The sequence below is a fragment of the Calidris pugnax genome, unplaced genomic scaffold (genome assembly GCF_001431845.1).
Source record: "Calidris pugnax isolate Ruff unplaced genomic scaffold, ASM143184v1 scaffold18, whole genome shotgun sequence".
Classification (NCBI taxonomy): domain Eukaryota; kingdom Metazoa; phylum Chordata; class Aves; order Charadriiformes; family Scolopacidae; genus Calidris; species Calidris pugnax.
Genome location: NW_015090812.1, coordinates 14,839,083 through 14,911,171, shown reverse-complemented (window position 1 = coordinate 14,911,171; position 72,089 = coordinate 14,839,083). Strand labels below are relative to the sequence as shown.

Here is a 72,089-nt window from a genome sequence, read left to right as displayed (position 1 = left end):
GACTTACTTAATTGTGCATCTTTTGGAAGGTTTTAGCAATATCAGTATTTTATCCTGACAGCCTTCAGAGACCATATATGCCTAATATAGCTTATACATTTATATATAAAGGGAAATTATGCCTGTGCATAGGAGTTCACTTGGAGTTGCAGATGCCTGCCAGGATGAACACTTTGGTGGTCGTGGTAAGTTTGGGTAGGTCTGTACTGCATCAAAGATGGGTAAGAGCACTTGTTCTGCCTTGGGAAGTTATAGCCTGACTAGCTCCAAAAAAAATAAACCAAGACACACTGGTATGGGTATCATTACAAGCTGTAAATACTGGGAGGGATCTAAGATTATATACCAGAGTTGCCAAGTATACATGATGCAAGTTTAAACCACATCGTTGATACAGTGTGCTGCAGTTGTGCCTTCAGCACTGCTGCTCTCTCTCCCTAAGAGTAACTGGTTCAGGGCTTTCAGGCTGAGATTAGCATCCTGTCCCATGACTAAACAAAGTTATGTCTTTAACCATTTCCAGAATATGAAGATACTCTTTGCTCTGAACATCTCTCAAAAGTGACAACAAATAAAAGAACATTCTAGAAATGCAGGGGAAAGCAATTTCATATATTCATAGGAACACTTAGCTGTTTTATATTTAGTGGGAACAAGGGCATGAACTGAAAGCAGCAGGATGGTAACAACTGAGCAGTAATTTGAGTAAGAATTAAGTTGCTTAGTAAAAATGAATGGATACTACAAAGCTACGAAACAAGGCAGTATTTTCTCAGAAGTAACTCAGGGGTTTGATCTCAATAAAGCAGCAAGAATTTGTACACAAAATAGAACACCTAATTTCTTGGTTTAAAAGCCATGCTTAATTTCCTGCTATATTAATTACACAGGCTTTTAACAAGTTATTCTTCTAAAGAAAAGTAGTTTTACATCCACGTGCAGTACAAAATGTATCACACAAAAAAAAAAGGGGTTAACAATCAAACTAGCAGAATCAAACCCCAGAGACTGGGATACTTCTGCTTTGTCTTAGTTTTAAGTGCCTGATCTACTCAGCAGCAGCAGGAGAGCAATCACTCTAGTGAGTCAACATTGTAACAGCACAGTATGAGTGTTTAGTTCTCAGGATTCTTCCCAAGACTTTACTGCAGTGAAATCCCACTATAAGTCATGCTGGATGGAATGGGGAGGAGTAAATCAGTCTTACTGTAAAACCACAAATTCATCTAAGAATGTATTTCCTAACGTCTGTATAATGGAGAGCCTCAGAGGTGGCTGTGTTGGTATTTAATACAAAGGAATAACTGGATAATGAATTTACAGTGTAGAGGTCTTAACATTTCCAAAATTATTCACTGGAGCAGTTCCATACCTTGATCTCTCAGCCAGCATCCGGCACTGCAGTAACTGTACCTATCAACCAACAACCTATCCTGGAGCTGGGAATACATCCCCTTGGGGCTGAGTGCATCAAGCACAAGAGAAACCATTTCTGAAGTTGCCAGCAAACACCAAGTTCATGGGTGGGAACAGGGGAAAGAGACATTCCACAGCACTTTTCTACCTACCAAGCAGATGGGGCCCAAGCAGATGGTTAGGAAGGAGGTAAATGATTACATCATCATTTATTTTAGAAAGCTGTGCATAGGAAGGTAATTTACATGGTGTGTCTCGGTAACTGTAGAAAAAGATTCCACGGGGCAGGTGACCGCGGCAGAACCTGCATGCCAGGGTGCAGTCACTCTTTGGGCATCACTAAACAAGAAGGAAGCAGGAGGACATTGATTGCACAGCTTTGTGGCTTAAAGCAGCATGACATTCTGCCAAGTAACTCCCATCAGTCTCCAAGAAACACAAGATCAGGAATATGGATGGGTAAAACCTTATCAGAAGGGAATCTCAGTGGTACCTAAAAGTGGAAGAACTGCAAGAGGACCTTTTGTTTTCTGGGGTATGAACTTGAAGGTCAGCTCCAAATTTTTCCTGAAAACTACTTGTAGGTACATCCCTCCACAATTTTAATACCACTATTTTTAAGTTTTCTATCTTGAAGTGACACTGGAAGATGTTCTCTTGATGATAATCTTTTGATTTTGGATTTAGTTGGGTTAGCTAGGAGCCTTTCTGACTCCCTCCCACCCTAAGACTAAAGTGAGACTGGTAGGAGGGCACATCACTTAGTATTTGCTTCTGCATGCTTGGGGCCAAGCTATGGTTAGGAGGGCATTGATGTTTTGATATAGTTTAATTCTTCTTAATCCAGTATTATCTTCATGTAATTATTTCAGCGGAACAATGGCTCAAACCACAGACAAAAGCATTCCTTACTTTAAATATGGGCAGAAAACAATTTCCACTTTTCTCTGCTGTAGGTTGTATGTAATTTTAAGGCAGGATGTCTATCAAACCTATCACGAGGCTACAGTTTCTGACGAGGCTGGAAGTTCCATGGGCAGACAGAGATTTCTGGGGCAGGAGGATAAGCAGAGAACACATTAATATAATTTTTTATCCCGCTTTTCTCCCCTGCAATCAATGACCTGGTTTCTCCAATGTTACCCTACATTTTAACCTACCTGACCCAGTTTTTGGAAAGCACTGATCTTTGTTAAGGAGAAATCTCGAGAACAGACTGACATGTCTTTAACTAGCAGGTTTAGGCGGCTCATGGTGAAACACTTCAGAGCCTCTGTACTTGCTCAGTGCAGCCAGGCTCTGACCTGCAGAGTTTCCAGTCAGACCGTATGACTCTTAGTGCTGTCGGCTTGTTTTTTCCCCCTCCCAGGTCTGGCAGAGCAGGGCTGTAATAAGGTGACAAACCGCAGCTCCCCTCCACTCCTGCATTCACGCTCCAGCCTCAGTCAGCCCTGCACGCCCCAAACTAAGCAGCCGTGTCTCCAGAGGGGAGTCTCACTAATGCTTTTGCTGGATTATCTGCCTCAGTCGCAGAGTATCTAGGTTTATGACTTATTTCTGAACTCCACTGACCCCTGCCACACGCCTCCCTGGCAGCCTGGCCCGCTCTCCACAGGGGAGGCCTCAGCCTCCTCCCTGCGGAGGGAGGGTCCCCAGGGGGAACGGCCATGTGCCACCTTCGTCTTGCCAAAAGGTTGTTGAAGGGACTGTGTCAAAGATGATCCATAATGTTATTTTCCCTGTTGAGGGAAGCTGGCAGAGGAGTGTCACCGGCTGTGGGACAGCCTGGACCTCTGCCATCTGCAGCTGCCCCCTCTGGAGCCCCGCTCCTGCAACACCGGAGACCACGGCCTGTCAGAACAGCAAAGACAGAGAAACTAAATCAAAGCAGAGCTCTTACTTAATTCTGGCTGCAAACATTTGAGATTTGCCGAAGAAAAGCGTGGCAGCTGTCACCGGCCCTCAAACAGATTTGTCAGGCCAAGAAATAAGCCTTACAGATCATTTCTGCATCACTGGAACAAAAGGCGGATCTCTGCCATCAGGCAAAGCACATATTGCCATGAAACAAATATTAGGAGTCACTCAACACCCACACGAGGAGGTGTGTGTCTACATAAAGGGAGACAGTGAGTTTTATCTGCACTCTTTTGCGGCCCCGCTGCAGGCTCCCGGCGCCATCTTGGCTGCCCCCGCTCCTGCGGCAGCGGCACTGACCACCGCTGAGGGGACTGGTCTCCACGGCAACCGAGGGCTGTGGTTAATGTCAGGCTGACCTTCACACATTTTCCGAAGGCAATCTGGCAGCCAGAAACATGTAAGGAAGCGGGTGCAAGAGTAGGCTTTTCCTACCTCTTTTAATTTATGAGAAATAAAGTCTAAAGGGACATTCTGTTTGCTTGTCCTAAGCCTCAGGGCCGCGCACAGCTTCACCTCTGGCCAGCTCCAGCCTCCCCAGCTCACGCTCTTCCTAATTTAGTGACACATTCTTCAACAAGAAACTATTTCATTTATCATCATTTATCACTGTAACAGCTGGGCACTGCCATAAATTATCCCTGTGAAAGTGAAACTCGCCCCTTAACCTAATGTGAGCATTGCTGCTGTTCACCATTTGTGCATGTACAGGCACTGGAAAGCCACAAAACTTAATAATACTAGGAGAAATTTTTCCCCCATTTCTCACCTTTTCTGGGCCTGGGCTGGGTCCTGCTTGGGATGGGAGCATGGTGACAAGGACTGACCCTGCTCCCGGCAAAATGCGGGCTGTCACCTGCTGCTTACAGCTGTGCTGCAGCTCTGCTGGGGCTCTCCCCCTTACAGGTTTCATGAGCCTGAGTTTCTCTGGTTTTAAGTTAAGCTACACATAATCATATCCCTCTTCCTTTTTAGCAGATATTTATTCCTTTAAAGTGTACTCACAAGGAACATTGCTTTACACGCTGTGAATTTGTATGCAGTGAGAAAGTTTGCCCCAGTTTAATTTTGCATCTTTGGTTACAAAGTCAGAGGGACAGCGCCGCTTCATCATCAGTTCACCCCAAGCTGAGAACATTAACGGTGTCAACCAGGGATGGAGAAAAGGGCCCTTTGGAGCAGGAAGACTACACATGCATGACAGATATGTCTGCATTGGAGCTGCACAATTACAGACATCTTTCATGGGTTACTTGTTGTAACAACTGTATTAGTGCATAAACTCTTCATTGAAACAGGCTACTGAAACGGCGACTGAAAAACTGCATTAATTTCTGTGGCAGCATCAAACATTTTCATGTGATCTAACGTTCACCACCCAGGTAAGAATCGCTGTCATTAACAGATAAATTGTACGCATAGAAAGGCACATATGTGAATGCAGGCGCACTGCAGCAAAGTGTCTTGAGTGACAAGTTGCCTCTTGCCAACCTCCTCGTGCTCAGGCACCAAGCAACACCCATAAGCCTCACCCCAAAGGAGGAAGAGGCTTCCAAGGGGCAGAGCTCTCACAGGTCTTCTGCTGACATAGGAGCACAGTATGAAGAAGCTGGCATTTTTAATTGTTTTTTAACACATTAGTTATGTTAATATTCTATCTCTGAGGACAAGGGAGGCTGTTTGCCTTTGCTGAATGCCAGTGCTTGTGAAACAAGCAAATGTTGTGATCTTCCTTAAAGTGGCATCATTTCAAGAATGATTTAAAAACTCCAAAACCTTCGTCCAATCCCAGAGAGCTGTGAGAGTTTCTGAACAGAGCTTTCACTGCTCCACAGCGCCACTCGCCTGGCACGGGGGGGAGGACACAGAGCAAGAGCCGGCGCTGAGAATTCAACATCTACAAGATAGCACATTCCAGGTGTGCTCCTAGAAAACATCTCCTGCTTTCCTTCCACGGACTCCAGACCACATACTCTAAGACCGCTCTGATGTGAACCAAAGCACATTAAGCAAGGCCAGTTGGGAGATTAATGTCTAAAGGACACTCCCATTGTGAACCAAAGCGCTAAAGCAGACAATCAGACCGTGTCCCTTCCCAACTCCACAGTCCAAGTCTCTCTTCCTCTGAGCATGGCCATTTGACAAAGAACAGCACCTGATACCTGCAGATAAACATTTAAGGGTGGACACCCTTGTCACCATTGTTCATGATCCTACTATGTGGTTTTAAAAATTATACTTAGCATATTTGTTACACTGATTTTTGCTGCAGAATTGACAGGATGACAAACAACTACAGTAATCACCATTGAGACAGAATTGGCTTTTGGCAGCAGTGCCACAGAGTGGGCTAAAATAACACACTTTTTTTCCCCAAATGGTTACTGCTGCAAAGCAGCTAGAATTTCATTCCATATCGCATCACAAAGACCATACTAATATACATAATCTGAATGTACAAACCATCCTACTTATATAGTCACGTTTGAAAGGTTTGCTGGACTCGGACTCATAAGTATGCTATACCTTGCAAGTGCAAAGAACTGAGACATCAGCATTTTTTTAAACTAGGGCACAAATAAAGGTTACATTCAAAATACGCAGGATTTTGCATAAACTGAGAGTGGTTCAGTGGAGCAGAGGAACTAATCCCACTGGCTCTGGTCCTCCATGGTCAGAGAAGCAGTACCCTACAGGGATTATTGAGAGACAAAGTGTCTGGAAGGGTCCAGTCTAGGGAGAACTACCATCTATAAAAGCCTCACATACATAGTGATCGAAGCCTCCAGGAGAATTAAATGAAACTCCCTGCATACCCACTCAGTATTCATCTGGCACCAAAACTTAAATACCTCTCCAGTCACATTCTACAATGCTTTTAAGACATTAAGCCAACAGTCTAGTCCATCGCACCCTATCCATGAACCCACATCCAACCAGACCACCCTCACTTCTAATCTTAACCAGCTCCTTTATTTATTGTCAGCCATTCCATGCCAAATTTAGCTGTACACTATCTATCCTTAAGCATGTCTTTAATTAAAAAAAAAAAAAAAAAAAAGTGTGTTATCTACAGCCTTTTTTACAGGATTAACACAATTATCAAAAAAACTTTATGTTCCTCCCTTGTTACCATGGATTTCTCCAAGGCTCTCAGCACATTAGCAAACACATGCTACCTAATGACCCCCACTGGGATTGCAACTAGAACCACATGGCTTCCACCAGGCACTGACAGGTAGAGTTTGGATTTTGGGTTTTCCAGTAATTAATTTCTCACCATCAATAGCCCTACAACCTCTTACCTTCTTGTTCAGCAATAATAGTGGTACCATCTTATCCTCAAAGAATGTTTTAAATAAAAAAAAAAAAAAAAAAAAGTGTGTTATCTACAGCCTTTTTTACAGGATTAACACAATTATCAAAAAAACTTTATGTTCCTCCCTTGTTACCATGGATTTCTCCAAGGCTCTCAGCACATTAGCAAACACATGCTACCTAATGACCCCCACTGGGATTGCAACTAGAACCACATGGCTTCCACCAGGCACTGACAGGTAGAGTTTGGATTTTGGGTTTTCCAGTAATTAATTTCTCACCATCAATAGCCCTACAACCTCTTACCTTCTTGTTCAGCAATAATGGCAGGGTTTGAAGCCTGTCTGGGAAGCTGGAAGGAGGAAGAATCTGCACTTCCAAGAAGCCATCTCCTGCGGCACAAACGGTGCAGAGAAACTTCAGCCTTGGGTGGCACAGCAGCAGAGCAGGTCTGGTGGAGGCAGAACCCAGCCCGCCTTTTGGTTCCTTTCCTTCACAGCTGCAATCTCAAGTGCTACCAGCTGTGTGAGCTCAGTCAAATGCTACTTGGAAAAGCCTTAGGGTAGCCATGGTAACTTGTAGATCTTCACCTGATACTCCAGAGTCACTACACACTGCTTTTGAGAGAAACATTATAGTCTCTAGAAGTATCTCAATATTAAAATCTACAGATCTAAAAAAGCTAGAAAGCTTTGAATTGATACAAAAAACCCACACAACTGTTAAGCTGACATTAGCAATAGTTCTATTAGCAAAAGACAAATATGGCTGTTCTGATCCAGATTAGATCCCATCTACTTCTGTGTTCCCTGAATGGCTGCAAGACCTTCTCACAACTGGTGCTTAACAATTTTATTTTTTTTTTTTAATTTAAATATGATGCCCAAGAACCAAAGCAACAGAACAAAACTAAAGTTTGGGAAAACGATAAAATAATATCAGGGTCTCCTTTCAGGACAACGACTGAGAACGAATTCAATCTGAAGTATTTTTTTCCCCCTCTTGCTATTAATACAAAATGTGAGGACAGCCCTTGAGAGGTCATTTTTAAGCCAACCTTTACAGAAGGAAGTGACTAAGGGACAAGCTGTCAAGAAACAGTAGGCTCAATCACTAAGACAACATGGATGAATCATCCCCCGTTTCTGTGCTGCAGTTTCTCCCAGGCAAACAGAGACAATGACACTCCGCTTTGTAAAGGAAGTTTAAGATAAGCAGTGTGGAGGCATTACACTGAAAATAATGAATAGCTTCTCTGCAGGGGAAACAGGATTAGAAACCTAGAAACTCTCCCAGATGCTTAATATTCTCAATGAGAAAGACCAATGCTATTTTCACTGCACAGCATGTAAAGGTTGATGTGGGAAATGGGAAATTAAGCCTCAGTGGCATTGGCCTTTCCCTTTTCCAAGATGCATAAAACATAATTCCCTAAAATCTCCAAAAAGGGGATTTCAACATCCCAAAAACTTCTAACATAGAAAAAAAACAACCTCACTTGTGAGACTCTTGATGTATATCAACACCACTGTTGAGTATCTAGAATTAAAAGCAATTTAACTCAGAGAAGTAAAACTGGAAGATTATTTCTGGTTTCAAATGTTTCTCCTTTCGAAGAAGCAATTTCCTAGCTCATTATTCCAATTCTAGTACTTTTGCTTCTGCCTATAATTGTGTAAAGACATTTTAAAGCTTTAATTCATTTTGCAATTCTAAATAGCTTCCCTTAATCGCTCATGTCAAACATCTATTTCACATTTTTAAAAAATTTATAAAACAATTCTGTGCTGTCAGGATGAAAAAAAATTCTTAGCATTGAGGTTATTAACTGCATGCATGGGCCCCATGCTAATGTGTTTCCTATCGTTCACTTCTAGCATGAAACTATTTATAAAAAGGCACAAAATTCATACAGTAATGTAGTGTTTTCATTCATGGTACATTCTCTTGCCATTCCCTCAGCTAAGGTACAGAATTCACCAAGCTACCCAATTTGTTTGGAGGAGTTTCTCGTTGCCAGATGCCACGCTGAACGCTCCACAGCACGGGACAAGGGTTAAGGGCAGTAGCACAGAAGATGACGGAGGTTTTGTCCGTCAGCTTGACTGATGCCTTTGCATTTTCACCACACACAAATTCGCATGGCTAAGTGAAACTAACAAGCTTGCAATGTACTACTGCCTTGTACTTCCATTAATAGCTGTGTGATTAATTGGTTACAGCCCATTATATTAGAGCATATCCGGTTAGGAATTCTACTTAAAGAAAAAGGAAATGGATCAGTGCTGGGCTGCAGGCCAGGTTTAGCAAGGATTTTCAGCAATTCATAAATTCTTAAAGTGAATAAATTGGAGCAAAAAACTAAAATGGTTTCAAGTATCTCTGAGATATGGGGATTCAACTGTAGTCTCACAGGACTCAGTAGACCTCGACCCTAACTAAATATATGCATTTGGTAGTCCATGGAAAATAAGGCAGCCTGCTTCTGCAGTCCCTGTTTAGACAGCACTTGTAACCACAGCGCCAGAAAGACAATGACTAATTTTCCATCACCTCATATAAGGACAATCATCATCTACTAACTCTCACAGAAGTTTTTGTTAAACAAGATTCCAGGACTTTATTTATGGCTGATGGGGCTTTGGTAACCCTGTTCCCTTTTCCAGAAGTATCTATTTCAGACCAGATGACTACCTGACCCCTTAAAAGACTGGCTTTGAAATGGGATAAGGGAAGCTACAAACATATTTTCATCAACTACTGATTAGACATTTAAACATTAAATGCTTCTGCTCTGTTTAATGTGGAGTTTTGCATGGCTAGGTGGAGACATTCCACAAATCCTGAAAGATGTTTGCACTGCAGAATTTCACAGGGCTTCACAGCCTTCCACCGACAATTTCAGTCACCAGTTTTGGGGAACTGAAAATCTGTTTCGCTTTATGGTCAAGTATTTTGTGCTGCATACAAATGGGAATATTTTTGCCTGTTCCTTCCAGGTGGAAGCATAAAAATGACTAATGGGACTCCCACCAGAAATTTGCATCAGATAAGTAATATGATGTCTTTTGAATGGTGAACTTTGTTTCATAAGCCTTTCATATTTGTGGGTTGTCACGAGTACCTTTCTGTGCACAACTCTGAAATGGAAAATTCTTGGAGCTTTTAAAATGAAAACAAAGGAAGCAGCAGTCTGTTGCTGTTTCCGTCGAATTCCACAGTACTGCAGTACCTGGCTTAAACCCCAGACCAATGATATATTTCACAATGTCAGTTTTTAAGCCCTCCCAGCTTTCAAGGTAGGATGAAGCACTATTCCAATCAATTACGTGGACATTAGTACTAAAATCTTTACAGTGAATAATAGTTTTGATTCTGAAATCCCAGACAAGGTGTTTGCGCAGTAGAGACATAGCCAGACTAAGTCCTTACAAGTTTTACATTAGTTCTTATGTTTTCCAAATTGCAATATATTCTTGGTGTATTCTATCATTCAGGAAGCCCGTGCCAGCTCCTTGTAAAATCTGAAGTACCCACATTTTCACTGTACAAAATACAGGTGAGACTCATCCTGTCCAATCTGCTTTCCTAAGCCATCATATATAAATCCCTGGCTATGGTGCTACACGCGTGAGTAAAGACCAGGCCTACCACAGTTAGACTATCAGTAAGCTACCAGACCAGTTTAGCCCTCACCAAAGCTGACAGAAGTCCTTTAACACACAGCAAACTATGTCTTAAACACAGTTTTCCTCTAGGTTTGACCTACAGATCTGTATGGATATAGGAGACCATATCCTGCACTAGAGGAACTTCCGTATCATTCATGTATCTTGCTGTGTATGTGCCCCATCCTTCACTGCTCTGTAAAAAATCCACAACAGACTGCACTCAGGCTTTCTTCCAATACTGCAGTCTTTAGGAATTAGTAATTCCTGCCTTCTTGAGCTGCTTATTTACTTCTAAACACTTGAGTTTGTTCTGAAGGGGAGTTTTCTGAAAGCCTCGATGTTTCACAGCAAGAGTCAGACATGGGAGTAAGCTAAGACAAATAAAGCAAAATATAAATTCAAGGCATCTTTATATTCAGTACCACCAGATATACACAAAACCAGTAGAATTCTTTTAAGACGGATGAGATACTATGGCCAGACAGATTCCTAGAAACCCAGACATTGAACACCACTAATCTAAAAATACATCAGTAATTTGGTTCCGTTCAATATATTATGTCTTAAATGTATCTTTCAGTGATTATTGGCATTGTGCCACAACAATTTTATGCAAAGGAGACTTCTTGTTATACTAAACCTTAAATTTAAACATGGACATCTTAATATGTAAAGGTATAATGACTTCTGAAGATAGAGCAGAACCATTATGAAGCAACCCATATCCCCAGTGGATTCTGCTAGGGTACCCTGTGCAGTACCTTCTACTTAATAATACTGTGTAATTACCAGTACTACTTGGAGTCAGCATATATTTCAAAATGCCTGTGCTTGAAAGGGAACATCGTTATAATGTCTGTGTTGTTGCCAAGTCTAAAAGCCAGATGGACAGACTGCTGATGGCAGAAACTCATTGCTGGAACCAAGCAATCGTGACCATAATCTTCTGGCAAAAGCAGATCCATACGTTGTACTTCTGGTGCTTATTTTGTGGCATGACTGATTGCGACAGTAGTAAGAAGCATGGGATATGAAAATTACAGTTGGTGTTAAAAGTGGCTCTATGGATGCATCAGTGCAACTATTACAGTTCATAAGAAAACATTTGTCAAACTTGCAGCATGAGCTTTAATGAAACTGCTTGGTAGAAAGCATTCTTTTAAGAGGAGACTGGAAAGGCCAGGTATAACACATAAAATGCCACATTCCACACAAATGCATTGAAGTTGCATATCGTACAAGAAGGGCAACAAAGCTGGTGAAGGTTCTCAAGCACAAGTCTTATGAGGAGCAGCTGACAGAACTGGGGTTGTTCAGCCTGGAGAAAAGGAGGCTGAGGGGAGACCTTATCACTCTCTACAACTACCTGAAAGGAGGTTGTAGTGAGGTGGGGGTCAGTCTCTTCTCCCAGGTAACAAGTGATAGGATTAGAGGAAATGGCTTCAAGTTGTGCCAGGGGAGGTTTAGATTGGATATTAGGAAAAATTTCTTCACTTAAAGGTTTGTCAAGCACTGGAACAGGCTGCACAGGGAAGTGGCTGAGTAACTGTCCCTGGAGGTATTTAAAAGACACGTGGATGAGGTGCTCAGGGACGTGGTTTAGTGGTGGACTTGGCAGTGCTAGGTTAATGGTTGGACCTGATGATCTTAAAAGTCTTTTCCAACCTAAACAATTCTATGATTCTATTCTATGATTCTGTAAATCTTTGTATTGCTAATTATTTTTAAGCACTATAGAGGCAAATTAACTAATTTTCCATACGTTATCACACCTAGGATCCTAGAATACACCTCAGGTCACTCTTGCACAATCTTCCAAAAAGAACAGAGTTGAGATCTAAGAGGCCATTATTCAGTACTGATAATCAAATAGTCAGGAATTAAGTGATTTCAATTTAAACTCATTTAACCTTCTGATGCCTTAAAATTAATTCCCAGGTTAAACTCTAAATGTATTATTGATAGTAGAACCAAAATGGCTTTAATGCTACCTCTTGCCTCAGCCAGATTTAGAAGTGGAACTCTCATTATGTTTGCTGTATTGTTCTTAGTAGAAGAAATTGCAATTATAAAGTTGCATCCTGTGGCCAAACTTAGGGTCGAATTGTACAGCTACCTACAGCCAAAAAATTCAAGCTACAATTACCACGTGCAAGTATTTAATCTGAATCCCTCTTATTACGTATTTTACCAATGTTTTGTTCCAGAACACACCTATGCCTTTTCAGGAGTTACTTACTGTAAGCCATATGCTAAGCACATATATAAACTCCAATTACTTGCATGGTTTCATCAAAATATCTTTAGGTTTCACATTTGGGCATTTCCCATTTTGCTTCTCTTTCCCCAGTATATCACAACCATCTTTTGGAAGTTTCTGTTGGATACGGACTTGATGGTCATTGCCTAAGTAGCTTGTAAGTAATTCTCTCAAGTTCTGCTTTATTAGAGCACCTACAGTTATTAAACATTGTCTTTTTCAGATCTTTGTATTACTGCTTTAGTCTACTGCTACAGTATCTGCATTGTAACAAGACAAGACACTCTCCTTACATTGCTCCTTAAAGATATGGGATATTGTAGCAACTCGATTATCCGGGCTTAGCTCTGTCCTTCCTTGAAACTTCCATAATGTTCAATAAGTTGCACATTATAGAGGTACCTGAGATAGTGACAGTGTAACAATTATATGGCTGCACATTAATTCACATACTGTACGTGAGATACAGAGATGCTAGCTGCAATCCCACAAGCAGCAGAGCTGTAATAACAGCTTTGTTATTGGGTTAATTATGCTAGCATTTCAGAAGACTAATTACTTTGAGCAAAGCCCTATGCTAAGTTCAGTATCTTTGCACAGTCGTGTACTTCATGGATATATTTCTTTCCTTCCTCCACCTTCCCATGCACATTTGCCCGAATTAAGACACTATACACTGATGGTTTTACCTGTAGCCAAAATTTCCATGTGGTAAATGATTCTGCTCCAAGATACAATGCTACTCTTGAAAGAAACAGAAGCAATATAGCAATTACAAAAACTTCATGTTTGCAAAAAGTCCAAAACAGGATTTCTGTTAAGAATCAGCAGGAGTTACTTTTCAAGCTTAGCCTGACTAAGAAAGCATTAAAAACAGCAATTATGGTAGAAACTATTTAAAGCTAGTATTTAGTTTTCTAAAAGTATTCATTTACTCACACTAATGATGTCATATATTATCCCATCTGCCACAGAAAGCTGATAATCTTTGATAAAACTCACTCAAGTTTGTTACAGAGTACGTAACGGATGGTTATTGTGGTTGAAATAATCCAAAATCTTAGCATTAATTAGAAAAATGAAGTAAAATGCCAGTAAATACAGAAAAAAAGGTATGCATTGAACAGCAACAGAAATATTTATTCCCCCATGCACACATCCTTAGGTATCATTTCAGAACGCACTTGTCTTGCCAAACCAGTAATTAAATATAAGGTAATGCATATTCTGTGCTTTGATTTCCCAAATGTCTGGAACTTTCATATAGGGTTCTTCTGGCCTGGTTTACCTTTTTTTCCTTCCTTTCAACCAATAAAGTTTATTCTAAGAAAATGGGGAATTAACTGAAGAAATGAGCAACCCAAAGCCAACTTCAGTTACTTCCGTATTTTTTACAAAAATCATTGACTTGGAAAGAAAACTAAAGAAGTCCAGTCAATTTTTGTTTGAAAGTTCCCCACAAAATGACATTTAAAGAGGTCGAGTTTTGGGACTATTTGCAATAAAGTTCTATTCAATTTAATACTAGTATTAAACAAGCACTTTTCTACTAAATTCCCTTCTCAATAGTGTAACAGAGAACCTCAAGATAGATGAGTTTAGGAAAACATTAACAACGTGCCTTACTTGAGAGGAAAATTACTTTTGGTTTGAAATGAAACAAACAGGGAGAACTGAGAATATGGATTTGCAGGTTTTTTTAGACTAAGGCGTCAATCACAATTTCTCTCGCACATGGCTTATGCTGCTGACGTATAACAAAAAGTAATTTTGACTGCTGTACTATTTATATTTCACTAAACCCCCATCATCTTTTTAGATGCTGCTCTATAGCAATTTATTGCATTTAAATAGGAAGTAAATGGTCTGGTATAGCAAAAAGTTGATTACATTTTAATTATTTTACATATGTATTCTTGATTATGCTGTAAGTTAACTCAAATGAATAATATCGATTTGAATTTAAACATAGTTGATGGCAATTCACATTAGAGAGAACTGAGAAGACCTCACTGTGGTTAAAGTCTTTTTCTTTCTCAACTGTAGGGCTTTAACCTTGTATTAATTTTATTTAATGCATCATGAAATATTCATGGTTATTTTTAATAATCAGTAATTATTACTATTGTTTCCTCTAATCTTTGCATTTAACAAACCAAATAAATCTAGTATTTGCTTGGCAGTTACCCCAGGAAGGTTGCAATTGTTGAACCAACTCAATGTATCTGTTTTAAGGTAACATCTGTACTCTAAAAATGAAAAGACCATTTCAGAAAGTGCAATTCAAAATTAAAATGATCAATTTTTAATTAACAACCATATCACCTAAAAAGGTACAATTTTATCCATCCCACTGAAGTAATTTTTATCACTGAAAGTTGCTGATCAGCAGCAGTGAGCAAAGCACCTGGTACCAGTGTCCCCTCAGAGCTAAAGGGGACTTCTGTCAACGTTGCATCTTTTGCCAGGAGAATAGTATCCTTCTCAATAGAAGGAATTTCCTTCAACGAGTCCAAGCCCAATTAAATAAATATACGGGAATGTCAAAAAAGAAAAAAACCAAACAAAAAAAGAAAACCAAATTCCCCTCAATCTATCCTTTTAATCCTTTTACAGCCTTACAAAAATCTGCTCTTTATGAAACATTAAAGGCTGCAATGTTTAGGAAAAAGTTATGTTATTTGCAAATAATACTACCTTAGTTAAAGCCATTTTTAGGTTCAAAACATTTCTTTTCCTTCCCACTGATTTAAAGGAGGTCCTCTTGCAAAACAAAAAAGTGTAACGCTAATTGAATTCAATTAGAACACGGCAATAAACTGTTGTATAAGAATTGTGAACATATATTTTCATTAAAACCTATAATCTGAACAATGTATGCTCATCTATAGAACTACGTAAATGTAGAGAGGCAGCACATATTTGGTTAGCAAAATGCAGTGCTTAATTTAACACAAAGGCTGATTTGCAGTTGAAAGAATCTTAATTAGTAATCAAACTGAATTAGCCTCTTTTCTGGAAAGCAATTAAAGGGAAAAGAATACAAGGCAAGATTAAAAACAAGTCGGAACTATGTCACTAGCTTGTGTCAATCCACCTAGGTGCAGTTTAAAATCTCAACATGCTAGCAATTTGCCTTAAATGTTCAACAGAGAGAAAACGCTCATTTTCATTTTTCAAAGGTGATTAAATGCACAAGTTACTCAGCAGACAGCCATATACACCTCGGCTCATTTGTACTCCACAGGTGTTGGGAACAGAACCATATGGACTTCTTTAACATTTATGTTTCCCATTTGGTTTCGGTTATTCAAATAACGTGCATTACGCCTGCATTAGTTCACAATAAGTTTATTTTATGTGAAGAAAAGCTTTGCCATTAATGAAAAATTTCAGTAGAAAACAGTACCTCCTGCTTTCAATCTAGATTACTCAAAAGTAGAAGCTTGTATTAGTGAAAACTTCAGTAGAAACAAATCTGTAGGAAACATGTTCTTGGCACATGAAGTAAAAGCTTTAAACACATTAAGTTTGAATAGAGTATTTACCATGCAACCATGCTGGCAGAAAAGCCAGTTTGTAATGGCTGGTATTTGTCCCTCAAGACAATAACATGGAAGACACTTAAAACCTGCTTACATAACGTTAATTGTATATAAATATGGTGTTGCCATAATTGACAGTCTTTATTCAGGCCAACCATTTAGTTTAGCAGTTCTAAATAAGTAATAGGCACTTTGCCTTTCTGATTTCCCCTTTCACCCATCAGCCAGTCTGAATCCATGCCAGGGATACTGTACACTGTTATCACCTAAAAAACAGAAACACATTATTATAACTTTTCTTTGCCTGGAAAAATATTACAGTCTACTTTCATGTGATTTCCAAGGTCTTAGAACTAAGATTAACTAAGTTAAATAGAACATTTAATATAAGCATCCATGGAACATAATCTGGTGCTCCTAAAAATTATTTCAATGTATGGAAATGGATCCATGGAAAAGTAGATATAGTAGCGTATTTTAAAGTCCCCTTTTTTCTGATGAAATTCTATTCATTACTGTTTCTTTTCTGCTATTTTTTATCTAGAAATCTTGTACATCACCATCAACTTTAATGGGCAATCTAAAAGAAAGTTCGTTGGATCTTGAAGTGCGTGATAGAAATGATGATGGTGTTGATGTGCTAAATCTAACAGAAAGTCTTAGGCCACAGCTTCTAAGTCACTGTCTAGATAAGAAAAAAGTCAAGTAGTACATTTGCACAAAATGCACATTTTAAAAAACAAAAGTCTGAAAACTTTTCTGTGGATGTTCTTCTTCAGGGTTAAGCTACAATCACATTACCAGGCAGAAGTCTGTTCCAGTGCCCTCCTTCATCATATATCTCTGCCTGCTTTGTATAGACTAGGAATAAAGACAGCACAACCACCACCATCAAAACAAGATGTGGTTGTATTTTCATATTCTTCCCAAATTGCAATATTTAATGTTTGAAAGACTAATTCTTCTGATAACAGAACTAAAGGTGTAGTAAAAAGAAGATAGCAGAATTGCATCTTGATTGTCTAGCAAATGTTCTTGTAACTGAAGATGGTGTTAACTCTCACTACAGAATATTAGGGTATATAGGTATGGGAGAATGCTTTAAGAGTACTATTGAACTGACTAGTCACAAGAATTCTGATTTTACTTTTAAATCATCAAGGTACATCGAAAACTCTTACCTCATCTGCAAGTAGTGATAATTCACTGCTGTTTGCAGCATCGTAATCATAGAGAACTCTAGCTTTCCTGCTGCCACTCGATGACTTCAGTTCACTGATGCCTGAAGTAACTATTGAATTGCTTACTGAAGGCAATGAAGCAGAGGCTGAGGCCAAGACCGAGGGAGTAGAAACACTCTGCACAGGAGTTGAGGAAGACTGATTATTGTTAGAGAGGAAAGTAGATGGAAAGCTGTGGGAGAAAAAACAAAAAGACTTCTGAGTGATGCAGTTTTACATACGAGCCTCCATGCCTAAATTAGCATCCTTGCTTTTACCAGCTACAGAATAAACACCAGTAGACAACAATAGTAGAATAGCACTGATATTTCAATAAACCTAAATAAAGATATTTGCTCCTGACATGTAGTATAAATCAAACCAATAGACTTCAAAAGAAATACCACCACCTTAAAAGAAACTTGATCATTACCCCTTAAAAATAAAAAATAAAAAAGGTAAAACCAGGAAAGCACTGTTGGTCAGACTGTATTTTAATAAACATTTCTTTTGACAGCTCTGGCAGTAAAAGTAGCTTCCATGTCCTCCTGCTCATTTCTCAATTATGTGGCTACACAAAAGATTGTGCTGAGGAACCAGATCAGGGAAATATAACGTAGGTTAAAAACACAGCCTCCCTCTGAAAGAACTAAAAAAACCACACGACTCTTTTTGTAATCTGCATCAGTTCGTTGATTCAGCTAACTGCATAGTGCAAAACAGAAATATTTGTTACACTAAACGTGAACTTATATCAACTTAAGCCCCTCCTTTCTAGGCTGCTGCTTGTTCTGTGCCAGCTGTAGTGCTTGCCAGACCCTTCCATGAAGTCAATTCAACTCATTAACTTGCCTGAAAAAGAGGGGAAAAAACCAAGAGTGTATAGTCTTCTATTAAGTTAATGGGCTGAATCACAAAAAACCCGTGATGAGAGCCAGATAGAAGGGTTAGGACAAAATAACATGGCTGAAAAGTAGAATGAGCAGAGGAGAGCAAAGAAACAAGAGATTTTAGGGCATCAGGATAGATGGAATGGGACAGCATGGGGAGCAATGATGAGCTGTGAGATTGTTTCATGTCACTCTCCCCTACAACGTGGCATGCAGTTCCATGGCAGACTAAACTTATTTAGCAGCTGATGTAGTCATTCTCTGACAAAGGACAAAGCTGCCTTCCTTTGTTCCAACACTCATCTGATTCTACCTTAAAAGCACATTAATGAAGGTTTTGAAAAGTGGCAGAGCTGACGCAGTGAAAAATGGTCAGAAAGCAGGAGTTACACTGAGTCAGGATGATGTGGAACTGTAGCTACATTTCCTTCCATTCTTTTGACCAGCTTACACATGAACTAGTCAGTCAATTCCCACACATAACTTTCATCATCAGTCCTTCTACAAAGGTGCTTTTTCATTAACATCTGGGATGTGGACATACTAGGCCCCTCTTCTCCCCCCCGTATTTTTTTTGGCCTACTCTTTTGACATAATGGAGATCTATTCGTACTCTATGCATGAACCTGTCAGAAAACAGTCTCATTTCATCCCTTCCCACCTATGCTCCCCAGTTAAGTTCTTCTTGAAGCTGCAGTTCAGTGGCAACTAACCACATAAATCAAGATCAGTGTATTCCCAACACCCATGTCTGCAGCATTACTGATGCTCATATAATCATAACAGGAGCTGATGCAAGTGAAAACTAAATCTATCAGTATAGTGACAAATTTTTGGGTTGTGTGGCCACAAAAATTGGTGGAATTAAGGCAGCTCAAATCTGTATCAGCTGCAGCAGTACTCCATGCAAGTTTACAGTTTCACACTATACTTAATCTGGCAAATTTACACTGCCACCAAATAGAGCAGGCTCAGTCCTTTATCCCTTTATAGGGCAAACATTTATTCTCTGTCACTTGGGTCAGATCTAGGACTCTGTTGCTTTTAAGTTGATTCAATGATCTGATCTAACAAAACTCATGAAGAAGATTGCTAACTTTCCATCAGAACAACTTGTTAAACACATTCACCTTGCAGTCATGCAATTGTTCTGACTGGAGGTAAACAGCAGGAGTATACTGTGAAGAACAAAAGTATCTCGCTTACAGTTATACTGAATTGCACATAAAAAATTGGGTGGACTTTCAGGAGACTTGAGAGTTGAGTTAGTAGTTTACCCCCATCAAAAGGAGGAAGTCCCACTTCTCCCTGTGGCTTACCTTGACCTCATTTGACCATAAAGAGCTGGTTCAATTCACCAAGAAGAGATTGCAACTCCACCAAAAAAAAATTTGTTTTAATTTGCCAGATTAGTTTTTCAAACCAGTTCACCATGTTCCTTGAACAAATCAAGTGAGCAAAACAAAGGGACGAAAAGTTAGACCCCACATTTTTGTAGGGATAACTCAGCAGCTGTGCCTTATGATGTGTTTATTACTTGATTGGTTGGCATTAAAACAGACGGACCTAATTTTAAATGACAATCAGCTGTTTCTCAGTATTGCTAAATTACTGTTTAGTATACTGCTAAACCTGTTCTCTGTTAACACAGTAATTACTTGTATATCAATCTGCTCAGTTCAAAGGGTCACTGGTATGTACAGCTAGTGGAAAAGAAAGCTAAAGCTTTATAACTACTCTGTCAATCAGTAAAACATTAAGTCTCACTCTTTTTGCAAAGCCATATGTAGGCATTTTACTGGAAAGCTTCAGCTATACAGTGGTTGTCTGGGATTTTTTTGGAGTAGCAGGAGTTTCACAGCTTGTAGAGTAGGAGACTAGTAATGGGTAATTTGAAAGAATAATGATGTCAAAGCTTAGGCTTTGCTGTCAGGGAAGCTGAGAAAATTCAGAGCAAAATCAGTTATCAGCAAGAAAAAAAAGCAGGCAGAGTACCAGAATATTTGAAATAGATTTCTTTAGTTCATTCTGGAGACAAAAAAAAGTGAAAAGAAAAGAGATTGATTTTAACCTTTTTTTTTTAACCTGAGGGATTTGATTCTTTAAGCAGCCTCATAGGAAGGGGAGACAGTAGAGGGATAAGCAGCTGATGCTGCCTTGATTAGAAACATTCATAAAACCATGTCTATTTCTATAAAGAGAACTAAGCACAAGTTTTCCTCCACCTTCCCTAAAGCTGACTCTGGAGAGCACAATCAGGAAAATCAGTGCTCAGCTTTGGAACTTGAATAGTCTTAATGTGAACCAACTTAGGGTTTATACCCTAGATTCTGATCAGTTAAATTATATAATATGCATCTACTCTGAGAATCAGGTTTCTGTTTCAAGAAACAAACTATTCCACTTAGAGGTTGAGCACCTTTGGCTCACCAACAATCTCAAAACAAAAATAACATCCTCACAGTTCTCAGCTTTCACATGAGAACATGGCATAATGTCTTTCTTAGATGTGTGACAAGAACATGCATAACTCAGCACTATATATCCCTATATTAACCAACAGAGCACTGGGAAATACAACCAAAACCTAGCTGAGCTGCTTAAGCTATTTACTTGGTACCACATCTGCCTACATTTAACATAGGAAGAACGCTACACATACCCTAATCACCTGTTTATTTAATGCAAATGCTGTGCACCATATGCCTATAAAGTGAGGAACTCTTCCAAAGCAAGAAACGCAACAGGAGACAGTGTCCTAGTGCTCTCCGTTACAGTTCAGTGGCACTTCCTTACACAAGGAAGGACAGACACACCCAAGATTTCGTACCATTACTGTTCTACTCACAGAGGCAGAGGAACTTCATTTGGCTATTTGAGGGATTTAGGATTTTGCAAAGCTTCCATGTTTTTGGTCTTCTAGCAGTCTATTAAAAATACTAATCAGATCATAGACACAGAGACACATCCTTTTGTTTTCCTAAAGATAGTGTTTTCTTCTAATATACTTTTTAAAAAATAAACCAAAACCAAAAGTGATTATATAGTGATCTATATAGTGATTATAGATATTGCGAAGTACATTTCTCCCTAGATACAATACCTAAGCTGGCAACCCACTTAACAGTGGAGAATGCAGTTTCATTTAAAATCAGCTAGTCCTGTAGCAAGTTAAGAGATAACAGGAATTTACGGGCAGTACAGAAACTTTTCCCACATTGCATGACAACTGAATGATTACAAGTAAATCTCCAGAAATTTTTTTTGCACCATTTACAAAACGGCAACTCAATTACAAAACATATGAAGTCCCAGTCAATTAATTATCCCAGTCAATAATTAATGCCTCAAAAGGCATTAGTGCTGTGTGTAGGATTAGGGAAGCAGTTGCTCTAAGGTCCAGATGCCTGTGTGTTCACCACTGTTATATCAGTGCAAGTTTTCCTACTATTCATAAGCACTTAGAAAAAGCTATTTTTTTTTCTTAAGTTTTTACAGTGTTACTACCTTCCAAGTTGTTTCTGGAGATCCAACATATATTGGTAACATTGTGCATAATAGGTCATCTGAGCTTCAACAAAATCATTCAGACAGCGAAGATGATGTGCCTATAATAAAGCAAAGAATTCAAGTTTTTAGTCTGTAAAAGTACTACACCACACTAGAAAGACTGGTCTCCTAATCAGGTGCTAACACCAGTATTGGCACACACATTTGTGCCACGTAGGCACAGTGCCTGGATTTACCAGTTAAATGGGATAAAAAGTCACAAAAATTAACATTTATGCACAAAAAAAATAGGTGCAGCACAAGCACCATGCCATTTACCGACATTGTTTTCACAACAGAGTAAATATTTCAGCACATTTTTGTGGTTTCACCATTCAGTCGATCTGATGAACAGGAAGCTGAGCTTAAAGGATAAAACTAAAAGCTCCTGCATTCTCAAGGTTAACAGGAGACTAACGTTAAATTCAGTGGATACTAAACCAGAATTCAAAAAATAAGAAACCCCATGGTTTGATGCTTTAACACACTGAAGTGAAACCTCGTAGCTCAAAGTTCCCAAGTAGCTTACTGTAGTTCTTTTCAAAAAGTGCCCTGATTTTGACTTTCCCCCTTTCCCTCTTTTGGGTACTCACATGTGTGCTGCTGATTCCTTCCAGCAGAAGTCTGGTAATCTCTGCTTGACGGTCAAATTCACTTTGAGTAATTCGCACTTCCTGTTCAGACTAAAAGTAAGCACGCACATTAGGTATTTATTTGTACAGTGCACAGTTACACCTTCTGACTGCATCAGTTCTATTTTATTCAGACCTACTCATACAAATGCATTAATCATAATCTTAGGTATTGGAAATATGCTTTTTCTTTGCAGTTCCTTACTAAGCAAAAAGAGTAATTGTGTTTTGGGTTCAGAAATGTTGAGGCCCTCTATATACAACAAGCACTTTTACCATCAGACACCTACCAGAGAGTCAGTGCACACAAAAGGCAGGCATTTTTCTGCCAGCTGAGCTGTATTACCCCACATCTCCCACTAAAAAAAATAGGTGTTCATTGGCATAATAGTGTCTGCGCCTGGGGTTCTGCCAGCATAGCCATGGCAGCCAAGGAAAATGTAATTTTTTTAAACACTTTAAGTTAGCAGGTTTCTGACCAAAGAGTTCAGGGTAAACCACACACTATTTTTTGCACGTAACTGCACAGCAATCAGCCACGCCTAAGTCTTTGATGGTAAGCTTTAACAGGATATTTCATAAATTAATGTCTCATTCTGACCACCAAGCTACTACAACTATTTCTGCAAGGGAGGCATCTTTAAAAATAAACAAATTCAATAGCAAATGGTTTAACTTCAGAGTAAAACTTCTATTAAAATTACTGGATTTTGGTATTATTTAAATATGAAAGCTATTGTATTTATTCCTTCTTACATATCCCTATCAGCAATTTTCAAGTAAGCTAACAACATTATCGCAGTTTCAAAGGACTTCTTCTAACACAAGCCAAAGTTACTTTACAGTATTTTTTGGAGAATAAAAGGACACTACTCAAAACACACAAATACATAAAAACGTGTGTTGTAGTATCTAAGATTTACTGTTCCAAGACAGAATATCCTCAGCCTGGAAGCTGGATTACCTTGTCTCAATGCTTATATGCATTTAGTACCTTGGTTTCCAAAAACTAACATAAAAGGCAAAAATCTGCATTAAGTCAAAGACACAGCAATTACTGTTCTCAACAAAACAGAGTAAGAAAATACATTTTCAGGAAACTTAATGAGGTGATACAGGTAAAATCCTTTTGAAACCAATGTTTTATGTGTTTGCAAACATTCTGCTCTTGCATTCCACTAACGCTAATCAATACAAAAAGTTGCATGGAAGGATCTTAATCTCAGAAATGAGCACAGAAGAATGATACTGTTACCCAAGAAATGTTTTTCATCTGAAGTCACTGCAGCTGGGAAGGCTTACACATTAATTAAGCAGTGAAGAAGCAACTATAGGGTACTCTGTGTTTCTTAATAAAACTGAGATAGCAGTATATGTATCAAGTTGCAAACTAATTACGTTTTCAAAGTTTGTTGAGACAAGAATCTTTGCTTGGAATTTTCCTATTCCTGTATAAATACCAGTGAAATCTATCTGGCAGTCCCTGAGAGAAATATAAGAACGAACGGGGGGAAAAGTAAATTCGATAGCCAAGAGGGGAAGAAAAGCGTTCCCTTCTGTATTAGGAACACCTCAATTTCCTTTTAAAAAAAAAACAGTAAAATCATAGGTAAACCATTTATCTAGAGATAAATAATTTAGTCTCTTGCCTCTCTGAAGTCAGCAGTTGCTAATGTGTTTCTTTCTTCCTGCCAGGTAAGTAAATATTTGAGAATAGGAACATATAAGAAGAGAAAATACCTTAATAGATTAATTCTATTTGTTTCAACAATACTGCAGCAAATCAACTACTTTCTATAAGAAAAAGCAAAGTGAGCAAGTAATGTGATATTAACCTATCTAGTACAGAGGGACTTAAAATACATTGCTTTACAAAAGCCCAATGTACTGGTTTTGTAGAGATTTGCATAAACTGACTTATGTGATGATGGATTTAATCTGTTTTGCCCATCCCCATTTTCAGTACTGCTATGTGAAAAGGAGCAGAACAGCACATCCATTCTACTACACCTTGTGGAAAAAGTGAAAAACAGCTGACTTGCAATCTGGGAAGCTTGTGGCCTGATCACCTTTGTTTCTGAACAGAACGAAAAGCTCTAACTACAAGCTTAAACTTTCCAGTCACCCCCAGCTGCAGTCATAATTTATATTTAGAACAATCAGAAGGCCTCATGGAGCATCTCCCATGAAGATCCCTCAAAATGGTACTTGCTTCCCCATTTCAGAATAGGAACCCAGTTTCTGAATATGAATAGTCAGAAGTTCATGATATCACCAAATATCACATAAGAATACATGGCTTCTTGGAAGCAGCCTGCAATCCTGTAGCTAAGGGATAACACACAATCATAAGAGCACAGGAAATAAAATTACCTTCCTAATGTTGTTTTGTTAGTGACAATGGATATATTGATTTTACCCGATATAGCTGGGCCTCCGTATCTCCTTTGCAGTCAAAGACAGGAGCTTCTCGTCATGCACAAAACCAGTCTAACTTCAATGTGCTGAAAGCCTCTGCTTTTTCCATTGACTGTACTCAAAAAGACCCTGTGATTGATCTAGAAATCACTGGACAGTCTGAAATCCTTTTTGGGAAGCTTCTTAGATAGAAACTGAAAACATCTATGAATCTCTTCCTCCAACTTCCAAACACAGAATGACAGGTTGCTCTTAGAAACCTGCATGGATTACTGTTCCTTTGGCAGAACATGTGTGTTGTAGTTTCTTCCCAACAGTCTCTGCTTTTTATAAACTTCATAAAAAAAGGGAACTTTGAATTACATAATTTTTTTACAGGATTTAAAGCTTTTAATCTCCTTTATGCTATAGCTAAGCACTTTGTATTATTTCTTTTCTCTCCAAGACACATTCTGTTAGATTTCACTATCTTAAAGTTGCTTGCCATCATCTCTGAAAAGGCAAGTGTTTTATCCATCATTTTATTCATAATTGTTTTATAGCTTTGTCATGGTTTGGTTTTACTTCGAACCGTGACAAGTTTCAAGACTAGTTTTTGTTCCAGCAGTACTGCTCCCCTGCCATCTTTTTCCCTAAGTAGTACCAAGTACTTTGACAGATTTGCTGCTCCAAATAATTACTTTAATAGTAAAATAATTCTCAAACTTTGGGACCAAAATTGACCTAACTCCCCTTTTACAGTTCAATCTCTAAACTCCTTGTTCCCCCTACACTCTCACCATGTATCACCCTGTTTGAACCATGACTCTCATAAAGTTGGAACAGAAAAAGCCTTCATTTATTTCCTCACAATCCCCAACATTGCACCCAAAGCTCCATATCCCAGCTTGTAATAGCAACTCCCTACACCTCCCACAGCTGCCTATCTAGTCCCCTCTTAAAAACCATACTGCAAAGCCCCGCTTTCTATTGCTACCCTTAATTTTTATTTCCTCTCCTCCATAGAAATCCCCTAAGGAATTTCCTTTTAGCTGTTAGCACAGCTTCCCACCGCTTGTTCCCAATACTGCTTTGTCAGAGTCAATGAGGCTGAGAACAGCCCTGCTCCTGGCACCAGAGCAGCTATCGCTCAGCACTCCATTAGCTCCACGGAGTTTGTCCCTGTGCAGGGGATGGCATGACAAGACAAGGCTGCAGCCCCAACCCAAGGCTAACACTATATTTATGGACTGGCCTTCAGTCCAGCTGCAGGTCTCAGATGTGCCTACCTCCTAACTTCAGCTGCTTAAAATCAGCACAGCATCCCCTAGTAACACTGGGGAGAACGGCGGGGAACAAAAAAAAAAATTAAAAAAAAAATCATCCAAAACAGAGTTTTCTCTGAGTTTCTTGTATGCACTCCAGCATTTTATTTACTGTTCCATGTTTTGGGTAAAAGTTGAAGATCAGTGTTTTTCAGGACAGTTTAGATTGCTAGACCCCAACCTTCCCAAAAATCTTCAAGTAAGCTCATTCTTAAAAGGTCATTTTTAATAGTTTACCATACCAGTAAATTTTGAGAGATGTGTAGTTCTTTTCCTGTTGTATCTTGTCACATGAGAATCGTATGGTACTAGGTGACAGCCAGAAACAGCTTACTACAGAACAAGCCTCAGGCATTGTTTCACCACTGGAGTTTGAAAGGCCCTCGAGGGAACCAGTGTGTTCTGACATAATGCACCAGGCTGCCAGCATTAGACCAAATTCAAGAACATGCAATGTCCTTCATTACATTAGACCAGCACAAACTATGGTTTCAGAATTCTGCAATTTCTAAATTGTTTACTTACTTTCGTCACTTCCTCAGCCCATATCTAGCCAGCAGTAAGAGTAGGGGGAAAAAAATAAAAACATAGAAACTTAGACATTGGTGGTACTTGAATACAGGATGCACCCATACTTTGGCTTTTAACTACTTTCCTGCCCTCAGAACTTCACACGGATTTGAGGAATGCTCTAAGTCAGTTGCCCAAAGCCCTTCATGTACAATGAAGCTACAATAAGTACGAGTAGCACTACATCTGTGAAATAAATTAAATGAAGAGTGTATGACTCACAGAACTTACATGTTACAAGAATCTATTTAAAACAAGCTATTACAACATAAGACATAACTACTTAGAAAATGACATGACTCGGAAAAACTAAATTACTTTATGGAGGAATTTAAGTTACCTTAATGTGGTAAAATACTGAAAAACTATGGAAAGCTATTTTCATTTTAACACCATGTTAAGTAAAGACTGAAACAGACAAATGAATGATTTCTCTTGCTAATTCCACTACCGGTATTTTATTTCACAAGCTTTTTTTTATTGAAATATAAATTTAATTAAAAATGCTACAGAGGTATCTCAAACTGAGCATTAAAGCAGTAGCAAGTAGTACAGCAAAAACATAGAACTGCAAGGAATATACTCTAGAAGTTAATTACTTCTGCATTGCAAGAGGGAATTGTAACAGCAAGCTGTTCTTTAACCTTCATTTTCTGCAGTTGTAAGAAGATGACACAATCAGGACTTTGGTAGAAAGAAATGTGCACAAAGGTTGCAGAAGTGAGTTGTAACAAACAAGTTTATTCGCTCTTGTATCTGAACATTACTGAGAAATCTGGAACACGAATTGAGATGAGACCCACTATGCTGTGCAAATCCAACACCCAAGCAAGGACAGGTTGAATAGCACAGCCTATGTTGTACATAGTTAATTAACCCTTTCCTTTTCTACTTTCACAATTATGGTGGTAAAAACAGCTTGCAACAAGTTTAGAATATTGTGTACTCCAAGTTAAGCCCTTAATTTATGTGACACTATTCAGTTTCAGTTATTTGTAAAACATTGCTTGAAGGGAATAATTTCTACATTAGTGGAAATATTCTGATAAAAACCAACATCTAATGTTGTACTGACATAAGTGTATTTAGTACACTGCCCCAATCCATTTTGGAATGGAGAACATCTGAAACAAGATCAAATGAGTGGATAGCAAGAGGAAACATTTGATAGGAAAATGAATGAACACAGGAGGCCAACAAACCTTTAGCCATTTTACATGCAGCAAGTTGAGCACGTAAGAGACATTTACCATAATGTTATTCTCTTCAGGTTGAGAGGTGTTTAGTTGCTTAAGTGCATAGATAAAAGACAAAAGCAAGTTACAACACTGTGAATATAGCAGGTGAACAGAATATTGGCACAAAGCACTCCAAGTTTAAGCTAAGCAAGACTGTGAGCTGAATATAGATAAATAATACCATTTAGATTTCTATTTTAAATAGTGATCTAAGTTACTTCAGTTGTACGGTAAGCATGGGAGAATGTGATTTCAAAGATTACATACTTTTATAACAGGGAAAAAATAATCAAATGTAGATGTAATGTATTGCTTTGTCCTGTCAAAGAAAGTAGTAAAACATAAAAGTTTGCATCAAAACTGAATACACTTTGCTAACCTATTAGTTCAGCACTGTTTGTCAAGTATCTTCCCTATTAAATGAGTGAGCCAGCAGAAAATGAATCATTTGCATCGCACCTATATCCAGGTTAGTCCTCATTTCTATGTTGCAGAGGACATAGTAGATGCAATTCTTTCACTTCTCTGGAAATTCTACAATCCAATATTTCTTAAACATGCACACTGCTGTTAAAATGTAATTAAAATTGAAGTATAGGCAAGGTAGTGAAGTAAGAGGCCTAGCGTTTCATTATTTGCCAGCACAAAATTATTTGTGAATAAAACTGAATTATTTGCTATATGAATATTTAAGACTAGTCAAGTAGTAGCAGCAGCAACTGGCAATAATTTTTTCCAAGCACCAAACTCTGGATGATTATGCTGGTGATGAAACAAAAACACATTACAGACCCTTTCTTTTAATACTGCATTCAAAGGGAACAATTCTCCTATGGTCTTTCTATTACTTTAGAAAGTAAGGCATATACTTGTTATCATATCACAAGAAGTTAATAACCAAAGTTTCCAAAAAAAATTAACTATGAACAAATCCGAACAAAGGTATAGTTTACTGTCCATTGCTTCTCTATCCATTGCTTCCAAGTTCCACCACAAGCTGACTAAAACCCTGCTCTGCTCTCCATTGTTAGTCTTACAAATTAAGGAAGCTTGACAAGTACAGAAGTAACTTTTTAATGTAAAATTTACATAATATAAGGGGAAATAGCATGTGTGGACTTAAATTCAGACAACTGAAATAACACGAGGACAGTGTGCATGACATGGAGGATTGAGACACAGAAGCAGAACTATCAGTTAGAGATAATGTTGGTTTTTCAGAAGGACCGCCATCCCACCCACAAAGCTCAGCCTCAGATATGATGCTTCTGAGATTTTTCAGGACAGCAGTCCAGTCAGAAAAGCCAGCAAAATCTGACAGTCCTACTTGTGCCTCTTCCATCATGTGCACTATCCCTGTGTATTTAAATTGTCTGTATTCCTTCAGCATCTGTGTGCATGGCCCCTGCTGCATTAACCCTTACAGGAAAAACCACTATCCATCATTAACTGCTGCACTTTTAGGAATGCAGCAGTTAAAGAGAGCTACGAAAATACTGGAAGTACACCCTGCTAAAATTGCATACATTCAGTTGCCTATTCCCCTTAAGAGTTTAAAAAGAAAATGTTTTTAATAGTAATTTTAATCTCCTTGAACAAGCACTTCTTGAGGGAATAAGAATGGTTAAAAGTTTAAGAGTCTTGCCTGTTTGGTGGTATGAAGTAGTAAACAATACTGAAACAGTAAGCTACAAATATTTTTGACATACAGAAGTCTAGATAGGTTCATCAGTTGGAAGTAATTATACATATGCTTCAACACTTGTAGAGGTTCAAATGCCAAAACTTGACCTCTGAATAATACGTATATACAACTACCTTGGCAGACAGTAGCAAGTCATTTTTGGCAGTAGGTTCATCTAGTATAGAATAAGGGGAGAATATTTACTTTGGTCAATTATGTTCAACTTGATGGAATACCTAGAAATAGAAGACTAACACCTTGATCAGCAATTTGCTTACATTTCCTTGTGTTCCACTAAGGCATTTCTTACAAAGTATCTAGAAAAACAGTGAGAATAAGAAGCTAGGACTGGAAACATAGCCAAGCGGTCAAGTTTATAAATATATATCAATAAGTTTTAAAATTATGGACAAATTAAAAAAAATTAAAAATCTACTCACTGCAGCTCGGGCTTCTGCAACTTTTGCCTTCTTCAATCTGGTTTTCGCTGCATCCAAATCTAGTCTTTTATTTTGTAACAGTTTACGTTCTTTCTGAAAGCAAGTTAGGTTAGTTCATGAGAACAGGTACACATACTGAAAAGCAAAAGCCTGTCTACCTGGAAATTTTTTAATGAAGTATCAGATACAAAAAAACATTCTTCAGTTAAACAGAGAGGCCAAATTAGATCCTAATTATTCTCACACATTTTGTACTTAAGATATATACTTTTAATAGAACAGTTACAAAAAGCAAGTTTTCAGCATTATTTTGATTTTAACTCATTGAAAGGAAGGAAAATACACCAAAGGCACAAATTCTACCTGACTTTTTCTATATTAGTTTGAGGAAAGCAATAATATACAATTATCTACTACTTCATTTTGAAGATTTACAGTTACAATTGTCAAATACTGAAGAATTCGACTTACAGTAATAGTTTTGTAATCTCCTTCAATAAAGTTTCTTAGGGGAGTGAGAAAGTTTATGGCAGAAGTTTGAATTAGTTCTCTGTCTGCTGTCCCAATTCGCTTTTGCGTTTCTCCACATTTAATGAGTGCATTTCCTGCAAAGGAAAAAAAAGTTAGTTTCATAGTGATTCAGGCACGTGGTTAACAAAAGAAGTTTCTATAGACAGGAAAATTTAGGCCAGCAGTTTGAGATATAGTCCAATGCCATCACAAGGGATTTCAAAAGACATCCGAATCAGCTACAAAGACAACCCAATAAGCAAACACACACACAAAAAAAAAGACACACAAAAAGACCCAGCCACCCAAAACAATCAAACCCACACACTAAACCAAACAATTTTTATTAATAATAAACATAGGTCATGGCAAGATTTCAATGGCAATAGATACAGTATTGTAGAAGTGGCACTAACTATGGCAACTCCATTGTGAAAGCCTATTTTAGAACTGGATATCATACCTACTTATTTTAATCCAATGTCCTCCTCCTCTTATACTACATTTTTGTTTAAGTAAGGAGTAGTTGGTAGCAAGGAAAAAGCTCACCTAGCTACTGGAAAAGAACATGCTTTCCCTGCCCCATCAACTCCAACTTCTAAACAGGCATTTGTACCTTAACTGAACACTATGCGACTTAGGTATTGAAACTGAAATTAGTGTATCAACAATATAGCTGTTGCTATTATTATGTTTCCAAAGACTGACATGGCTGAGTAGGAAAAGGCACTAAGTTTTCAGAGAACCAAAATACTTTGTGACACCACATGAAAGCTAACAGTGTATCTATCTTTATGCTAATAGTCTATGTTACTTGTCTCAATACAAAAAGTTCTGCAAGTTCAGGGACAGTGTAACTCTAATTGCAACTCTATTTGACATTAAAAAACAAGACTTGAGGATGATGATCAGAAGGCAGGCCACAGATATCAGTATAAAACCATAAGAAGTAAGAGGAACAAAGCCTGCCATTATTGATTTTGTATCCGTAAGTCTTCCATAAAACATTTCAATTTTTTTAGTGCTCTTTCCTTCTTTTTAAAAGGAACCCCATTTTTTCCAGATATAAAGAACCCATTCTTCCCAGAACAAAACTTTTCCTTCACACTGCAATTTTAAAGAAAGCAAATAAAGAGAGCTAGCTTTCAGCCTTTGATTGCAGACTGCATTTTATATACAGATACCTATGCATTTCAGTTGGTTGAGTTAAATTAACAGCTAAAACTGTTATCAGCAACTTTAAAACTTGTAGAAAATACTAGATTTAGACTTTATAATTAATGCCAGTGTAAAAAAATCTGATGTAATACCCTGAACCCTCCTGTCATAGGTATACAAACTTGCTGGAGAAGGAAGAAAATTTAGATTATCTTGTACACACCCAACTTTAGCAAACTATTATATATTAAGAAAAGAAGGAATACAGTAAAGTTAGAGAGGCTTCTCACTAGAGAAGTTAATTTCAGGTAACATTTTCACTCCATGCCGCCAATAAAATGCATAAGTGTTGTCAGATGCGCAAATGTGTTCTTTTAACAAGGAAACTAAATTCCAGAATTATTTGTTCTAGCAAGAAAATCCACAAGGATGGTTACGATTCCAAGAGCAGGTTATATTTCTAGATTTGGATAGAAACCTCATCATTGATCTCCTAATGCTCAAAGTTACACAGCAAGTCATCTCAAACCGATACAAAAGTCACTGAAGTGCCTCAGGTAGAGCACAACAAGAAATAGCATTTTACATTTATAGGAAACACTAGAGCTGTGCATTTATCTCCCTTAATTTCTGCAACACAAGACATATTTTTTGCTTCTCCTTACCATAGGCTGTTCCTGGGCCAAATTCATTCCCAGCATCAATCATATATTGGCCTAGTAACTCTGGATTATTCATGCGACTTGGCGCTTTGCGGTCCAACTTCTCATAGACAAATTCTTCTATTCTGGCATCTAGAAAAATGTTTACTTGAAATCATTACTGTCATTGAAACACAAGTTAGAAATAGAAACAAATAAACAAACAAACAAACAAAGGACTTTGAAAATCCAGACATTAAACTCAACTTTAAGTGAACAATTTTAAAGTGAAGACATTTTTCTTGAAAAGTAACTGTACTCCATGTTTGTCATGCTGTGTTCAAGCATTTCTTAGAGCCACCTGTGAAAGTGAAAAATTATACTTTTCCTCTCCCTTCTACAAGTATATTTATACAGTTATTCAAAATTTTGTCCAGAAATTTTTGCTGTAAAAGCATAAAGAATGCTTCTCCTTAACAAAACCAGTCTTTTTTTCCCTCTCCAGGAAAAAAATTGTGAAAATTGTTCACTAGAATTAGCAGTGTAGGAATTAAGTTCAACAACTACAAGAGTTTCCCTCCTATTAAGATATTCTGAAAGTTTGGTAACTCCAGAACTTATATGCTCTCTTTCCCACTCCACTTGCATCCTTGAAATGCTCAGAAACAAACCGCTAAAGATATTCAAAAGTGCTTTATTTCTTATTCCCATCCTTCCTTAGTCTGAGTAACAAAATTATCAAAAAAACCTTATTGTTACTATATGATCATTAATATCCACCTATTGTAATATTAAGCCACAGTATGGTTCTTGGGTGAAAAAGCATCATAGACAAACAGGGACAGTGTTAATTACAATAGCAAACTCCTCAGATGCAACACCAGATTCCTCTGACCAATTGGTTTGACTTCAAAATTAGCTTGCTTTATTTATGCAGGCAGTAGGAACTGATTTCAGCTTGCAATAGTACACACAACCAGAAAGCAACTCTCCAATGAACAAACCTGCCACTTTGATGCAACCAAAAATAATAAATACTGTTATATTAGTCAACTTTCATCAGCACTGAATTAAATAACTTTTCTTCCTTGAAGGTCACAATAATTAACCTGAGACAGGTGAACATTGGTGCCAGTACATTCCCTGACACTAAGGGTGAGCCAAAAATGATCTAAATTCATTATTTTTAATTTACTCTATCCATAATATATATTTTTTACTAAATGACAAAAGAACCAAAAAGTAATCTAAAATTATTGGACTATTACCTGGCTCTGGCCTAAAGGTGCAATTAAAAATGTAACTGAAAGTCATTTTTCCTCCCCCAGACCGTGCCACTCCATTAACAACCACCAAAAGAAGCTCTCTACAGCACGTCATAGTCCTTCCAAGTAGGCTGCCAAACAGCTGAACAGACCAAGACCACTGCTTAACACTGAGTATTTTTAGCCATCAGAAAATTGACTGGTCAGCATAACTGAGATACTACCATATATTATCCTTCTGCTGAATCTTCCTCATGCAGTTCTACCAGCCTACAGTTAGTGACTCAATATTCTACAATTACAAGTTTTTGAAAAAGTCAATACATATTACAAATACTGAATTAAATGAACAAGACAACTATTTCCTCTCGTATATTCTATTCTGGTTCTGTTGCGTCCTTCCTGCTGGATTAGTTGTTCTGATTTTTATGTTTGTTTTTTAAGCACTGCTTTTATGCAACTACAGGATGCAACAGAGTTCCAAAATAATACTTCAAAGAGCAGCATTATTTGGCATTAGAGATCTACCTGTACTAAAAAAACCTAACTCAGTATGTTACTACAAGGAGAATATTTATGCTTTCAGTGCAGAGATATTAGCGGTACTATAACTTCATCATTTGAGCAAACCTAAAGGAGATTTAGTTTTTTTTCTGGTAACAGTAGTTTGCCAGTGGCTAGCAACCAGATCTTGACTTGAAATCTAGATCTATACACTAAGCAAATTCCTATTGCTGCCAACTCTAGTACAAGTGCCACAAACGGCACAGATGACTGCAGGATATGAGACTGAAACTGATATCCTCAGCATTACTATTCGTAGAGCAATTTCAGAAACAAATAAAATTAACACACCAGAAAACTACATTTCTTCTACCTATGTTTCTTCTGTTATTTTTACAGTAATAACCAGTGATGAAAGCATATTTGAAACTTTATTGTATTGTCTAAGCATGGTGTGTAAAACACTGGCAAATGTTAACGAGTGAGCATCTGGAGAAAATAATTCTTTAGTAAAGGAATTGTTAAAGACAGACATTTTGGTTCATCTTGCCTGCTTCGAGCTGAATTGTATTGGGCAGACAGTTTAAAGTAATGAAATTGCAATGAAATTTCTTGAGCCACTGCATCTACTCCATGAAGAACTTCAGCGCTCTTACAGCTACCTAAGATTTCTGGAATTAAAGTGGGAAATTCAATTAAACAGGAGACAACTCAAAAACCAGCCAACCTGAGACCGACCATCGTATGGGACCAATGCTACAGAGATCTCCCGTCTAAAGCTTTTCCCACTTAAAGGGTTAAGGACTGGTACCAGCAATTAGTACAGTGTCTCCAATTCTGAGTAGCTCTTCAAAACATGCTTTCCCTAACTCTAGCCTTTAAATTTTAAAACTGCTACACTTAGTCATAACTTAAGCAATACTTATTGCAGTAAACATTTACATTAGTAAATCTATTAATTCAAAAGTTGCAAACAAAAACTTGTAGGGCTCCTTACTTGGATTTGGCTGCAGTAATACTTCTGTTTGTTTCATTATTTTTTCTGTCCACAATTTAGTGCATTCTGCTTTGCTGAGAAGGTTCTCCAGGTGAGCATCCAGTTCAGTCTTCTCTGCTTGACCAAGCTTTTCTTCTGTGAACTATGATGCAGACAGACAGGTTGGAAATACTGTTAATCCACAGAAAGCATTTCCCAGGACAGATTTAAGACAATAACTATTCACTCATATTAGTTGCAGATCATCCTTTCAAAGATATAATCCTTATCCAGTCATCAATAAAAAAATGATAAATGTGAAAGTCGTTAAGTACACCACCACACCCTTATTATCAGAGGGAAAAAGGGGTGGGAGGGTGTTAATCAGATCAAGATGAGGAATATAATTTACAACTTCATGAAGAAATCCTCTGCTCTATTTGGTATGGAGAGTTCTCACTTGAAACACTTCGTCCAATTTTGCATAGTGCTCCTTGAAACAGGATCAAAAGGAAAGAGTCCGGAGGTAACAAAGGCAACTTCAGTCTTGTATATTTTCTAATTAAGTTTGTCCCTTCTCCCAGAGTAAAACCTCAAACCACAACAGATTCTCATTGCAGATACCTTTAATGTGCTTTAAAAATGGTGTCGTGTCCACAACAAATAGGACAAAAAGTAGCAAGTTCAAACTTCAGTATGAAGATTTAAGTGAGAATTATATGTTAGAGAAAGTTTTTAAAGACAAGGATTTAAAAGTAAAATAGACTTCCCAGGGAAGTTGCAGAATAAATATCCTTGGGTACAGGAGGTGTTTTCCTTTTTAGAATAGGACAAATCAATCTTTGATGAACTGTTTAGGTATAACTGATCCTGCATTCCAGATATTGTAAGATGATTTCTGCTGTTCTCTTCCAAGCTGTGTTTTCAGCGACAAAGAAATAGAATGTAACTCCATTTAGCTAAATAAATCCAATTTCACTTGACGTTAAATTTACACCAACTCTTATTAATCCACAATCAGTTTGTACTTCAACCACAGCTCTCTGGGAGAGGGGAGAGCCACACATTTCACATCAGGGAACCAAGCAAAACCGGAATTGAGGGTTTTGCCGGCCTCTCCTCAGAGCAGTGGTTCCTCATGACAACGATGATCTCATCACTTAACAGCCTGTTCAAAGTCAGGCATTTGCAGAAGGACCTGGCTCATGATTAAATTCCTAACAAGCTTACCAATTAAGAATATAACAGGACTGGAAACATTCTGACTGTCAAATTTCATTCCTAATAAGTTCTTCAGCGTGATAGTTTAACTCACAGTAAGAAGAATACAAGACAAGTAAATTGCATTGTCCAAGTTTGTTTTAATTTCCATCACACGTAGAATAAAAACAATTTTGACAGCAAGCACATCTAAAGTCTAGATAAATGCTGCAGCATTTGCAGTTCTACACAAAAGCAAGCTGCCTTTCTGAGAAAGTTCAGTTGCAGTATAGGGAAGACTGGAATTTATTTATGGATTTATTACTACGACTGTTTAAAAGGCTCTTTAAAGAGATGTTAGGTGTCATAATTTGTTCTTAGAAACCTTTTACAGATTTACTAGAATACAATATAAATGGTTTTGAAACTATTCTTTACTAATTACAGAGAAGTGTATTCATCTGTGAAATGAGCTTTCCTATTAGTAACTCCATAAGTCTACTCAGCAGTGCGAAGATAGCTTAGCCAATGTTAGATTTCATGTATACACTTATAGGAAAAACTTAATTTTAGCAATACTAAGCAGTGTGGCAAGTAGTAGTTTGACAGAAGTACGGTTTTCGGCATCAATGTAATGCAACAATACTGCCACTGATTTCCCACCTCAGTTACCCTGAAACCTAAAATTTGATTTGGTCTCTGTTTTGTGTCCTTTTTCAGATATTACTCCATCCCTTCCTAAGGATAAGAACAAAATAAGCAAAGTGTTGCTACAGATCAATAATTTTTCTTCTGCTTAGAAAAATTGTTCCAAGGTAGGCAGACACTAATGATCATCTTCTTCAATTAGAGCTCTAAACAGTTTTGTTTTGCTTTTTATTAAAGTTTAAAATATGTCATACAAAGATACTTAATGTAAGCACTACTGGAACAAATCATATCACTAAGTCATCTAATCCATCCACCTTTATTAAATTCAAAATATATACACAAGTTGCCTGAATGTGACCAGCTCATGCAGGATGAAATTGTACTGTTTTGTACACAACTGGGTTATCACAGCCCAATCGACATTTCAAGTCTACACTGCAAAATCACTAGGAAAAATTACATTAAGATAAGTCTCTAACTTCAGGCAGAAGTCATGAACAATAAAAGTGTTTCTGCTACCAAAGAGTAAAAGTCCAGCTCATTCCTGAGTGCTACACAGGCAGCTTGTCAATTACAGAGCCTGGCAAGAGGAAGGACTCACATTCCTATTACTACTACACTCCATGGCATTATTTCACCTCAAATACCACTACCTATTACCATTTGCTACTTTGTTGCAGGAGTTGCAATTTGTGAAGACTGACTGAGGAGGACTCCTTGGAAGCATTTTCTGCCTGCCAGAAGGAAGGGCAGGCTTTGGAGGAAGATGGCCAGTAGGCTTGATTTTTCCGTAGATCACTAACCAGAATATGTCAGTCTGAATACAGTATAATCTCATCCACAAAAGGAACAGGCTTCCTGGAACATGAATATCAGGCAGTTTTGGGAAAAACAGACCCAATTTCCTTATTACAGAGAAGTCTGATAACCCTGTGAAACACTAGCAAGATGTTCACCATCTTGTAAAACAGCTGAAGTAGAGCTAAAATGGAAAGTTTAAGTGGTTCTCCAACATACCATTACTATGCTGCTGAACTGTGTCATGGAGTTTGGTGGTTTGTTTTTTTTTCTAATGTCCCAAAGCAACTAGTGTCAGATCATACCATGTCATGCAGCAATGTCTGAACATGAAGTTTAGCTCAAAATACAGAACTGTCATTTTTACTGGAGGACACAAAATGTGTACCCAGAAGATATTAAAAAAAAAAGAAAATCCACAAAATCATTACCCCTTAATATTATCTGTAGGCCTTACATAGTAACTTTAAAAAACCCAACACAACAGGGGAGAAACAACAGTAGCACACAAAACATGAGTTACTCAGATTGTAAGAAAATGTTAGAGATTTGCTTCTTTCCCTCAACAGCTTCATTAATCTCATTTTAGGGGAAAGTAGCTGCTAGCAGAGCAAAATTCTTATTTCCACATTTCCACTGAGTTTTAGTTTAGATTAAGCAGATAACTAATGTAGCTATTCAGATGTAAACCAACAATACAGATAGAGCATACTGGAGTAAACCACCTTTAAACCATGACAGACTGCAAAAACCTACATTAGATTTAATGCAATAAGCTGATTTAAATGTAAAAAGTCAAGATAAAAGAGATGAAATCACAAGGTCCCATCCCAGGATCTTACAATGAAGGGTGAACTGTATGTCCCTTTTCCCTTGTCTAGTAAGAAAAGGGAAAGAGGTAGAGGCTGGAAAGGAAGAGATGGTCTCGAAAATATGTAGAGCTGGAAGAAGCTAGGGGTGGGAGATGGGGGGAGAAGGATGGGAAGACCTCCATCACAAAGAGAAGCCACGACAACAACGTTTTCTGACCAGTTTGCATTTTTAGCACTCTGCTGTGCTGCTGATCATTGGTTCTGCTTGAATATTGAGATTTAGGGCAATACATCAGACCGATCAGATCATGTAACAACTTTAATCACGCTCCAAACCTGACTGTGACCCAGCGAGAACTCATGAGAAACCAAAGTGGATTACTATGCACTGCTTGGATGTCCACCTCCCGACAGGAAATCTGTTTAGGTTTGATTATATAAAGAAAGGGGCTTACAGCTCAAGACAACAGCTAAAGAACAAAAGCCAATTACAGTGCCCTTAGCGTGAAGAAAGGGTAAGACCGATTCAGAAACAATAGACTATCAAACAAGCTTAAAAACGATACTAAAGCTCAAACAAAACAAACAAACAAAAAAAGCCTAAGCAGACGGATGCTTTAACGTGTTACATCAGAGCTCGAATTTTACCGATCCGGCAACAGGATACACTTTCAGCAAACAATAAAAACCACCAGCTTGTTTCAGGCGAGACACACCTTTGTCCTTTCCACTCATAAAATCCGACCGTTTCTCCTCGCAGCTAATGTCTGCTCAACCCGTGGCCCTCAGCCCAGGCGCCTTCTCCCCTCGTTCCCTGTCCTGACCTTGGGCCGCCTCAGCCTCTCCCCGCCAGCCCCCCCGAGGTCAGCAGTTTTGCAACCAGCCTGGACAAAATCCCCGAGTCCTACCAAACCCCGGGCTGGCAAGGGACCCGCGGGCGAAAGAGCCGCCTCAGAGCAGCACATCGCTGCCCCGCCAGGCCAGGTGTCTGGGCTTCCCCCTCGCCAGCGCGGCCGGGCCTGTTGCACCCTCAGAGCTGGGAACCCGCGGCGGGCCCAGCCGCCAGCCCGACCCCTCCCGGCCGCTGCTCCCCCGGCCTGGGGCGGAGCCGAGCTCCCCGGCCAACGCCCCGCGCCGGGCCCGCCGGCGGCCCCGTGGAGCCAGCCTGCGGCCTCGCCCACCTCCCTCAGCTGAGGCCGCGGCGGCCAAGCGCAGTCCTACCGGGCGAGCGGGGCGTACCTGCACGGCGCGGCTCAGGAAGGTGCCCGCGTCGGCCGCCAGCTTCTTCACATTGAAGTCCATGATGTTCATCTTCGGTGGGGGGAGAGGGAGGGGAGGAAACGCTGACTCAGCCCGGGCACCGGCGGCGGCGGCGGCCGCTCCGGCCCGTCCCTGTGGGGAGCCGCCGAGGGGGCGGTGCTAGGCCCGGCCCGGCGCCGCAACGGATTGGCCGCTGCCGCGGCGTCAGCGGCAGAGCCCGGATCGACCGGTGGAGCGGCGGCGGTGCCCGCCCCGGCCTCGGCCCCACCCCTCCTCGCGCCGCCGTGAGGGGGCAGCGGGTCCGCCGGGGTCGCGGCACGCGCCCCGCCTCAGGGAGCGCTGGCCGTTATCGGCGCGCTCCAGGGCTGACGGCTGCGGCGGCGCGTCCCGGCCTGCCTCTCCGGAGCCGATCGCGGCCTTTACCGTAAACACACAGCGGGGTGGGCAGAAAAGGCAGAGTCTCCTTGAGCGGGCGGCGGCGGCCCGCCCGGGGCGCGTTTATCCCCGACTCTACGCGCGGAAATCCCGCCGCCCCGCGGGCTCCGGCCCGGTCTGTCCCGCCGGGGCGGGCACCCTCCGACCCGGCTCTGAGAGGGCAAGGTCCCTCCGCCCCCAAAGTGTTTTGTAAGTCAAATGTTGTTTGTCTTCGTGAGCGTAGAAACGTAAGCTGGGAAAGGATTTTTGCGAAGTCGTTCAGAAAACGGCTGTTTATTAAAAGAGCCTGTGTAGATAAATGTATACCGAGACACAATTATAAAATAGCACCGTACATCACAAAGGGAGTATTTGAAAATACCTTGAGCATAGTAGCAGCATATATATATAACTTAATGCTAGCAACCAAGCAAATAAGACGAAAATAGTCTCTCATTGTAATAATTCCATTATTATTCCATCTGTTATCATGAGTTTCAAATGCTCGAGAAGAAAGGACCTTTAACATGGGCTAGCAATATTTATTATTTATGTTGTAAACATATTTATAATGAGGCATCATTGGCAACAAACTAGTATTCCCAGCTTAAAAAATTATCCTGGTCATTCATTTAAGTAATTTACCTCATAATCCAAATAGAAGGTAACGTTTGGCTAAATTTGATAAAGTCAGAGGAAATCCTAGGGCATTATGACGAGAAGTGAATTCCAGAGAAAGGAAGTAACTGTAACAATCAATGCAATCTTGCTTACATGCCAGTCAGATTCCAGGAATTAAAACCAAAACAAAACCCAGGCTGTGTATCATTCCTATTGTACCATTAGTGCTGATAAGGAGAGGGACTGAAAGCTATTGTGTGTATGTGCTTGTTTTGCTTGAATACTTTTTACCTTTTTCAACTTTTACTGTCTCACTTATACATGGGTGTAAGTGCTTATATGTAAGAACTCTATGGCAAGTTTTTTTCCATTTCTTAAAATGAGTTTTACTACCGTATAAAGGTCCCATGGGTCTCCCTTGTAATGCTCTGCACTACATGGTCATGTAAGAGCTGATTATGATTTCTTGTGATATCAGTTTAGGCTATGTGAAAAGACAGCAACATCAAAGAATTTAAATTTGGACATGCAGATGCAGTTATTTAATTTCATAGCTTTCATTGGTGCTAAGCATCAGCAGTTCCCATTGATGGAGTTCCACATAAAAACAGATGCCAAAAAACGGAGAGCAGCAGTGCCCAGCCTTGAGGGAGAAGCACCACCTCAGGTGAGATGTATCTCAATAGTGCCTTGGGAGAGTAGTGTGTCCAGACTGGAATTGAGAGCAACCAACACAGTCTAGCTCTTCCAAAATCAAAATACTGCCAGTTCTTCTCTGAAGCTTGCACCCTGGTGCTGCCCGTGACGCATGAGCCTCACTTGCTTCCTGTGGCATATTGACTGAAAGCCTTGACACTCCACTTTTCCCTTCAGAAAATGGTTAGATACCTCTCCTTTCTAGCATAACCTGGATGGAAGAGGAAGAAGGCCCCCGTCCTTTAAGTCCCTGTGGGTTAGAGTATTCTTGTAGGATTTGGAATATCTACTTCTGATTGCTTCTTTCCTAAGGAGCCCTAAGCACAACAGTACCAATTCTAAGGAAAATGCCTTAAGTAGACGGTACTTCCACCTTTAGCGGATGGGCTGTGGGGCTTTAGATGTGTTTTTTCAGTTCTCACTTTTAACATCCTTCCTCTTTTCATGAATGTTTAAGCAGTAAGAATGTGAGTGAGGGAGAGAAAATAACTCTTCAGGCTAATGGTTACAACACTTACGTAAGAGGAAAATCTGTTCTAGTGCATGTTTATACATTTCATATAAACCTCCTAATTTGGGTAATTTTTTCCCTGTTTTATCCTACAATGTAAGAATAAATTCAGTTATTGGATCCCAATGTGGAACTCCATGCTTCCTGAGTTCCACAGTATTCTACTACTTTTAAAACACTACTGAGTTACTCCCTTTCTTGAAATTCTCTTTCTCCACAGCCTGTAGGCCTGTAACATGGTGTCAGGACAAACCCTGGAAGTTTTTTTGGCATCCTAGAAGAAACAGGCATTCAGGTGTTAACAGCTGAATCTTGGAGATTCCTGTTGTCATTTTAAAAGATTGCCACATGCAGGCTGTCTGCCCTGTCCTTATTGGAAGCTTCAATCCTGGTCCTGGTGGGAAATGTGGTCCCTCTCTACAGCTGCTATTCAGAGCCAAAAAACATTGTCAGGGATTTAGGTTTGGGATAAACTAATGAATTTGGCTCCAGTAAGGAGAGCCATACCTAGCATGTGGGCTTAGTTACAAGCTAGATACTGACCGAGAGAGCTCTGAAGGTATACTCAAAGAACATACAGTGTGCAGAGATACACTAGCTTATTCTGATAAAATCAGTGCAAAGAGCTGAGGAGTCAGCATGCATGTTTACTTCTGTCACCTGTGCTGGAGCAGCAGTCTCTTCCTTCAGAAGTGTAGAGTAGACAGCAGCATTGGTAACTTGTAAAAGTACTGAAGTATAAGCCACAAGAGAATCTACAGAATCATCTCAGGCTGAAAAGGAAGTTAAAGCATGCCATGTCCTCCCATCTCTGATGTTTAAGAAGAAGGTGGGCAAGCAATGCATCAGCAAGTATAGTGAACATAGTACTTTGCCTACTGCCTGATCTTCAGGCACGTCCAAAAAGAAGAAATAACCTTTTACAGCACTGTACTGTCGGATATAAACAGACCCTGGAACATCCTCGCCTATGATTAGAAGTAGAATTTATATAGAGAACATCAATGCTGCTACTTGGAAATAATTTGAGTGAGGGCTTTGTGGATTTGTAATTAAGCTTTCCTGAAGTGGGATACAAATAAGACCAATAGTTAGAAATGCTGTAGTTGTAACCCTTAGTATTTCTCTAGATCATTACATTTGTCTACCTAAATCTTGATCATGTAGCTGTAAAGTATAACATTTGAATACAGTAAAATAGGCAAGAAGCTTGAGATCTGTAGGTTGAATAACTAGATGCTACACCACAATTGCTGTTACCAACTCTGTATTAACTTTGCTTCTGTGTCAGGCTGATCTGTGAATAAATTATTCTTAATTAATCTTAAGATTTTATTTCCTGTCATTAGACTTTTTTTGAAAAGCTTGATGAAAATCAAAAGCATTGAAATTGTATGGAATCGAGCATTTCTTAAGGTCTTCTTAAGAATATCTTAAGGTTTTCTTTGCAGAAAAATTGTGGGTTTAGCACAGTTTAGTATAGTTCAGAATGGCTTGATAGATAATGTGAATTTTTATTTTTTGCTTGTTGACCTTGCCATTAAGGTACACTTTAATTTTAAGGAATGTAAGGTTGTCCTAAAATATTTGAATTTCAAAGCAATCTTTTGAATACCACTTACCAATATCTAGTGTATCCACGCTTCCAATATTCTTTCCTTGATGCTAAATAGTCTTGGATCATATCCTTAAAGACTTACACTTACTAAAACCACCCGAACTAACCAACCAACTAAAATTATATTATTAAGATTTATAGTATAATTAAGAAAATAAAATATTTTTATAAGAATAATAACTTGTAACTTAATTGCTTCTAAGCTGACTCCCAGCACTACTACTGAAGATAGTACAGTAGTTCTGACTTTATGGAAAGGTAGTGTTTCAATCAAAGACCTTAGAATCGGAAGATTTAACAAAGACAACACAAAAATACCTCTGTAAATCAGTTTATATCACTGTAAAAGCACAGTAAAATACATAAACAAACACATTTTGGTAGCACGTGTAATCCCAATAGTGTAGTACCCATGTTGGAATTCATACATATTTAGTTCTATAATACATTCAGTTATATGGGTCACATCTTGTGTCACTATGTGTATACACACTATTCCCCTTCCTACTCATGATTATGTAACTGCAGCATTTATTTGCATAAAGCAGCTGGTTTATGAATATTTATGTATTTATGTTGTCTTTTAATGCAGTTAAACAGCAGGAAATGAAGAGTTCTGGCAATATATTACCAGTCACAGCTCTGGAGAGCTCCAGCTAATACTTTGAAGAATAGCAGCAGTCTTGGAACCAGATTTTCAGGAGAGATGTGCATGAAAATCTGAAGGTAAATTTGATTTAACATTTATTAATGTAGTGAAAAGATATATAAAAATAAAAGGAGCAGAATGTGTCATTTTAAGTAAAATTTATTAAATTTTACCTCTGTTTAACCGTCAAGCTTGTTTTGCTAAAATAGGTAACGGCATTTGTTTGTGTGTGAGTCCATATCTTCTGTGCCAACATTAACAACTGTGACTTTAGCTTGATAATAACCAGGCAAAGATTATAAAATCAGTAGTGCCAGCTGCCTGGCCTATGTACAATCAGGCTTTCATGAAAAATCTGGGGACTGGAGTTGACAGAACCAGAAAGCAGCTGTTCTCAACAGCACACTTCCGCTCAGAAACTACAGCAACTACAGCTGAGTGAGAATTAATGCTCCTTTTCACATTAGTGCACTCTTCCACTGATCCTTACAGCAGCTGTTGCTGTGCTTCCCCTAAACACTTAAGCTGGAGTTGTACTAGAACTGTAAGCAGCAACTGGCAAAACATTCAGTAGGCAAAAGTCCTGAAATCTCAGGGAACCGGACTAGGTAAATCATATGTTGTTTTTGTGATCTTTGTCCTTTCAATATCATACTTTCTGGAGCACTAGCGGGTTAGTGATGCCCAGGCAGGATAATACTTGCGTCCCATACCCCAGCTGTCTATCTTATACTTGGAGGAAGATTGTATGGAAAATTCTATAGGCCATAACTTGCCCCTGTGGAAATAAAAATTAAAGTTTGGGGGTTTCTTCCTTTTTTCTGTGCAATTATAGTTTAATGACTGGAGGTTTAATTGCAGCTCTACCACTTCCCTGCTGATCACTGTGAGGAAGCCACTTTGTCACATGCTAATACAGTTTCTACACGTGTGGTATAGGAATAATTAAACTGATTTTCTACGTGGAACACTGTGAGGTCTGTGTAGGAAGCTGGAAGGTGAAATTATTTTAAGAGCATGGGAAGACCATATTGAGAAGCAAAGTTTATATGGTTTTGACTTTAACTATTGTATCTTTTCTAGCTAGTCTGAACTATCACATGGCAGTTGTGTCAGTGACTGGGATGCCAGCCTGCGTAGCTTTTGAACATACATACTGTTAGTATAAACATAATCATTGAAATCAATTGAACAGTCTTATACTGTCATTTTGCACTTGCTTGTCAAGAAGCATGAAAAAGCAAGTTTTTTCTTTTTCAGAGATGTTTGGAAGAGTGGTGAATCCTGCATTACTTGAACTGACCTCTTCAGAGCTTTTTCTATAGACAAAACTCAGTAAACTGAAGCTCTTGATTCTAATAAATCTTCTTCATGCTCCTATAGTAAGAGGTAGCGTTAAATAATAAATGCTCAACTATTCATATTCGATTGTACTTTTAAATATGCATTTATATAAACGCCAGAGTATCCCAGAGAGAGGTGTTTTGATCTAAACCAATATTTGGAATGTTTGGGAAAACTGGAATTGTCGCAGCCCACTAGATGTCAGTGTAGCCCTACAATAGAGTACTGCAGCTCTGCTCGCTGGGCAGGTAGGATTGGGTGTCTTTTGAGCAATGGGTGAGTTGTCTTGAAACATGGAGATTGGCTATGTAAGGTCTATCATATTTTTATGTAACTCTAGAAAATAGTTTCAGGAACAGTGCTGCAACCCATTTATTCTCATTGTGAGATGTAGTTCCTACCAAACAATTTGTATGCAGCAGAAATACTTCAGGGACTAGGAAGACACTTCAGAAGCAACCAAAGGAAATATTTCTGAATGAATGAACATTTGGTGACCTAAAAACTAGTAGAAGGAACTGATATCAGTAAATAATTCTTTGATTCCTGATTCTCTTCTCCAGAATCTCTCTGCTCTAAAATGCAACAGCTATTCTGGCCTTGATATGAACTGAAATTATGACATCTATTATTGCTTGGGGAAATGCAATTTTAGATCTGAAAACACATCCAATAGTAAGGTTAATTAGAAGATGGCATTATGGAAAAGTACAGAAGCCTACAAAAATGGGAGACCTAGATAATGAAAAAGCAGTACTTGTGGAAAGTATAAATACAGGAAAGGTAGAGAAATTCCATTAAAATATTAAAAAGCTGGTGCTGTTGAAATGTAAAAGGCAAGGTTGAACAAAGGAAAAACAATGATGTTGCAGATTTAAAGACAGAGAGGAAAACTTCAGATAATTATTCAATGTTTGCATAGATTTGTTGGTGTTTGCAGGAAAACCATGTAATAGCCTAGGCTGGAAGAAATGCCAAAAGATCATCTGGTCCAACTAGAGAGCCTAGATGAGATTTCTGTGAAGTTCCAATCTTGGAAACCTCCAGTGATGAGGATTCTACCATGTCCCAATCCAGTGATTGATAGTTGTTACTGTAAAAAATTTCTTTCTTTATGAAGACAAAACTCCTAGTTCATCTTGTACGCATTGCCCCTTGTCTTCTCCATGTGGCTTCTTGTGAAGAGAGAGCCTCTGTCCTCTCTGTAGCTTAGTATTGGAGTACTGTGATGGGGTCCCCCCTGAGCCTTCTCTTCTCCAAGAAGAGACCTAACTCAGAAATTGCATTAATAGTGTCAATGTCAATGAAAATACTCATGTTTGCTAGACATGATATGTTTACTGGGTAGTACTAGACTATGAATTATAATTTGACTGTTGAATTTAACATTTTTCCCAGTTTTTGGAAGGCAGAGGTAAAAAGTACTTGGCCATCTAAGAAATATCTGAAGCATTCTTGTTTGAGCCAGTTGTTAATTTGCTAGTCAGCAACCCAAGAGTCATACAGATTACCCTTCTTCCTGTATCCCTCATACTCCTTCTCCACTAGCAGCTTTTAAATTACCTCATTATATAAAGGTTTGTTCTAGCTCCAAACTTATAGCTTTGTTTAGTTTCCACCTAGGGTGCATCTTCTGTGTGCTTATTTGCATATTCTCTGCAACTTTCATTCTGAAACTATTTATATACTGATCTGTTCTACACACTTGTAGATATGCATACTGAAGTTTGTTTTTTTTTTTAAATAAACAGCCTGGAGGTACATATTTTTGTTCTTGTCTCACAAAGCCTAACTGAAAACATGTGAAAGATACATAGGAAATTATTGCACTACTTGAAGATTTTTCTGATCTTTTTCACACTTTGCCTTACTTGATTGTTATGTGGAGAATAAAAATAAGGAAAGTATCTTATTACTTTGGCTTTTTTATTCAAGAAAAAAAAACACACTACATTGGAAAAAACTTGAAGATAACAGAAGAGTTAAGTACTTTTATTACGTAGATACAAATGATGATACACGTATTCTTTACTGTATTTCTGAGTACATGCTTTCATGTTTAACATTTAATCAGTGTACATGTACTTGAATATATGGCATGCTTTTGATAATCTACAGCTATAAGCCTCTGTTTAAAATCATGGCACTTATTTTTTGAATGTACCCCTTCCCCTACTTTGAAGCTTGTGTAGCAAAAATTATAGTAAATTCCTTCTATTTCTAAATTTTATTTTACACAAGCTTTTGCACTGCTTCAATCTCCAGACTTCCCCTTTTCTTTCGTGAAACATACAGAGTTGAACTTACAATAGTACAGACAACTGCTACACTCAGAGCTACTATTGCTGCTGTTACTGTACTGTTAGTGCTATCATTGTTGCCGTCATAATTTAAAGGCACCACTGTTACTGTACTGTTAGCACTGTCCGTGTTGCTATCATAATTTAAAGGCACAGATGCTTTTGGAGGAATGAACCATGTGGCTTGTGCTATATTAGACACCTCTGAAATCAAGTTGATATCATCAACAGCACGTATAGCAAAGTAAATTATGGTCCCATTTTGTATTACAGAATGTTCTGGTTCAATTTTAAATGATTCTTCTCTACCAGCCTCCTTTGGTAAGAGATTAGAGCAATCCACAGAAGTAGCAGAATCAAAGCGATTTCTTAGGTCCAGAAGATTTTCACTGCTTTTTATTATGTAGTGATCAGCTAGGGAAAAAAAAAATGCATGTTAAGAACAAATTAATATAGATGTTTTAATATCTCTGCTTGTGGTGACAGTATAGGACTTCTAGAGCCATTTTGTAAAAAAATGTGCTAATGATTCCTGTTTCTCTACTGACTGTATTGCTCAGCATGGATGGTTGGCAAGTTTGCTTGTAAACTTTATTTTATGGTGTCAAAGGTCTATTGTTGCTTAGTCTGGAAACTCCTTCTTTTCACTGGCCTTAAAAACATTGTTTCACCAACATTCTTAGCTTTGGGCAGAGCTGTGCAAAATGTAGCTGAATGAGAAACTGTGCTGTCCAAATACAAACATAAGGTAAAATGGTAATCTAAATATATGTGTAGACAGCGGGGGCAGGCCTTGCATCTGTTCTATATTTTCTCTCTCAGCATGAGGTTTTGATAGCAATAACTGTGAAAGGCACAAAATTATTCTCCCATTTGTAATCAAAGAATTGGTTAGGTACATTGCTGTAAGTGTGTTTGATTAATTTTGGGGTGTTTTGCTGTTATTTTTTTTTTTACTTTTTTCCTTGTGTTGCTGGTTATCAGAAATGTTAGATAAATGTAACATTTTAATCTGAAACTCTAATCTGCATAACTGTAGATTGTATATTTTAACACACAAGTCATAAAACATTTTAAGTCTCTGGCTTATGCAAGGAAATGCTTGTACATTTCATCTGGATTTTCATTTTTCCTGTACAACAACCTTAAAATGAGTATTTTTAGTAGAACATTACTGCATCTCTGTAGTCCATTTACATCCTTGAAAATAGACTAAAGCTTTGTAATGTCCATGTTGGCTGATTTTTAAATTTTTTTAAATTTTGCACAGACTTGAACTTAGACTTGTTGCTAAAGTCTCTGGTGGTTGAATTATAATTTTATTTATTTGATTTGTTTGGAATATTCCTTGGCTTACCTGGTTTGGCTTTTTTTAGCATGAAAAATTAAGAACTTAAACAGGTATCATGCAACAGAGTAACTTTCTGTTTGGTTATGATTTCAGGTGAGAAAGATGCAGCCCTCATCCCTGAGTGGTGGTCCTCAGGGTATGTCCTTTCAGACAAAAATATTAACCTAATCTCACAAAAATGTAGTGTCCCACTCACCTTTTCCATTATCTAAGTCACCTCCTGGAGCTGTCCAAGACAAGACTATTGTTTTGTTTTCTATACGAGCACGAAGGTCTGTAATTTTACAGGGTGGATAAATAGGAGCAGAATCTTCTGTTGTCTTCACTACAAGGGAACTTACTGAAATTCTGCTGAAACTTCCCAGCTTCGCTCGGATTTCTTTATCAGTAATTTCAGGTCTTGGTGCATTCATATAAATTTTACCTGTTTAAGACATTTTTCAACTTTCATCATGACAGAACTCTGAATTGCATTTTCTTTTACTATGTGTTATTGGCTCTTCTCATCCTATAAGTTTCCTTTAGTTTATTCGAATTTAGTGGAAAATTAGTGAAGACAGAAAATAAGGTGATCTCGCAGGATCGCAGCACAAAGTTTAGGAAACCCAAAAAGTAGACAGTCTGAGATGTGTAAAAGTTGGAGATGATGCAACCAGTAAAGCAGGTTGCAGATGTTTATGAGCTGTGGCTGAAATAAGGTAGTTCTATCCATCTCTTCACCCACACTGAATGTGTTAAGAGAGTTTCAGTTATATAGGCCATTTTAGCTAATTTTTTATGCTTTTTTTTTTTTCTAAATTTCACAATGTATAAGTGTGAGAATGTTAAATTGCAAGAACTAATATTTTTTTAAGCATTAAGATAAAAAAGTACTAAAAAAATCAAGGAATCTCAAAAGCTAAGTTTTCTAGTGGCATTAGTTTGTATACTAGTGCTGGAAAATGAATTTATTTACCCCAAATCCCTGTTTTAAAGTCTCAAGGATAATTACAGATTTGAAATTCCTGTTATGAGATGCTGAAATACAGATTCTGAGCAATGTTATCCTTCTCATGGCTGTAAGAGAAAATAATTTTTACATTAAAGAACATTTTATGCTATTCTCATATGCAGGAAACTGTAGTTGCAGCTGGTTTGTTTGGTTTGGGTTTTTGTAGTGAAAATGGTAGAAGGAACATCTTTTAACATAAAATGCAGTTTTTGTGAATCTAAATGAGCCCATTTGCTAAAGCATTAAACTCCCCTACATCGAATCATGCAAAGAATTGTCTGATTCATAAATGCACTTTACCGTGTTCTCTGTAGCCTGGTAAATACAATGCTCGATTTTGCCTGAGGCCAAATCTGGCTCTTTTACTCCCACGGGCATTCACTTTTACACTGTATCTTCCAGCGCCTTGTAAAGTAGTAAAGTAGCTTGAGTAAATTCCATCATTCTTTATCGTGTCAGCACCTTGGTATAGAATTGTTGAGGATTAATACTTCAAAGAAGATACCTGCTGGTAAACAAGGTTATATTTGCTGTTCATACATAAACACAGAACCTGAACATTACTATGCAGAAAAAACTGGCAGTGTTTTTGTAACGTAGACATCTTCAAAAATAGGAATGGTCCCACCATGACACTCATATGTATTTTGTTAAAAAGAACCATTTTGCATTATCACTTTAAACTCGGTATGTTGTTACTATATGAAACCACCAAGTTAATACTTATGTGCTATCTACTACATAAAGCACCTGTAAAATGTCATAGTTTAACCTTTGGCCAGGAATTCATCAACACAGGATTCCTTCTCTTTAAGCAAACTTGTGAACTTGTACCTGACTGGCAGCAGCAGATGATCTGCTCGTGGCATCCAAGCTAACTGTTTTAAAGCTTGGCAGCAATGTAAAAATAACCTTATAGGTTCAGAAAATAGAAGATGTTTTAAGAAACACAGGATAATACATTGAAAACTTATTTTTTTAAGAACAGCAATGTGAAAGCAAGGACAGAATGAGACACTGCTGGCTACTACTGAACTCATAAAGCTACAGATCTGCAGCAGTGGTGAGAGAAAAGAGGAAAGATGAAAGGAGATTGAGGGATGCTGAATTCCACAAATGTCTTGCTAGTGCTCTAAGAAGGAGGATTCTTGAAAAGAATAATGCACATATTTAACATGCAAAAGAGATAAAGCTAACATTTGTTGAGCTTTATTGTTAAGACTGTAGTCCAGCTTCATAGTATATGACATGGACTAACAGACCAGCTTATTTTCTTTTTACCATGCCTCTTGAGGGCAGATGATTACATGAAGCACACTTTCAGAAAGTAGATATGAGCAATGTACCCTCTACCATGCACAGTTCTTCTGCTTTCAGCCTCAATAACAGCACAGTAAAGAATGCAGAAAAACTTTTCAGGTAAAGGCCCACGTCTTTGTTATCCTTACCAAGAAAAAGCTTTGTAGCTTACTTCCATCCTAAAGCAGTAGGATTCTCTTTCTCACTTTTATTTTTTCTTGATTTAGGGCATAGCTATGACTCAGTCCTTAGTGATAAATCTGAGGGGAGCATGCAGACTTGGATTCTGAAATGCATAAATGTGAAGGTTTTTACTATGTATATGCAACCTTACCTGCTCCGTTATCACGAAGTTCAAGGGTTGCTGCTGCAGCACCATCCTTCTCTATGGTGGCTATCACAGTTGCACCAAGAACAGGCAAAAACCCTTGGCTAACCTCTGCATAAATAACAACTGCATTAAATGTGCTATTTGCCCTGCTAACGAGAACTGCAGCCCTCACAGGAGGAACACCCGAAGATGCTGGTCGAGAGGCAGCTGTTACTGATATACTTTGACTTGCTGTATGAACATTTTTAATACAAAACTGCCAGTCACCCACCTGCAAATAAAATACAAAAATTATGAAAAACTAAAAAACTAGTGAAAAAGCTTCATGTTCTAACAGGGTCATTGTTTCCTTTACATAATACAAAAATAATTAAAGAAAAGCTGTATGCTAGTCTGTAGGAAATGTTAATTCAGAAAATAAAAGAAAATTTTCAGTCTTTACCTCTGCAGTGCCATTTATACTGAGTCTAGATGTTGCTTGGTTTAAATTATTGATTGTAAAGTCTAAGCTTCCATATTCTCTTCCTTTGGGGTCCCTCAGGAAAAAAAAAGGCTGAGATTGACTCCATGAAATGCTGAAGAATGTGTTATTTCCCACAGTTCTGTCAACAGGCACAGTCACATTCATCCATCCAGAATGCTGAACAACTAGCTCTTTGTTTTCAATCTGGTGTTAGAGAAAGAAAATTTGTCTTATTGCTATTTAGTAAAGAAGCATTTAACATATTTTCAGTGATTCTTCATCCATTGTACAATATTGTATCCAGTCATTGCTGACTAAAAATGGATTTGTCTTGGAGGAGAGAACTTAACAGCATTTATGTCTTCGGAAACTACCATGAGAAAAAGGTCTCTGCTTACTTATTTAGAACTCAGAACAAGGTCTCTGCTTACTTATATAGAACTCAGAACAATATAGAGAAGATGGCAGGCTTTCTAGTTCTGCTGTCTCTACCTACAGGGAAATTAAGAGCCATTTGACCGAACTATTGAATGAAGAAAACTAATAAAACCCCAGATTCCCTTTATGAGATGGCTGCTTGCATAGTAACATTGATTTTAAGTGTAAAATTATCGTAAACAGAATAAATTCATAAATAATCCTTGACCAAGTCTGGGACTAGGATTTTATCTAGCCACACCTAGACTACTCTCTGAGAAGGAGTTTAGAAAGCAAGGGGGTTCTTTCTGAAACCTTGTCTCAACGGAAGGATCTTCCTGACAGTTCTGTCTGACCCTGTCCTCTCTGCAGTAAATAACCAAGTGTGCCTTGCCATCAAATCTTGTTAAAACACTGTTGCATTTATCATCAAATTTCCTTAAATCCCTGTCTTATATCAATAAATGTATTGCTGCTTCTCTCTCATTTCTCTCTCTTTCTTTCATTTTTCATCGGAAAATGCTCATATTTCAAAATTGAGCCACTGAGAATTATGATTATTAATGTCTAGATTAATTCAATTACTAGTCAAATAAAAGCTTAGGAGTAAAAAGTGTTGAAATTCAGACCTGAATAGATTGTTTAGAAATATCTCCACTCCTTGATGTAATTGCACTGAATACCATGGATAATTTACTGGGGGTGGCTCCGTCTGGAGCAAAAAGCATGAAACCTCCTGAAAGACAAGAGAAAAAGAATTAGAAATACTACTTTTTTTACTCTAAAATTGCTAAATTTTATGTGAGTTCTGGTACTGAATCTTCAAATGAGACAGCCAATTTGTTACCAAATCCAAAAAAAGAAATGCATCTTTTTATTATTGTGTTAATGCATGTGTCATTGTAAATTCTGGATTGTGCGATCAACTCATTTTATCTGTCATTGGCATAGTTTGTAAAAAAATCACTCCCTGAAGCATATAATCAAATTTTCAGATTTTTAAATTTTGAAGTTTTAGACTTTTCCTAGTACAGTTGGGTCACGTATTATCCCTTTAGGGAAGTTATGCTCTGAAAATACCTCTGTAGAAAAGACACAGTGACATTCCATGGTTTTTGATTCTTAAAATCCAGATCTTCTTTATTTCCAAATGTGAAGTTTAGATCTCTTTTCGTGCATACTTTCATGTTCAGGTAGCTCTAGTCCTTTGGAGGTTCTCATACTCAACACAGGTCTGTTAACGACTATGGTTTCATACTGCTCTACTGAATGAATACTGCAAGCAGGACTTCATACTGCTCTACTGAAGCATCTGTGCTTCATGCATTTGTGTCAATTCTTTCTCAAACTAGGAGCATACATGCCAGACATAAATTGAGCCATCACTGTGCTCCTAAGGCATAGGTCACTGGAATCCCAGAGCAGGGGAGAGACTGCTATGCCCTGGGGAGCCTACTCGGGGTGTGCCAAGGCTGCCCACAGCTTCTTTCTACCACCTTTCGCCCTCTTTTCCTTGTGCACAGGATGATATAAAGTGTGCAGGTTACATCAGGTGTATGGCTCTGTCTCATGAGAGATCATGTGGAGTTGCATGGGCTGGAGGAGGTGTTAGCTCAGAGATCTATTCAGTCTCTTTGGAAAAACGATTTTTTTTTAATCTTAAGCAGGGAAGCCTGCTGGTTGAAGAGTACATGCTGAAGGACTGCCTGTGTTCTTCTGGCTCACAAATAATTCTTAAAAAATACTCTGCATGTGAACTTAAACAAATTCTGCCTTAAAACTCAGGCCAGAACAGAATTCAACTGTGGACTCTTCCTTAGTCATGTTGATCTAATGATGTTGAAGAGTGCATAAGGGCATTCCAAGTTATTTAAATTGCTAAAACAAGTGGATTGTGCACAAGTGGATTGTGCATGTGGAAAATGCACAGCATGGGCACCTCTCAAAAAAGAATACTTATTCACTGTATTTGTTTGGATTCAGCTTGCTTTTTAGATCTACGCAAAGAGTTTTCATTCTTCCATGGCATTTGCAGGTGCTGCAGCATGAAACATCAGCCCTGCAGATAGTTTTTAAATGATTGTTTTCAAACTAATTATGTAGCTCCAGCTCAGCTGAGAGCTACGCTTGCTAATGACAAGGATAGTCAGTGTGTTTACAATTTTCTGGTCAGTGTACTTCAGCTGCAACAGTCGGAGGAAATTATTTTTTTTTATGTAATAAAAATACTTAGAATTTAAAGCATATGGAATGTTCTAATCATTGCATGTAATGCCAGAAATAAAATTCTATACATTTCTTTTTTATTTTATATAAAAATAGCATAATTAAATCTCCTTAGTGATAGGGTATTGTCATGTTATTGAATTTTTTAAATCAAGACAGCTTTTAAAGCAAATCTATGGTTCTAAAGAGTTTTGCTTGTTTGTATTAAAACAGCCATCTATGAAAACCAAATTTCTTTAACAATAAATTTGTTTTGAATTTCTTAATTTTCTTTTTTTCAGAGCTATGACTTACCATGGTTTTACATTTTCATACTTGAATATGCATGCCAGCAAAAGAGTGGACTTAGAATATTTACCTGTTAGTTTTGAAAATTCTTCTAATTCTTTGGCTGCCTCTGGCCCCAGTGCAATGGTGTGAATTTTTGCCCCACTTTGTTTCACCAAATCAAGGCAATCTGCCATATGTGAGTCCTCTCCATCTGTCAGTAACAAGATTCCTGAACCATATGTAGTAGTCATTTTATCTGCAATTAACTGCATCAAGAAAAGAACTATTTATATAAGCAGCAGAATAGTTTTTAAATACTAGTTTATCCCAGAGCAGTCAATTTATGCATTTAAAACTATGAACTTCAAGTACAAGACAAATTTATTCTTTAATAAGCATTTGAATTTTTAACACTAAAACTATTACAATATTAATTATTGCAATTGATATTGCAACATCTAATTGAGTAGAGTTAGTAAGCATTCAATATAAATAATGAGTGTTTAATATATATTTTCCTAGAGAAGGAACCTGGCCCAAACTGAAGATGTCAGAAGCATTTTGCCTGTATATGCTTTGCTGGTTCAGGGGCTAGATGTTTAAGGACATGATATTAAAAATTTATGTCCACTGTCCGGAACTACTTTTTATTCTCCAATCAAAATTTCAGGAGTAAAAAAGGACAGACTTGTGTCCAAGGATGGACTCTGAGGTAACTGAAGGTGGGGCCGAAAGAGGTAGGGCGTACCCATGGGGGAGGCCTCTGTCCTGGCTGTTCCATCCCTGTCCGGTTGTCGGGCTTCCACCCGACAGTGCCCCTATGCTGAGCCTCCTCTCTGCCCTGGACTCTCAGCTACCTCAGCAGTCCCATCCTTCTCTGTGCAATTTCTCTTTCTCTTTCTTCCCTTTCCCTACACGTTGCTCCCGATTTTCAGTTTTGCATCTGAATTAGGTGATATCTTCTGGGACTTCAGACTGCCAGGCCAAGGCAGTAAAACAGACAAATAAATAATATCTATCCATCACTGTTTCCCAATCTCATGATTTGTATGGGGTTTCACAGTTTTCATGACTAGTGAACTGTGGGACTTCACAATACTACCATTGCACAGCTTTCCACTTTAACACTTGCTTATTCTATATGTTCATTGTAATTCATGAGTCAGATCTCTGGTGTTTCCCCGGTCCACATTTTGCCAGAAAAAAATATTTGCAGGAATACAATATGATGTTCATTGATGTGTTGATCTGCAGCCTTTTCTCTGTATATACAACCAGAAATGTGACTGGGCTGTGAATTTATCCAGTCATGTGAGACTTTAGACTGCAGTACTGCATATTTCTTTTCAGTAGAAGTAATTAAAGAACTGTATTAAACTAACTTCTTAACTTTCTCTTAAGCAACTAAATAGAATCAGTTTCATATGTTTTCAACTAGAAATTTGATTTTCCAAAATTTAGGTAATTCTTTTAGTTAATTTTTGGAATTTAATCCTATTTTTCAATATCCTTTTTGAAGCATTGACATCACATCTGGCCTGTTTTCTGGTAATACTCTTTCTAATGCCATGTAATGGTAATGACTAATATACCAAATTTTCTCCTGATATATTCAAGAATTATATTGTCTTTCTTAATTCTGCCATCGCATAGGAAATCCATGTTCAGTGACCTATCAAATATGTTTTTAGCATCTTCCTCATTTTCCATACATTCCAGGAGATATTTCCACATTGTACTTTACCTCAAGTCCTTTACGTATGCCTGCACAAATATTGGTTGTTCCCTCAGCAGATGTTGGCAAATACTGAACAAGTTTTTGGCGTGCTGCATCATTGGTTATTTGTTGCAAAGGAGCTTTTTCAGATGCGTTAGAGGAAAATGTGACAATTGCAACCCAGGAAGTGATTTCAATATAACTGAGCAGAAAATCCTCTGCAGCGCTATAGAGATGTCGGATGCGGTTATGCTGCATGTGAAGAAAAACAACATCCTTAGAATGCAATCTCTTCTGAAAAGCTATGACTATGAACAAAATACAGGATTTTTGGATGTTGATCAGGTTGCAATTGGAAATTGAAAACTATCTCTCATAAGATAATTCATATCTTATTAATATACACTCAGCGGTATATGAAGCATATTCTGGCATTTGTTAAAGTGCAGCAAACTGCAGTTTACAGAAAAGATGTCACCAGGCAAAGTCCATCTTCTGATGCTAGGACTTCATTCCTAATCAAGATTTTTGTCACGTTTTGTTTTTTTTTGATAGCATAATGTCAATGCAAAAGGACAACACCTATGATGAGATGATGCCTGAGGAGCAGGCTAGCCTAGAGCCTAAGTATTTTGAAAATATAAACAATATTAAAATAAAAGTATGGCTATTTTAAATACAAGTATTCAAAGGGATTACTGAGGAAAAAAAAAGTTATATTTGAAAACATTTATCTCTAGAGCTAGCTGTTCTTGCAGTACTTATTTCATAATTATAATACTGTTGCTTTTTAGCATTCCATTATTATTTATTAACTGATTTAATAAAATGTACTATGATTGGTAGACACATGTATTATAAAAAGAATATAATTTATTACAGTTGCAGGTCTCTGCTGAAGATCAGTCTCAAGAACAGCTCTTGGCTAGAACAGCATGTCTGGAAACAGATCTGTTGATGGAGCACTATGGGAGAATCCCACAATTATTGCATATATGCCACAACTAAAGAATTGGAGCATATACTACTTCATGTTTCTTCATGTATATTTTGATTTAAGGTATGACTGTCAAATATTTAAGAATATTTCTCAACATGTTTGAGCTTTTTGAATTACCTTATTTAGATGTATAGTTTTATTTTTAGGCTTGAATTCCTGTGAGAAATGAAACACTGAACTTGCACTATTTTCAATGAGAGAATAATGGTCATTGGCTCACTACAGAACTGTGGAACAGGTAAGTTATGGATAAGAAAATGCAGTATGTCATCAAAAGAATGTATAGGCTGATTTTTAAAAGCTGTTAGAGTATGCATGGGGCTTTGAAGTCTATTCATAAATCACGAGATAGCTGCCTTACCTACCCAGATAATTTTGTCATAGTTACTTTAAATTTTAGAATCATTCATAACAAAATGTGAAACTCAATCTATGATGCGTTTTCTGCTTGGAAGAAATACAATGGCATTGTCATTCTAGGTCTGAAACAGAGGAAGGAAAGTATATAAAATTGAGATTTTACAAGCCAAAAAAAAAGACAAGTCTGGCCTACAACTCAGTATTTTTGCATGATATCATGTAGGAATTCCTAAATAAGATTACCAAGGAGAATGAGAGTAGTATTTTTTTTTTTTTTTTCTAAAATAGTCAAGTTAATTACAGAATTGACTGATTTTTTTTCTTTTGTAATTTTTTCTTATATTTTTTTGCTAAAAATTGCTTATAAAATAAGTATTCATACCACTAACATGCTTCTAGAAACATCCAGTACTAAGGCAAATGCTGTGCCTTGGGTCTGCAGTAGTGTGAAGGTAGTCTCAGAGGGAGGTGCAGGAGCATTTAGAACAGCTGAGTTGCGAAAGTCATCAGATTCCATAATTACTTCCCACGTGCTTTTGTAGTTGCATATCTTATTCTGCATATTTGGAGCCTCAATATTGTGAGTGTTTTCATCACAAAATTCAACCACCTAAAAAGTCAGATAAATAATTCTGAAGCCAACAGTATAAGCATAACAAAATATCTCAGAAAATATGACGTTTTTGGTGGGGAACAGGACAAACGGAGGTGGTGTTCTCCAGTGAATGGCTTCTATGCCATGGTACCTGGTCAGTCAGGATCTTAGAAAAGGCAAGCAAAGAAAGTGCTCCCAAAGAACATATCTTAGATTTTACATAAATAGAAGCCTGTTGTGACATGCAGAAACAAACCTTTCAGTCTATGAGTACTGAGGTCCTTGGAGTGACTGATTCATGGAAGTCCTACTAGATTTAAGCCTACTAACATAGGTAGTGTAGCTGATCAGCGTGCATAATTTAGAAGCCTGAATATTTAACCAACTTCTTGGTTTAAGCTGATGATCTTGAAGCAGTTCCTGTAAGTTTTCTTGAGTAGAATAAGGAAACATGCAAAATATACAAAGTCAGGACTTTGAGAGAACCAGGAAATAATTTTTTAGATGTCCAAGGATGTCCATGGCATACTGCTGAGGGAAGGCCATGAGGCTGAGGGGAGACCTTATTGCTCTCTCCAACTACCTGAAAGAAGGGTGTAGAGAGGTGGGTGTTGGTCTCTTTTCCCAAGTCACAGGCGATAGGACAAGAGGAAATGGCCTCAAGTTGCGCCAGGGGAGGTTCAGATTGGATATTAGGAAAATTTTTTACACTGAAAGCATTGGAATGGGCTGCCCAGGGAAGTGGTTGAGGAACCATCCTGGGAGGTATTCAAAAGACAGGTTGACATAGTGCTTAGTGACATGGTTTAGTGATGGTGGGGTTTTTGCTGTTGTTGTTTTGGTTTGGTTTTTTTAATTTATTTTTTTTCTAATCAGAGTTAGGTTGATGGTTGGACTAGATGATCTTAAAAGTCCCTTCCAACCTAAACAATTCTATGATTCTATGATTGCTGTAGGTTAACACCAGTGAGCAGATAAGCATCACACTTCCTGCCCCTCTCCAGTAGGACATAGAAGAGGAAAGCAAGAATAGAAGAAAAAAATCTTTAGAGTCAAGATAAAACAAACAAAAAAGCAAAAACCCCTTTTTAATAAGTGAAGGATAAGTGAAAAAGAGAGAAGAAACAAAAAAAGTGCAAAGACTATGAGCTATCACCTCCCATGGGTAGACCAATGCCCAGCCAGTTCCCAAGCATAAGATAACTAACCTTCCTAAAACTCCCTTTTTTCCTTTTAATGCTGAGCATGACTTTATATGGTATAGAATATCTCTTAGGTTAGTTCGGGTCATCTGCATGGTTGTGTCCTCTTCCAGCCTTCTTCGCACCCCCTGGTCTATTCACTAGGTAGGGCATGGTGAGAAACAGAGTCAGCCTTGATGCTATTCAGCTAAAGCTAGAACATTAGTGTGATATTGGTATTGTTTTGGTCAAAAATCTAAAACACAGTACCATATGATCCATTACGAAGAAAATTAGTTGTGTCCTAGCCAGGTCCAGTACACCCATAAAGTTCTTGGAAAAAGCTTGCCCAAAGAAATAAGGTCAATAGCTGGAGGAACTGTGATCCTGTACCACAGACATCTAGCCTGCAGGGAGGCTGTCTGTCCTGCTAATCCCTGTCCCAGCACACTCTGCCAGACACTGGAACAGTACAGAACAGGCATGAAGAGGCTGACCTAGTTGTCCTGGCTCCTTTCAAGAGAGGTGGGCTGCTGCTTCTGTGTTAGGGCTAGACAGACATGCCTAATTGCTCTGCAACAGAGTGTAATAGATCAGTTCAGGTACCAGTTTACATAAGGAGTGATGAAAAACTACAGGTTTTGATCTTATGGACAAGGCATTTGTCATTCTATACTTCATTTTTATGCTGTTGACCTGATTCTCCAAACATGGAGCAAGAATGCTGAGACTGAAGTACTTCTCACTCTTATTGACAGGAAACAGCTGTTAAATAATTTCCAATAGTCCTTTGTCTTCCTTTTTGAACAGATTTAAATAGAAAAAATTCTCCCCAGCAGAAATAACTGACTAGACCCCAAATGTTACTAAACTCAGTCCAGAAAGAAATAGTAATACTTACAGGACGTATGCTTTGCATCCACATAACAGAACATGAGACATTTTGTTGTATATCTGCAATAAATTCACATCCTTTTTCATATAACTGGCCATCGTATCTACAGTCTCTTGTCTCACACTTGTCTCCGCTGCACTCTTGAAAAATAGGTCTGCCAGTCACACTAGCTGGACAGCTAAGGGAAGAGAAGAGAGGCAGGACTGGTTAAGAACCCATATATAGTCTGTAACTGGTTATATATTTGAATTTTGGCTGCCCAAAGCCAAACTGCTGTTGACACAGCACTGTACTAGACACTGCACAAGTACATAGGTAGGCTGTCTCTGTGCCTCACAAGGTCCTCAAACTAACCTAGAAATAGTTAAAATCATAAAACACTTGCAGTCTTTTGCAATCTTCCTTGTGATAATTACAGACTATGCAGGAGAGATCTTGCTAGTAGTTGCAATAAAAAAGACTGTATTGGTATGCCTGAGCTGGGAAAAAAGGCAAGCCTGAACTAATACTCTACATCCATTCAGTTATTATCCCTCTTTGTAGGAGCTGTTTAAAATCACAATGGTTTCAGCAGGCATTTAGTGTCGTTGATAACTGCTCTTTAATAAAATTATATTAAATAAGTATGAAAGAAAGGGTGGCTGAAGTCTGCAGTTGCAACAGAGCACAAGGTTATCCAGCCTGGTCTCCTGTGCCTCTTAAAAAAACACACTGAAGGCAGCTGTGGTTTTCTGGGCTGCAAAGCAGGCAATAGATGTTGCTGACTAAGCATCTTTTAATCATATGAACAGGTCATGGACACTCTACAAAGTACAAACTCAGCACAGATGACGAGAGTATTGAAAACATTATTGAAATGTTTAAACCTGTGTAATGTAAATGCAGAAATATGAAAAAAAAATACCTTGTTGCTTCAACACTTGCATTTTTAGAATTTTTAGACACATAAAAAGGCACATCATTATTATATTCATCGAACACCCCCCACCGCAAATGAGCCCATTCGTGGACAAAAACTCGACCTGTTGAAAAAGAGTAGCACATGCACATTCTTAATGCAACTGTTTAAAAGCTAATTAGTGTTTTACTTAGACATTGTAACAATTTAAAATAATTCTTATCTGAGGTAATATAGGAAAATTATGAAATATATAAGCAATTGGGATAATACTTTTTCCTTGAGGTAAATCTGGGAGGGCATCAGTTTAGCAACCAGATCTGGAATTTTTATTCGTATTTGACTCTCAGAAAAGCAAGAACTGTTGTAGAGGCTTTCACTGAAGCTAGTAATAAGTCACCTTAGGAAATTCAGATTTTGTGAGGTTTCTGTCCCATAGAGCAGCAAACCTTATATTTTTGACACAGTGTAGTACAAAATTGGATACACAAACACTAGATAGTTTATTTAGTAAATGGTCATAAAAGGAAAGCTACTGCTAATGGCAGTAGTTATGTGCAAAGAAATATCCATTTAAGGTTTTCAAAGGGATGAACAACTTCTGGATCCACTGTTTGAATATTTAACTTCAGAAATTTCACAGGCATTAACTACTTCTGAAAAATATGTCTCTCAAAGTTCTTTTCATTTTAGCAAGCAAATTAAAGTACCCAAAGTACCCAAATTCATTAATCACTGGGAGAAGTCTTGGTCATTTCAATCAACAATAAAACAGGCAATAGTAATATTACCTTTTTCTCCATAAACTTTAGTCAAACTGTCATTTAACAGGAAGTTAGGTGTGAAATGGATGTATTGTCCTTTCTCCTTACATCCTCCATATCGTAAGGTATAAGGATCATCTACATGTTTCATATAATGGTCTGCTATGATGACATCTGCCTGAAAAAGTAAGGTGAGAGTTATACATAACACGGGTGTAGAGAAGAGTTAGGTGATTCTTGTTGAATAAATTCAGTCCTGCATTTTTTTTTTATCCCATGAACACTCTCAACACTTTTCAGTAAGAACTTCCAGGGTTAGTCCTAAATTTTGCTGCGATTTGTAATGTAGCCTTATCAGTCAGTATAGCTTTTCCTTGTTCTCCTAATCATAAAGAATTCTCTAAATCATACCTTATCATATGATTCTGTTTTTAATCTTGAATACTTGGTGTCTTTCTTCCACGTTTTAGGAATTATAATTTTTACAGACTTGAAGTAAAATCGATGTTCTGTCATTCCAAACAAGTAATTAGAAGCGTTTTTAATCATATTCTACAGAATGAAAGAAAATAAAATATTAATATTAATATTAACAATTTGATTGTATATGCAATTAATAATTTAGGCTTATAAAGAAACAGTATCACGGGAAAGTAGAACTAAGCACATAGCACAAAACTAAGAAATTATTACAATCTTCACTAAGAAAGGAATAAATAAAGAAGCCAAAGACTAAGCTGTAATTCTTGGAATCTCTCACCAGTTCTATAAAATTGCTCTTAATCAGAGATTATGATAAAATTCACACTCTAGCCTGCATATGAGACAAAAACTATTAAATACAAGGATTTTACCCTTAAATTAATACTGGCCTGACAGCAAGTGTGGGCAAATTTCAACACTGCACCTGCTTTTCTTTTCTCTGACTAATGTAATAATTTTTCTTTCAGATTCACCATTGTGCATTTCTTCTTATTTGTATTACAGCAACTATGGTGCCATTACTTTCCATTCCTCTTGCTCTTTTACCACCTTTCTTGGAGTGGAGGCATCAGGAAAGGTATTCCTTTTTTTTTTTTTTTTTGTCTCCACTAAGTGTTCAGTGGAAAAAAACAAAGGAGGGAACTAAAATCTGTCCCATAGGCTTTTCATAAACTAAGAAACAAGCTGTGACAGGACCTTTGGAATCAAATATCCATGTTATACATACATAAAATTCAGCTAAATGTGATTTCTTGAAGAGATTCATTTTGCCAGGAGTGATAGTGAGTGCTAACCCATGAGAAGCTGAACAGTGTGCCATTATGCCATGTGCCATTTCAGCTGTCCCCATGCCACCCCTTGCCTGCTCTGCAGGTGGAACGGAGCAATTTTAACTAGTTCAAGGGAACTGAAGGAATGTTATAAGAGCGAGTTCTTATAAGGTCAGTTATAATGTGAATTTAATATATGGTAGGTATCTCACAGTAACAGCAACTGTCACTCATACACGTCTACCCTAAAAAACACTCAGTAGTTTGTCCCTTAAAGAAAATGGAGTAATCTAAACTCTACTTATTGTTAAAGGGGACAGTCAGTGACTGATGGTAAAAAGCAAACTATCACTTTTACTTCAAGTAAACTTCACGCAAGATGAAAGAAAGCTGGAAATGTTAAAAAATCTATATCTGACATAAGGATCGTGTCCTTTGTACTTGAGATTACATGGAGCTGAATTAATACTACATAAGGGTCTAGTATGCATTAGACATACTGCAGAACCTGGGAATTTGTCAAAAGTCCCATTCAGCAGGTTTTCTCTAAAATGATTTTACTTCGTAGTCAAACAATTTCTTTGCTTTGAGATCTGGCCAGCATCTTATTCTAGGCAAATTTATCCATTGAGGCATGTGTGGATTGCAATAAAAGCTAACCCCAGAAAGGCCACTAAACCTAACCTATTTATTTCTTTTTCCTTTACAATTTTTAACAGAACATTATGAAACACACAAAAAGTAGTATAATCAATGCATATTAAAAGAGCATTCAGATTATGTTCTTTCAGGTAAACATAATTAAATGTTCTTACCATCGTGTTCAGGATGATGTTGGCATCTTCTGGCACCTGGGGATCAATTGCAACAACCAAATCCTCATAGCCGTTCTCATTTAGCCATACCATCGAACCTTTTGCCACATTCAGGAGCTGAAAAGACAGCAAAAATATCAAACACCTAGTCACCCCCATTACATGTCTCTGTCTGTGAGGATCTTGGTTAGAAAAGTGATGGCTTATCAGTCTTATTTATATGACTGCCTACAGGGCATGAGAAGACTTTGTTATTGTAAGCCAGGATAGTTTGCCTCTCCCATCCGAGTATGTAGAGTCTCGAGCCCATCTTATATTGTTACACAACCTGGGATAGTTTGCTTCTTCCCATCTGAGTACGTAGAGTCCCAGGCGTGGCTTATCTCATTGTCATAGTAACCCAAGGCTCCCCGCCATTGCACGGCTGCCAAAGTGATGGCCAGATGCTGATCTCAGCATTCGGACAACAGGATCTGCGTTACATCAGGAAGCTTCCTAATGGGCCAGACAGAACATTGCATATGTGTGACATGCTAATCAGTGCAAGTTTTATTATCCACCCCTGCGGTGCTCTCACTTGAGCTTCACTCCTGAGCAGACCTCCGCTGTGTCAGGTGCAAGTACAGTTTACTGGATATGTTGCCTGCATTTAGTTATGTGTTAATTTTAGGAGGAAATACTTGATATTTTATTGTGAACTAAAAACAGAGTTTAATTTCCTTATGCCTCTTCAGGTGATCTATGCTCTGCTGTTAATTTTAGAAGAGCAAAATAATTTCAAAAACATAATTGGAATTTCCTGGAAAAAAATCTGAACAGTGCAATAACTACATAAAACAGAATTGAAACAATAGAAAAAATAATATTAGATGGTGAGATAGTAAAATGCTGATAAGTTCTGTATACAATATTTGGTATGTAAAATCTCCCCTTTTAAATGGCATTGTTTGGCTTTAGATTAATAACCATCCCATTTGGAATAAAATGGTTTTTTCTTGAGTGGGAACAGTTTGTCGAGCAAGACAGATTACTCTGTGTGGGAAACTAACGGAAGACTGGCGAGGAGGACTGTAAATACGCTCAAGTGACTTGCATGTGGGGTGCTGGAAAACACAGCTATCACACTAATTGTTGCTTAGTTTTGTGTGCTCAACAAGTAGAACATCTGCACTTAGATAACATAGGCCTGGGATGGACTCAGGGGCACCTTATCAAACACGCCTGGGATTCTTGCCCTGCTGCTGAAGAGATCAAAGCACAGCAGAAAACTCTGCCTGCCTGAATCCTTGAAATACAGGCCCAAGCAGCAAGTGGGAGCTCCCCCGCTCCCTCACTCCCTTGCTAACGAGGACTCTCTTGCTAATAAGGACTCTCACTCCACAGTGCCTGCGTCCCCTGCTTGCCTGCCTCTGCCCGGGTGCTGCTTCAGAGGTTCCCCAATCCATGAGGTATTGACATTAAATTGTTCTTTGCCCTTAATCCGTGGTTTTGTGGTTGTTCCTGCGTCCTGCCTGCATCAGCTCACACACTCTGTGTGGCTGTCCTATCCCTCCTCATCGTTTCTCACTTCATACTTGAAGAAGCTTGGCCAGAAGTGACTTCATATTTTATTCCAATTCCTTGATAAAGTATTTAATATGATCATGCCTATCACTGATTTGCAATCCTTTGAGAAGTGTCAATTAGATGTTGGTTCCCAACCCGCTACCTTTTGAGATCTCTCAGTTAGGTAGTTCCTAATGTGTTAAGGAGGTGCTTGGTTAATCCCACATAGTACTATATTTTGAATTGGACTTGCACATAGTAATCAGCTCACAAATATCTCAGGATATAACTATATTGTTAGTTAAAGTCATAATTGCATTAAAATAATAAAAATGGAATAAATGTGGTAGTGATTGACACTGATTATATTTCCATCCTTTAATTAATTATTGATTGAATTCTGTATCAGCTTTTCTATTATTTTTGTGGAACAGATTTTCCAACAATTTTGCAGGTCATCCCCTTTACCTTTTTAAAAAGTACTATGTCTTCCTGGTGATGTTGCAGGAGTCATTCACAATCGAGAGAGTAACCTGCTGCTGCAGGTCTTAAGCAATTCTTTTAAAATTACCGTGTGAAATTTGTCCAGGCACATGCATTTAAAAGTACTTCAGGCTGAAGATTTACCTCCATCTGTTTTCCTAGTATACCAGAAAATAACTCCTGATGGTCATGGTATGAAATTATATCATCTCACTTTTTCTGAAATTCTTCTCTGTGTGGTTTGGGGTTTTTTTTCATACCAACATGAAATAATGATTGTTTTCAGTTTGTCTTAAGCAGTCACTGAAGCCTTGGAAATAGTAATGACTAATTCCTTTTTAAACACCTCCGCACTACTGGTTAGTGAAACTTTTCAATTTACCTTTGCAGCCAGCATGCTCGGGTGATGGAGGGGAAGTATTCACAAAAGCAATGTTATAAAAATTACCTCTTGGTTCCAGTCTCACTTGTTCTGATTTAATAACTTGCAGCTGAAAAGATAAATAAAAGAAGATATTGTCATGTGTGTTAGCTATCATTCAAACATTTGATCTTTCAAAATACTTTCATTTCAAAATACTTTCAAAATACTACTTAGTTAGTATCAGTTTCATTAGTAACTTCAGCTACTGGCAAAAATAAATGCAGCATGGCAGACAGATCTGCAGAAATCTTGATTACCTATACCGAGTGCTTGAATGATTAAATTTCTACAGCACAACACAGAAATGGATAGATGATAGCAGTCATCATGGACTCACACTGAAGTTTCTCAGTATTTTTGACTTCACTGAATTTGACTTTACACTAAACGAAGTAAAATTCCCATTTCTTGTCCAAATTTGATGTTTCTTTCCACTCTTTCCTTACATTCACAGAGTATATGGATCTCTTCCACGAATGGCAAACTACTACAATGTAGTAAAAGTGAGCCTTCCATCAAAATTGGAAGAAGCTCTTTCTAAAAACATATTGGCTAATTCCATTTAAAATCTTTGCAAGGGCAGAGCAAAAATAAAGCCCTGGAACCACCGCACAAAATTCCTACTGATGTTAGTGAGATTAAACTCCATTACAGATGCTGTGTTTGGTGATGTGTATCACACTGAGTTACTAGAGTAGCACATTTAAGTCATTTATAGTTGACAAAAAATTAATTAATGATGAAGAATGAGCAATAAGTCTTCAGTTTCTGCTACAAAGCACAGACAAAAAATGACCTGGCACTTGTACAGGTGTTTCTGGATAGAATAAAATACAGTTGATATAGGCTGGGAGCTCACCTAAAATGCCCACAGAAAATGTATTCATTTTGCAATTTCACCTTGTGCAGGAGGCAGGATAGCAAGCCAAAAACATACCTTGGCCTTCATCAAAATAAGTTTCTCAGACAGTCCATGATTAAATGACCTTATCATCTATTCTGGTGTCAGGATCAATAATTTTACATGGTGGAAACACATCAGCCTGAGGTCCCATTGGAACTGCAGATATTGTGAGGGAGCTTCTTGCAGCTGTACTATGGAAACCTCCTTTTCTTATCTGAGTATAATTTTTAATAGCTGATGGTCTTGATGGGTTCATCTTGATTTTACCTTAAGAATTAAAAATTGCTGATTAAATTTTAACTATATAGATAATCTATATGCATAGTATGCAGGTGACCTGAACTTCACCTCATTTATATGATTTTAAATCCCCAAAATCCATTAACCTCAAGCGAGTCCAATACTTTCTACTGCAATAGCTATTTCTTTACAGTTTCAAGAGTGCTAATTACTAAGAAAGCTGATATGAAGTTGAAGTAACTGTTACTTGCTATAAAATAATTTCAGGAGAGTTTAATTTACTAAAACTTCAACACTTTTAATTTAAGATGACTGATTATAGTACTCTAGTTATAGAAACACAGAATCATATGGGGTTGGAAGGGACCTCTGGATATCATCTAGCCCAAGCCCCCTGCCAAAGTGGGTCCACCAAGAGCAGGTTGCACAGGAATGTGTCCAGGTGGGTTTTGAATGTCTGCAGAGAAGGAGACTCCACCACCCCCCTGGGCAGCCTATTCCAGAGCTCTGCCACCTCGAAGTAAAGAAGTTCCTCCTCATGTTTAGGTGGAACTTCTTCTATTCAAGTTTGTGCCCATTTCCTCTTGTCCTATCCATGGCACCACTGAAAAAAAACCAGCCCCGTGACCACCTCTTGACACCCTCCCTGTAAGTATTTATAAGCATTGATCAGATCTCCCCTCAGCCTTCTCTTCTCTAGACTAAAAAACCCAAGTCCCTCAGCCTCTTCTCATAAGAGAGATGCTCCAGGCCCCTAATCATCTTTGTAGCCCTCTGCTGTACCCTCTCCAGCAGTTCCCTGTCCTTCTTGAACTGGGGAGCCCAGAACTGGACACAGTACTCCAAATCAGGCCTAGTTAATAAACCTACAGTTATTCTTTTCACAGACATAACACAAATCCTGTCTATCTGTATTACACAGATACTGCTCTCTTACGGCTCTTCACACTCTACTTTAAATATTCTTCTGGACAATACTGACTTTTCAGGGTTTGAAAAGTGTTGAAAACTAAACAACTCTTAGCTGGGCTGTTGTTGCTCTAATGCCGGCTCATAGGATTTATGAAGGGACTTGATGTGTACAGGTGCTGGAATACACAGCTGCACAATTTTCTCTGCATTACTTTGCTGTACTGTTTTCTGCATGACCTGGTACAGACACAACTTGACTCCATGGCATTGCAGTTTGTGGCACGATTGCTCTTTTTTCTTGGATGTGAACCTTCAGGCTGTATCTGCCATTCTCAGGGAAAGCAAACGAGTACTTGGAATAGATCCCATAATTCTTAACCATATCACAACCTAGATATAAAAATGACATAAATTAACATCAAAGAAAAATGGTTGTACTTATTTTTCTAGCTTTTCATTTATCTAGAATATAAGAATAACAGGAAAATTATTCTCTGATATCCAAACTGTGTAGCTCTTCTGTTTTTGACGCCATGTTAAAACTGTTACTGAAGACTGCAGTCTGAAGCTGATGCCTTTTTGTGCTGTGTTTTAACTCAAGGAAATGCTAATTTCTTAGCAAAAATCATCTATTATTTCATTAGAAAGCTAAAGAATATATTATTTTCAAAATCTGTACAATTTTTAATTACTTCCCATGTGCTTCTGTAGTCACACATTCGATTCTGCAGATTGAGTGCTTCTCTGTTCTGGTTGTGCTCACTATAGAATGATAAAGGAATAGAAAAAAATCAGAAGTAAACATCAAAAGAGTAACAAATAAAAACAGAGATGGAAATAAATCTTCACTGCCGATTTATGTATTTGGGACACCAGCTAATGAAAAGTTCATTTTGCATTAATAATGCATTAGAGTTTATTTTCTTACATAAAAGTTGAAATAAATGTTACATTTCAAAAAGGAGGATATAGCAAATTTTATAACAGCATGTTTCATTGAAAGAAATATGTTCTTACATTTGTACTTACAGATTATAAACTTTGCATACATATATTAATGGCGATTCTGCAGTTTGATTTTTTTCAGAAATAAATGCCCATCCTTCCTTAAAAAGCTGTGTTAGCCTATTAACAACACAATCACCTTCAATGCAGGAATTTTTTTTCAGAGAATCGATCAGTAAGATCAGAGAAACACCTATGGCTAAAACAGAATACATTTCCATTTAAGAACTCTATCTGAATATACTGCTGACATTAATGGTGCTTGGAGTGTAGTGTGCACTCTGCCCACATAAAAGTTATCCCTGTAAAAATATATGAATATATATTGCAAAGTGACACAAAGAATAATAAGCAATTTATTTACTTCTTCATCACTTCAGTCTATTGCCTGACAAAAAATATTACAGTTACAGGTTTAAAGTTTGCAATTGCAGAAGTAGTCTTATTAATTCAATAGTTAACACTTCCAAATGCTGCTGCACCCTGGAAAATGCCTGTTAAATAGCATTCTGGTTTACCATACAAACAAGCACTTGGGCGGTGAGTTGCAGGTCAAATATGCTGTAGTAACAGTTGGTTCCTCAAGGTCCATTGGCCACATGGACAGAGAGGAAAAGCAGATAGTGAGCCAGGCACTCCCGCAGTGGTGAGAGCATGGGGTGAAGCTGTGCAGAGGTAGCAAAGATGGAAAAAAAAGAGTCTGAAGCAAGAGAGATGCAGAAGCTAAACAGGAAAGCCGCAAAGTTGCAGTGTACTTGGAGAAGGGAAAGGTGAGAAGAACAGAAAAAGCTTAGACAAACAGAGTGAGCAGGGGGGATTCTGCTATCAGTGCCATTTCCTCTCCGGTGACAGAGCACAGAAGTGATTAAGTTTCCGGTGTCAGTTAAGAAGAAAGTCATGGCCCCGAACAGCACCAAACTATCAACCACAACAATGTATGAAGATGAATACAGAGATATACTGAGTTTGAGTGGGAAAGGGAGGCTGCAGGGGTGCCTTCTCTGAGAAGCTGCTAGAAGCTTCCTCCCTGTCTCATAGAGTCAATGCCAGCAGGATACAAGATACACACACCATTGGCCCAGGCCGAGCCCATCAGCAGCGGTGATAGTGCCTCTGGGATAAAGTATTTAAGAAGGGGGGAAAAGTTTCTGTGCAACAGTAACCAGAGAGAGGAGTGAGAATATGTGAGAGAAACAACTCTGCAAACACCAAGGGCAGTGAGAAAGGAGGGAGAAGAGACGCTCCAGGTGCCAGAGCAGAGATTCCTCTGCAGCCCATGGTGAAGACTATGGTAAGGCAGGTTGTCCCCCTGCAGCCTATAGAGGTTAATGGTGGAGCAGATATCCACCTGCAGCCTGTGGAGGACCCCATGCTGGAGCAGGTGGATGTGCTGTGACCCTGGATGAGGCTCCTGGCAGGGCCTGTGGAGAGAGGAGACCATGCTGGAGCAGGTTTGCTGGCAGGACGTGTGACCCTGTGGGGGACCCACACTGGAGCAGTTCATGTAGGACTGCAGCCCGTGGGAAGGACTCATGTTGGAGAAGTTTGTGGAGAACTGTCTCCTGCAGGAGGGACCCCACATTGGAGCAGGGGAAGTCCTCCCCCTGAGGAGGAAGGAGCAGCAGAGACAACATGTGATGAACTGACCACAACGAAGAGGGAGCGAAAAACTGGGAGTAAAGTCCAGGTAGAAGGGAGGGGTGGAGGGAATATATTTTAAGATTTGGTTTTATTTCTCATTATCCTACTC

The 72,089-nt window shown here is 38.3% G+C and overlaps 2 protein-coding genes across 9 annotated transcripts; both read right to left on the bottom strand.

Moving 5' to 3' along the window:
• Nucleotides 1-15,917: 15,917 nt before the first annotated feature.
• Nucleotides 15,918-40,087, bottom strand: SH3GLB1 (SH3-domain GRB2-like endophilin B1). Of its 8 annotated transcripts, none has more exons than XM_014939306.1 (11): nucleotides 39,827-40,087; nucleotides 35,148-35,289; nucleotides 32,406-32,534; nucleotides 30,544-30,677; nucleotides 30,073-30,165; nucleotides 27,913-27,999; nucleotides 26,666-26,689; nucleotides 22,380-22,469; nucleotides 21,745-21,845; nucleotides 17,309-17,540; nucleotides 15,918-16,393 (listed from the first exon to the last, which is right to left on the bottom strand). In XM_014939306.1, exons 1-11 carry the CDS (start codon nucleotides 39,896-39,898, stop codon nucleotides 16,286-16,288), a joined length of 1,212 nt encoding a protein of 403 aa, XP_014794792.1. In that variant the 5' UTR covers nucleotides 39,899-40,087; the 3' UTR covers nucleotides 15,918-16,285. The 8 variants fall into 8 exon arrangements, with proteins under 8 accessions (XP_014794792.1, XP_014794794.1, XP_014794791.1 ...); XM_014939308.1 differs by having other exon boundaries at nucleotides 27,961-27,999; XM_014939305.1 differs by having other exon boundaries at nucleotides 32,406-32,549; nucleotides 39,827-40,011.
• On the bottom strand, nucleotides 40,052-65,538 carry CLCA4 (chloride channel accessory 4). The gene is made up of 16 exons (XM_014938955.1): nucleotides 64,827-65,538; nucleotides 63,170-63,310; nucleotides 62,786-62,936; nucleotides 62,001-62,118; nucleotides 61,103-61,274; nucleotides 58,808-59,035; nucleotides 57,093-57,317; nucleotides 55,437-55,614; nucleotides 53,482-53,588; nucleotides 52,415-52,639; nucleotides 51,976-52,243; nucleotides 50,643-50,804; nucleotides 49,548-49,775; nucleotides 47,968-48,414; nucleotides 42,969-43,057; nucleotides 40,052-40,264 (listed from the first exon to the last, which is right to left on the bottom strand). The coding sequence occupies exons 1-16, from the start codon at nucleotides 64,983-64,985 to the stop codon at nucleotides 40,052-40,054; spliced, it is 3,111 nt and encodes a 1,036-aa protein (XP_014794441.1). The 5' UTR covers nucleotides 64,986-65,538.
• Between the last annotated feature and the right edge of the window lie 6,551 nt (nucleotides 65,539-72,089).

Bases quoted from the DNA above. Each gene is read 5' to 3' on its own strand.
- SH3GLB1 (XM_014939305.1), bottom strand. From the start codon at position 39,898: ATGAACATCATGGACTTCAATGTGAAGAAGCTGGCGGCCGACGCGGGC. The intron at 30,678-32,405 runs GTAAGGAGAAGC...TTTCCTTTGCAG, and splicing joins TGGCCCAGGAACAGCCTATG to GAAATGCACTCATTAAATGT. The intron at 26,690-27,912 runs GTTTGTTGGCCT...ACTGCTGGCTAG, and splicing joins TGCATGTAAAATGGCTAAAG to ATATGGGCTGAGGAAGTGAC.
- CLCA4 (XM_014938955.1), bottom strand. From the start codon at position 64,985: ATGGGGGTGACTAGGTGTTTGATATTTTTGCTGTCTTTTCAGCTCCTG. The intron at 61,275-62,000 runs GTATTTTTTTTT...CTCTTCCCTTAG, and splicing joins GCAAGTGTTGAAGCAACAAG to CTGTCCAGCTAGTGTGACTG. The intron at 59,036-61,102 runs GTAAGTATTACT...CTGACTTTTTAG, and splicing joins GGATGCAAAGCATACGTCCT to GTGGTTGAATTTTGTGATGA.